Genomic DNA, 60,136 nt, shown 5'->3' on the forward strand with positions numbered 1-60,136 from the left:
TAGGATCACTGCTTCCAATAGGTGGCGCTATAGAGTACAAGTCCTCTTTTTCTCTGAAGAAGCAATTTGCATATTCAAAACTTAAAAAAATCCTAAATCTAAAATAGGTGATAGTTAACCAAAATGACACTTTCTCTAAAAGTCTCAATTTTTGGATAATCCCCTCATTTCATTAAATTGATTGCATTTTTTTGTTACAAAAGTAATTTTCCACCCACACCTAAAAAAAAAAAAAAAAAAAAAAAAAAAAGCCACGGCATTAGGAAATACCTGACAGCCTTCGACTTGCAGAATTATTCCGACATGTCAGATGCTATCACTCGCGGCTTACTACCGGCTGTGACATCTAATGATACGAGAATCTACGGTAGGACTTCGTTCTAGAACCGGACGGTCTAGTATGGCGACTCGTCACATGTAGCGAAGCCTTGGGGCGGCACAGGATGGGTTAACCCCAGTGTCATTTACTCCTTTGTCAGTGTCTTTCTCCCTTTTCGCCCCTTGTTCTACAAAGTTCTATTCTTTCCATGAAAGTGAGAACCTTCCCTCCCCCCCACCTCAGGTCATCTCTCATTCTGCAGGAAAGAGAAACAAGCTCCAACTGAACAGGAAGCTCTCTCTCCATTTCACACTACCGGTTTGTGAGTTTTCGAGCAGATTTGTCTCTGTCCAGCTCCCTCCTTTCCTCACTGATGTGATTTCGAGGAGGAAGGATGTGCGAGGCCATCCCACATCTCCCCACATCTACTACTTGCCTATGTGAGGTTTGCTGACCGGCAGATGCCAACCGTCCGGTCATGGGATGCTGCAGCGTGACAGCGCGGGGTACTAAGGAGAACAGCAGTGATGGGCACGAGGAAGCCGAATTGCTTCAAAGAGACGAAAGCCGGTAAGTCTCCGTTATCCTCTATCGGAACATACTTTGCTTTTTCGGGGGATGCCCATATGGCTGTAGCTGAGTTTGATATTTAACTCAACTCTTCGTACTTTAAGAAAAACCTTCTGCATTAAAAAAGTTTTCCATTTCCAGAAAACCACTGTCCCCCATCTGCAGTTCAATTTAAAAATCTAACTGGGCTTTACTCACCCTCCCTAGGTCCAGTTTTGAGTCTCCACCGCTGCTCCCGGTGTCTGCTATTGACCGCTGCAGTCAATAATTGAGAGCCAATCAGAGCTGCTGAGCTCACTGATTGACTGCAGCGCTGTAGATGTGATGTCAGAGCTGCATAACAGGCACCTGGAGCAGCAGTAAAGACTCAGAGATGGACCTGGGGAAGGTGAATAAAGCACAGTTTATTTTATTTTTTTTTAAAAAGCTGGGGACAAGGATATTCCAAATCCAGAAATCACTTTTAAATGGAGGGCTTGGCACATTTTTCGATTCCCACTCCATCGATACTCTTCCTCATTGTGGTTGTATGGAGAGAAGAATAAGGGGGCACAAGAGCCTGATCTAAGGCCATGGCCCCACTATCAGTATTTGGTCAGTATTTGGTCAGTATTCTTTCTCAGGAGTGGGAGCCAAAACCAGGTGAGGAACAATCAGAGAAAAGGTATAATAGAAACAAGTCACCAATTCTGCATTTATCACCCACTCCTGCTTTTGGCTCCCACTCCTGAGAAAAAAATGCTGACCGAATACTGATAGTGGGGCCGTGGAATTAGAGGTGGACCCCCAGCAATCAGACTCTCATCACCTATCCTGTTTATGTTAATAATGAAATAAAATGACATTTTTCCTACTTTTTTATAATAAACATATTAAAAATATTAGTAAATATCTTTTCTTACAATTCTATGCCTTGCTGTCCCTCTGTTATTCTTCCCAGAAATTTATGAAAAAAAAATAGACAACTGGGTATTACCGTTCTTCTTGATAAGAGGTGTGTCCTTACACCGTCTAGTACTGTAAGCACTGATTGGTCAATGTCAGATTGGGCAGGGTCAGACCCTCAATGGTAACACCCTGTTGTCAATGTATTCCTAAATTTTTAAGAGGAATATCAAAGGAAAGGTAGAATGTAGAGTTCTAAGAAAAATTGATCTAGAATTGTTATTTCATACGGAATACAAGTATTTAATAAAATAGGAATTTCAAGTGACAGATCCGCTTGTTTTTTATTCTTCAGGGGTGAATTTTCTTACTTGACTTCGTCAGCGAGGTCATGTTGAGCCTCAATGATTATCATTGTAGAGGTCATCACGCTGATGTGCAGACTCGAAGCTTGTGCTGCAGATGTAGCAGAGCTGAGTTGTTTTTTTGACATGTAACATGATACGATAAAGTGTCATCAGGTGACGTGGTCTTTTAAATGAGGGCATCTGTATGAAGGGCTATGCTGAATTGATGGCTCATACAAGATGGGGGGTTACTTTATTCATTAATATAAAACTTAAAAACAGGGAAGACACAATTTTACAAAAAGACGGTGATACATTACAGTGTTCCCTTGATGGAGCGTCAGGCGAAACATGCATTTGGGGCACATTTATAACGTAAAGTATTTTGCTTTATATTATTTTTGGGCATTTCACTGAATTTATGTAGTTACATTCTTATGTTTGTATTTATTCTTATGATTAGTTTATTTAATTCTATTTTATATTTTGCCATTTTGTATGAGTTTTTCTTATGTAATTACAACATTCATACCCTTCCTATAGCGTGTTGCCATCAGTTTGTAAAATTTTGTGTTCCCTATTTTTATGCTGATTTTTATGCTGCTTATAGAGCATTTGTACCTTTTTCGTGAATATGGGCAATAAGTGTAACTTAGTAACAGTCACATTCATGCCACAAAATAATCCAAAAAAAAATTGCAGTCGAAATCAAGCTTTTTATGATGAATATACCTTTAAAAAAATTTTCTTGGCTATTTTTTAAAAATTTGTAGGACTTTCACTATTTCCAAATAAAACTCTTAACAGTTTTCACTCTGACCACTTAAGCTAATATTAGGCAAATACTTCCTGTTTTGTACAGATCACTTCTCATTATCGTTACAATAAAAGATATTGATGGTCTTCTGGAAGGTTACTGAGTGCGTTGAGCAAAGATCAAAGATCACTGGGATATTTTCCCCCTAACCACATTCTTCCCCCACGGAGCATCACAACAGTACACACCTAAGGCACCTTCTGAAAGTGCTGCTTCTATGAAATTTAAGGAGGCTCTACTATGAGCCCAAAAGATTTACCAACTTTTCCAAGAGTCCAAAAATTATCCCCCTTTTTTGGGAAACTAGGAAAATTTTCAGTAGAGGTGAAAAGATATAGTTAACATGATATTCAATATTCACATAGGTTATAAAACAGCTAGCCTCTTTCTCCTCTCTGCACAATGACCTCTGCATAGATCACAGAGCATGCCCACAATGCTTCCTGTTTTGTACAGATCACTTCTCGTTATTGTTACAATAAAAGATATTGATGGTCTTCTGGAAGGTTGCTGAGTGCGTTGAACAAAGAGCAAAGATCACTGGGATATTTTCTCCCTAACCACACGCTTTCCCCATGGAGCATCACAACTGTACACACTAAGGCACCTTCTGAAAGTGCTGTTTCTTTGAAATTTCAGGAGGCTCTACTATGAGCCCAGAAGGTTTACCAAATTTTGCAAGAGTCCAAAAATTATCCCCCTTTTTTGGGAAACTAGGAAAAATTTCAGCAGAGGTGAGTAGATATAGTTAACATGATATTCAATATTCACATAGGTTATCAACAGCTCGCCTCTTCCTCCTCTCTGCACAATGACCTCTGCACATATCACAGACCATGCCAACAAAAACTCCCCCAGAAAAAGTCAATAAATATCTCCAGACTTTCCTGTGGTCCATGTGACTGCTGTTAAGGAGATTTCTATATCAGGATACTTCATATCATGGGGTGTCTGTTTATTTCAGCTGAATATGCCTAGGAGGAAACTTGGTGTTCTCCATGTGACTGTGCTGCATTTCCTTGCTCTATTATGCTGAAGGCGTGATAGAGTGTATTGAACATTTGACCCTAGTACATGCATTCTTCTGAATTCTCCTGGAATCATAGCTATCATGATTTAAGTGCTGGCATAGGAGTATTCATGGTTCGGGACAGGAGTTCTACTATCATATACAATAAACAGTTTGCAATCTGTAAGATATTTCTGCAACTTCAGAAGTTTTACCTAGTACCCAAAATGACACATTCTCGATTACACACTGACCGCAATTTAGACAGATAGGAAGCAGTGGCCGCCCCAAGCTCGTCTCGTGCTAAAGCTGGAAGATGCATATCACCCCACCCATCATGTCACAATCAGGCTACAGTACGGTTGGGGTGATTTCTGGTTCTGGCAGATGTGACATGTTTGGGCATTTCTATAAGTCATAGCTGTTGCTACATTTGTACTCTATATCATTAGTTAAGATCAGTGCAGGAAATAGGTCAACATATTTTGGTCTCTGCATTTTACTGCAACTTTTCATAAATCCCAACAGGTTTAACTGATGGAAAGAAAAAAAGGCTCCATCAGAGGGTTGTCTGATTTTTACTTTCAAAAATAGAAGCGTAATTTATTTTTACCAATTAACAAAATGTAAAGTGAATAAACAAAAGAGAAATCTAAATCCCTTCAATATTTGGTGACTGCCATTTGCCTTCATCAGTTCTTCTAGATGCACTTGCACACAGTTTTTAAAGAAACTTGACAAAAAGGTTGTTCCAAACATCTTGGAGAACTAACCACAGATTCTCATGTGAAAATCCTTCTGTCTCTTCATGTAATCACATACAGACTAGATGATGTTGAAATCGGGGATCTATGGGGGCCAGATCATCACTTCCACTACTCATTGTTCTCCTTTATGCTGTAGATAGATCTTAAAGGAGTTGTCTAGACCTGAGTTTAAAGTCTGCAGTCACCCTATGTGACTGCAGACTGTTGAGTCCTCACAATGCACGCACCGCATGCTGTGAGGATTCTTTGGTGCCGGCACTGGGAACAGATGTTGACGTTACCGCAAATATGCGATTTCCACATTTCTGGCCACATTCCGACTAGACGTGTCCAGCCTTGCTACATTCACTTGTATTGAGTGAAGCTGCTCACGTCTAGTTGGCATATGACTGCATGTATACAAATTGCATATTTTCGGTCACGTGACCACCCGCTTTCCGCACCAGTACCTGAGAATTGTCACATCATGTGGTGCACGTAAGTTGATGATTCAAAAGTCTACAGTCCCTTTTATTGACTTTGGCTCTATGTTTGGGGTCACTGTACTGCTGTAGAATAAATTTGGAGCCAATCAGATGCCTCCCTGATGGTATCATATGAAGGATTAGTATCATTATGATGGATAAATGGGTCACCGGTATAATATGGACATGTCTTTCAGAGTCAGAGATGCTCTTTGTGACCGTTCTCTATCCTGGCCAATAGGTGAGGATCCTGAACACCTTGAGCAGGTGCATGAAAAATGGGTACTTCTACAAATTTAAAGGGATAATCGTAAAAATAACATGTCAACTATCTATAGATTAGATGATAAATGGGGTTGAGATCCCCCACCAATCATGAGCTCAGGGGCTCCAAACTCTCCTGTGTGAATGAATCATTACTGAGCATGTGCAGTTACTGCCTTATTAACTGTCTATTACTCATCTACATAATTAGTGGAGAGTCAATGGAACTGTGTAATGCTTCATCTACAAAGGGGAATTTGGGATCCCATTGTCATGATCTGTTGATCTTGAGATATATATTATTTATGGGACAAACCTTTTAAGGTGAATTGTTGTGATTGAGAACAAAAGTGCATACATTTATCAAAGAGGGTAGGGATGTAAAAAGTAGACTGTCCCTTTAAATTTTTTAATTTTCAGGGGTTTTGTATGATCATCTCCAGTCTTTGCCTGGTGGGTGGATCTTCATCTGTCTCAGATCATTTACCTCTTGCTGTAACCGCACCGATGATTGATCTCAGTTGTCTTGTCATGTCTGCCACTCCTTTATTAGCGCTTTGTTTTATGGCGATATGACTCTGGCTTTATGGAACCATTTTTCATACACGGATAATGAAATGTATGAATGTTAATGAAGGTAATAAATGTAACACTAATTACCGCCGAGCTCATTTATCCCGCTGATCAGCAATGCCATTAAAAGTGACGGAAGTGAAAGACAACTTTCTCTTTTTGAGCTGAATTGTTATTTTTTAGCGATAATTTATTTTATTATCCCCTCTGGGTGTTTCGGCAGTCACGGGGAAGAGCCGGAATCTCAAGTTACAGGCAGCAGCGAGCGGTGAACCAGAAAGAAATGGAAGAATTTACACTTTAGGCTTCTTTTTTTTTTACTTGATACGTTTCAGGATATATATATATATATTTTTTTGCTGCTTATAATCTTAGAGGAGAGTTGGAATAAAACGTAAATTCTCCATCCTGCTGTGTAGAAATGAATATTCTTCAAGATGCTAAAGAAATATTCCCAGCAAATCACCGAAGCTCCTATATGCCTGCCAGGCTTAAAGGAATTTTCCAGGTTGAAAAGAAAAGTCTGCAGGAACTTTACACATGCAGTGGAAATTGTGCACATTGCACGCTGTCACCATTCGGCAGTCTGCACTTACATAGAGCTGTGTGACGCTCACAGCCCTACCCTGGGAAGATGGGGGATTACTCGGAGCCGGGTCAGATGTTTGGTGGGGTTGTAGCCGTGGCCTGGACCCGTTCCGTGCCCAGGGCCGTCACATTAAAAAAAGGTGGTAAGGGCTATCAGGGTTGAGTGGTTGCTATCGACTATCGATTGGTTCCCTAATCTCCCATTTTCCCGGCAGGGGAAGTACACTAATGTCTATTAGCCCCCCTTACAGGTGGGAGAAGTGTGGTGTTGGATGTAGAGTTGGGGTCCTGACAATTGCACCATCCTTACCTCGAAGGAGAGATACCACGCCCCACTAAAGAGGTGCACTATCCCTGTGGCGGTCGAACCCCCAGGGGCGCCATAGAGCGAATGCAGACTTTTCATTTTGACCCTCGTTCTTCTGCCCTACTTTATGAATATCAAATTACAGCTGTCTATTGAAGTCTATGGAGTGGGAACAAGTGAGGAACATAGCAAAGAAACATGCAATGATGGTGCTACTGCTTTCTAGTAAGTGTTTTATTTCACCCCCATGCTGGATTCACAGCTACACAGCTCAGTATTGCTGTATAATGTCCTCCATGCTGGTGCTGCCTCTGAACATGTGCTACATAGAAAAAGGAGAGCAGGGATCAGTCATGTCTGTGTGTGCTGTGCATGTCCATAGTTCTCCAAATAATTGCAAGGGCTATGGTATTGCCAAGCTATCAATGTAATCATATATTTCTAGGAGGAATGGCACAGTGCTGGGTTCTAAAAAATAATCCTCATTTTATTGAGAATTCAAGTATTTAACCCCTTTACGATATATGACATACAGTTACGGCATATATCTAGTCCCTGCCTTTGATGCAGTCTTGAAAGCTTATGTCACTCTAGGTATGGGGGAAACCCAGCGTATAACGACAGGAAAAGGGAAGGGTGCCTTACAAGTAGGAAAAGGGGGAGTGAAGACCCCTAAACAGCTCAAACAACAAAACTTGACTCCCCTGTGGACCCTATATAGGTTCTGCAGGAGCACTAGTCAGCCCCACTGCAACTAAAGTACACGCAAGGGAAACAAACAAAGGAATACACTTAGCTTCAAGATAACACCGGAGGAAACACAGGAACTCCAAGAAAATTCTAGCCGACTATTAGAATTCCAGGCCTGAATAGATCAGAACACTCTATCACCAGCAACTCTCTGGAGAAACTGCGTGAATTTAAGGATACAGCAAGGACGTGCTAATTCGCAGCAGAAGGTGAGGATCACCCCTGGGTCCTAAAGGTAGAATCCCTAAGCAAGGTGAGGCTCACCGCTGGGTCCTAAAGGGAGAGGGATCATGAAGATGTTTGCAAGGCCAAATGCAGCGACATTCTACAGCCGGACCCCATATGACTGTCTGTCAAACCTAACACACCCATGACAGCTGAGCTAGAATATTTCACGACAGATGATGACTGATTTATTCAGCCATCATCTGCCTCTAACAGCGGCGGGTAGAGCGAAGTTCTTCTTGAGGCTGCTAAACTGTTAAATCCTGCTGTCAATCTCTGACAGCAGCATTTAACATGCGCCGTCAGGGAGCTGCATCATTCCACGCGCCCATCATCATTCTTTAGTACAAGTCATCTCACAAAAAAACAAGCCCTCATATAGCTCTGTGGACAGAAAAGTAAAAAGCTATGGCTACGAAAAAAGTGAAAATAGTCCAGTCATGAAGAGGGTAACAGACAGAAGATTTTTTTGGATCTTACCTTATTTTTTTCTTTTACAGGAAACCATCAGCAGTCAGCCCACCATGCAGTCCGTCTTCTAATGGAGGTCCGTGCTGCATACCTCAAGAGCTGGCTGTGAGTAAACTCAACATTTATCTTTAAAAATGGACATTCTATTCTTTTAATATTAAAGGGGTTGTCTGGTCAAGATATATTGATGACATATCCATAATATAGATCATCAACATGAGAATGGTAGGAATATGGTACCCCACACCCCCCTTTGTTATTTCCTTCAGGACTGTTCTGCGGTAACAAGCAGTGGCCACTACACATTGAATGGAACTGTTTTCAGCCGCTACCTTCAAAGTATTTACATCCGGGGGCTGCTGACAGAGAAAATAACAGCTGATCGGTGGGGGGTGCCTGGTGTCGGACTCCCATCCATCCAACAGATGGGTCATCAACCCGGACCGGATAACCTACACAGCAACTGAGATCAAATGTGTTTCATCTTGATTTACCTCCTAAGAGAATAGAATTTAATTAGATTAATACAAGAGATTCTTCCTTATTTCAACAACAGACAATATATATTTATCCACAAAGAAATAGAAAACAGACTTAAAGGGGTTGTCAGATAAAAACAACCCCTTTAACGTGTTGATTGGTGGGATTCTGTCCACTAGGATTCTTTCTCCTCATCAGTATGTTTGGCTGAGATGCAGCTCATGGGTAGGGGATACTGGCTCTCATGTAAGAGAACTAACCCAGTCTTGGAGACTATAGATAAGTGAACAATATTTAAGTGGAATTGAATTCTACTCCAATCCTACAAAAATCAGCATTCGCCAAAATGTGGATTTTTTTGTAATTCGATTGGTCAGTTGTCATTGGTTGCCATTTTTCTGAACCATGCAGGTCCACCAAAATGTTTTAAAAAAATGCTTATATTCACCACTCACCTCTCTGGCCCCTCTGCTCTTCATCGTCACCAGTCCAGACCTCAACGTCTCTTTGGATCTCCACCGCTCATGCTGAAATCCACAGACATCTCATGCTAGGTTGGGACTACCAGCTGTGATGAGTCCTGGGACGGTTCTGCGCATGAACGCGTAAGGACATCGCGCACGTCTTGACATCATGATGTAGGGACCTTCCGCATCATTACACAGAACAGTTCTGGGTCTCATCAGTACCGGAAGTCCTAGGATTTCAGCTCGAGCAGTGGGGATCAGAAGTTGTGACAAAGGACTGGAGGGGTAACAGTAAAGAGCAGATGGTTTGGAGAAGGGAGTATTCTTTTATTTTTTACATCTTACATTTATTATGCTCCGGGGTCTTAGAAGTCCCCAAAGTATAATAAGTAACATTAAATTTGTGGCAAATAACTTGTCTACGAATTAAATTTCATTGGAATCCAAATTTTGCCTGATCAGCTCATCTCTATTGGAGATTTATTTTCAAGTTATTTTCAAGTTCTCCTTGGGAAAAATATTTGCAAAGCAGCTCATATCAGCCAAACCAGAGCCCCATCTGTAGAGAGCGCTGTTTGGGGGGTTTTGCCACTCATCAGTACCGAGCAGGTTACTGGTTGGCTGAAAGAAATTTTGTAGATGCAACTTGGAGGGATAAAAGCTATCGTGTAATAGGGCCAACTCAGCATGGAGACTTATAATGAATATCCTGCCTGATATCTATTCAGAGTCCCGCAAGATTAAGTTCTCTGATTTTTCAAAAATAATACTAAAAAAAAAAAAAAAACTGAGTAGAATAATCCACAATGGGCTTTTGATCCTCTTGAAATCCTCAGTCATCTCAGTCTTCCTCTTTTATTCCTGGTCAGGAAATATAGCTTGGATGGTATAAACTACGGCACAATGTAAAACTTCCTCATCCCCCAAAGTGACAGGCCCTGTGAGGATAACAATGCTGTGTCTGTCCTACATCCGAACACAGACTTCTACAAATATTTATCTAAGCCGCCTAAAGCCTAAACTTCATAAAGGCCTTTATGTAAAGTTGTCCCGGACATAGAAAACTTTTAGAGAAGAAAAGGGCGAGTGACAGCAGAAGTGATCGGTGTAACAGAAAGAAATAAAACGATCCATTCATTCTGATTCCAAAGCGTTATGCTAAAATGTGAGATTTCATCATTTCTTCTGTCTGTTCTGCATCAATTTATTTGGCCTTTAAAGGGAATGCGTCAGCTATGTAATCTGACAGCAGCATGATGTAGGGGCCGAGACCCTGATTCCATCGATATATCACTTAGTTTTCTGGGTGCAGCAGTTGCGATACAATCACAGTTTTCTCTGAGTCTGTGGGTCTATGGGTCGGTGAAAAACACGTACAGCACTTGGATGAGATCCGTGGCGCCATGTGTATTTAAAGGGAATGTGTCAACAACTTTTTGCTATGTAGTCTGAGAGTACCATAATGTAGTAGCAGAGACCCTGATTAGAGCGATGTGTCACTTACTAGACTGTGTTTTGCTGTTTCTGTACAATCAGTGTTTTATCAGCAGGAGATTATCACTACAGGACTAGGTATCTCATGCCTCCTAGTCCAACCACGCCCCCAGCACTGATTGGCCACTCTCTATCATTATACAATGTACATAGAAAACTGTGGTGTGGGTAGGGCTAAGCATTCCGAGCTCTACTAAATCTGCAACAGAAAAACTCTGATTCTATTACAACTGCTGGACCCAGTAAACTAAGCGATTGTTACGAGTCGTGATTCTGTGCTCCCACCTGGGAATGGTGCAGGTCCAGTGCTACACTACTCCAGTCACAAGCACCTCCATTGTTCTGACCCTGGAGGCGAAGTTACTACGTGTGCAGGGAAACTGTCCCATTCTTGTGGAACATCACGTTCTGATGTTGTGGGATGTGTGAGAATGCAGGACGCTGCTTTGTCTGATACTATGTAGTGGTAGGACGTTGTCCAGTCTGCTGTTGAAGCTAGCAGGGAGTGGCTTTCTGGGGATGATTGGGAGGTAATCAACACCTGAACATTAGGCGGGCTATTTAACTCTGCTCCCTGCTCAGTCCTTTGCTGTTTATTGCAGTTTGCAGTTCCCTATGTGCTTGGTGGTGAGTGGTGCTAGCATTAGTCTTCCTATATTTTTTGGGGTTTTCTCATGTTCTCTTCAGGTTACACTTCCTGGGGTTCATACAGAGGTACTCACTTGGTTCTTGACTAGGCACCGGCTGCGTCACCAGATGCCAGCTGTCTGGTGACAGTAGGCCTGGGAAAGGCTTTGCCAAAGTCCCCTTCCATTTACTGGGAACTGGGTGAAGAGTATTCTCGGCCCTCAAGGGCTCGCCTAGCTGGGCAGCTTGTGCCAAGTGCGTCTGTGGCTGTGCATTTGCTGGTTTGGTGCCAGTCTTGTTGGGTCCCTCTGCACAGCGCTGAACAATAAAATATTGCTGAAATCAGGGTCTCTGCCCCTACCTCATACTGCTGTCAGATTAAATAGCAAAAACCTGGTGACAGATTCCCTTTAACGCTGAAAAGGATAGGAGAAGCTTTGTAATTGATTTATTTATGTATCCATCCATTAAAAATAACACAGATGACACTGATGGTGAAAACGGATATAAGTTTTGCAATTTACTGTTTGTTAAAATATATAGCCATTCTAGAGATATTAACAATTTTCTTTTGTTTACATCTTGTTGTCTTGAAGACCGACCACCACTGCTAGACAGCAAAACATGCTCATTGCTTACAAACTCTTTTCTATTGAGCTTGTAACCAGTATTTTGAAGTGCGTTGAAGTGCGCCCTTATCGCCTAATCCAGGCCAGTTTCAGTACAGTACTTACAAGCTAGAAAGCAGCAGTGGTCGGTAACCTGGGCGATGTGCTGTAAACAAAAGAAAAATGTTTATATCTCAACAAGGGATAAAAATTTTAAAGCGCAGTCAATTGCAAAAGTGCACTATCCAAAAGTATCTATTATTTCTGAAAAGGAGAATAACGCTTTAAGCAATGTACTATGGGGGTTATTGCCACATTATTTCTTCGGAAAAATACAATATTCTGATTAAATCTTATATTCATGCTGACTCATTGGCAAAATATTAAGAAACTTCTGGGTGGAAATGTTCAAATTCTGATAGTACAGGTTGAAATAATTTTTTTCTAATTAAAGAGGTTTAGAAAATGTATTTACATCACACACTTCGGTTTAGGATCTTTATCTCTTGGCCAGTTATATAGTGTGTCACAAATGATGCATTTTCTAGTGGAAACCATTTCAGGAAGCTTACCATCTTTCGAGAGTATTTTGAGAAGTTTTTCATTTCCTGAAGCAGCTTTGAATAATTTTTCAAGCATCTTATAGGTGAAGCAGAAGACGCTTCAGGAAAACACAAGCCGTGATTTTCCTAAAACGTTTTCTTTGTCTTCTTTTTTTTGGGGACGACTTTGACACCGGCGTCTTTATTTTGGAACTTTACTTATAAAATAGTGGCAGCTTCAAAGTAGAAGCTGCCTGAAGGATGGACCGGTCACTTCTCTTCACCGCTTCATGGTTTTCAAAGCCAGAAACGGTTAAAAGAAGTTATAAAAGCATGCACAGCAAATCTTTTTGACATTTCTGTGCATACGTTAATTTTTTTTTCCTTTTGTTTTAGCGTTTTTTCAGGTGGGTTCCAAGTGGAATCCGCCTGAAAAAAATGTTGCGTGCACATAGCCTGTTCGTTTTTATGGAGTATTTGGAGAAAAAACTTTCTATGTGCACAAAATTCTTTTCGGTAGGAAACCAACTGAAAATCTTTAAAAAAAAAACGGCAAAACTACCAATGTAGCCGCTTCAGAAAAAGGCTACCGGCTTTTTCCCGAAGTGGCTTTGTGAAAGAAAACTCCAGTGACAGCGCCGGCGACTTGTGCACATAGCCAGTGAGCGTAAACTCTTCAAATCCTCCTCAAAACTTCAAAACTCCTCAAAAACTTTGAAGTTTTGCTCAGCTTCAGCTCAAAAAACTTTGCAAAAAGACTCTGTGTGCACACACCATTGCAGAGGTTTTTTTTCCTAAAGGATTTTTTTTCACAGCTCTTTGATTGGACAGTGCCTTTTATGAAAAGTTTTCCATTAGGAGACACTGTAGCGCCGGCGTCTCTGCCTCCTGCCGGGCAGAGACGCCGCTCCCCTCACCGCCGCGGTCATGGTCCGGTGTCCTCCAGCTCCCCTGCTGCTGTTGCGCGCACCACGCGCAGCTTCCCGGGCACTGTGCTTAGGGCGCGCGCGCTCTCTCCCTCTTAAAGGGGCCGTGCGTGCCATCCTAAAGAGTCCCCGGCCAATGGCCGGAGGACCACCCCTATTTAAAGCACTTCCTCCAAAATGGAGGTGCCTGTGCAAGGTTGTTATTTGTGTGCTAACACTCTCCTCAGCCCTCAGGTTCCAGTGCCCGCCAGTCTGTCTGTCAGCCGTGCCCGCCAGCCTGTCTATCAGCTGTGCCCGTCAGCCTGTCTATCAGCCGTACCCGCCAGCCTGTCTATCAGCCGTGCCCGGACTTCAGTGTTTGACTGTTTCTCTAGCCAGGTGCTTCAGTGCCTTTCTCTGTCAGTTCGCTTGGTCCTTCTGGGACCTCTAGTACCTTTTTGTCAGTTTGTCTTTTTGTGTTCTGCAATAACTTCTCTGTTTAGGAGGTGTCCCATTTTGTTCCAGTCCTTAGTTCTTTTAGGGACCCCTCCACTTATGCTATAGGTCTTCGTTCAGACTAGCCGAGGACTAAGGCGGCTCTGTTTGCTAGGAACAGGCAGCCCGCTACATCGTAGGGATTCAGCTTAATCTTACTGTAGGGACAGCTTTCCCCTATCTTTCCTTAGTACTTGTTGCAGATCATAACGCCCGTAACAGACGCTTCAAAGAACTGATGTCCACTCTGTCTTTTCCCACAGACTTTTTTCAAAACCTCTTCAGAAAAAACACTGAAAACACTGAACATATGACCAGCAAAGTGGTTTCAAAACATAAATGAATAAAATTGTCTTTCAAACATTTTTTGAGCAATTTTTTATCCGTTTGTCAAAAAAAACTCAGTGTGCACATACCTTTATTTAAACTTTGACTCCAACATATCAACATTAAAGGCTAAGTTCCCACGGTGTGAAAACACAGCGGATTCTCGGCCGCATACTCACTAGCAGAAATCCAACGCGTTTCACAGTGACAGCATTTACATAAGATTTTAAGAAATCTCATAAACATAGTGTGAAATAAATCCGCAGCATAAGTTGACAGCAGCTTCCGATTTCAGATCTGCAGGATGTCAACTTATACTGGTAGGCATGAATTTCTAAATTTGCACTGGGATCTAAGGGATAAGGTTTCTCATTGTGGAAATTGACATACCAGGTCTGGCATGCCATTATGAGGAGACTTAAACGCTTTGCATGCTCCTCTAGGAAATTAAATATGCAAATTGCCTCTTCAGAGGGGAAGAGGACTTGAACTCTAGTGCCACCTATTGGAAGTAGCAATCCTACAAGTCATTAGCAACCCTTTAACGAGCCTTGAAATATGACTTAGGATAAAAGCCAAATTAAAATCTCATCCCGTCTACAAATTGAGATTCTGATTTGGCTTTTATCCTAAGTCGTATTTCAAGGCTCGTTAAAGGGTCGATAGTGACCTGTAGGACTGCTACTTCCAATAGGTGGCAGTAGAGTTCAGGTAAATTTGTACTGCAAAGGGATACTGCTCCACTGTCGGAGGTCTACAGTGAAGATTTTACTTGAGAGCGTAGCCTAAAGATCTTGTACTGCTTATGGATGTGGAGGACAATCGTGGACAGCTCTCATCCAAACCTCTTTCTTTCTGAGATTTCTGTAATTGTCACACTGATGACTAATGACTGTAATGATGGATTAAGTCCCCGACCATGATGTTTATCTCTCCGCAGATCCTGTCCCCTGGCAAAACTGTTAACCACACAGTGCACACACAGTATGTGTCTAAGGTCTGTAATAATCATTTGTATAACTATCGATCATTGTAAGAAATTATAATTAAGAGTTTGTATGTTATTAAAACTTACAAAGATTGTTCCAAATCATTACGAAATTTATGGATTACGGAATTTACCACACTATGAAAACATCTTGGGCACGTTTAGGCATCGGCTGTAGTGTAAATCATTGAGTTGGAAGCGGCAATTGACAGCCCAAGATATGCCGGAGAGGAGGCAAAATAGTCCTGACAGCCAGGCTTAATGGGAAGCAATTGTCAGAAAATCACTTATTGTGAAAAATAGTTTTTTTTGTGTTTAAAAGTATTATTTAGAAAAATTATATCAAAATCTGTATTAAAAAAAACAACATAGACATCTTGCAATTCTCACACTGGCCACTGGGGCTTTTTAAAATGTTTGTTTTAGGAAACAACACGTGTACATTGGCTGCAATGAACAGACTTTATCCCTATCTTTTGCACTGAAGCATCTAATGAGAGTGTACAAAGTTCACTGTGGAGGGACAGGGGATCTGCTGTGACATTGCCTATTGTGAGTGGCGAATCCTGTGTTATCCGTTATTGTAATTCTGCCTCTGATGATAAGGAAACTGCTGTAAACTCTTCCTGAAAGAAAAGGAAGTAGGAGTCTAAAATAGCCCCAGTGCCGGGTGTGAAAATTGCAAGATTAATTATAATTTTTAAAAAATAAAGATTGTGGTATGAAAAAAAAAACATTGCCAAAATACTAAAAAAAATTGAAACATAAGAACCTTTTTTAGACAATAGGTCGTTTTATGATTATAGTTTCCCTTGAAAAATGTAATCAATTTCTCTTACAACATTCCATTGCTTGAACCAATGGGGTCTGTAAACAGAGTTGACAAGGGTCACTATTTTGTCGGTTTCATTTGGGCAAATTTTGTATTCTAGGACCGTTCTGGATGGTTCTAGCTAGTGACTAAGTTAGCGAGTGTCTGATCCAGATGCATCTATCCTTGTACCACATAGGGTAGCAGTATGGAGACAGTATTGCACTGGTATTGGTCTACTGTATGGATCATTGCACATAAGTTTAGCTTTTCAAAGTCCAGTTGTATACATGTTTTATGGCCCTGTTATTTATGTACTTCATAAATTTCAAGACAAATCTTCTGCTCTAACATTTCCCGTTTTACTCACCTAAAAGCCATAAGCTTAAAACAATGTTTACACCCTACTGGCCAAAGAATGAGATGCCGAATGGCCCTAAAATTACCAACAAGGGCTAAATCACAAACTTCATTCTTGCCTAGACTACAAAGCTCCCATAACTGTTGTTTTGGGTTGGATATGGGTCAACCCAGACCTAAGCATCTCAGAACTCCTTCCAATTTAAATATCCATTGAAGACTCTCCCCTTTGTCAGCTAACTGGAAAAGATCCTGAGAACTTTCCATAGATTTTATACCTTTCTCTCTTAGGGGGTCTAAAATGAGTAAATTCACAAATAATTCTGGTTTCAAATACAACCCAAGCAGACCTAATGCATTGCCTCCGAGCGCTAAATCTCACCCTTCATACTTGCCTAGACTACAGAACTTCTATAACTGTTCTTCTGGGTTGGACATGGGTTACCCTAGACCTAAACATCTCAGAACTCCTTCCATCCTAGAATATCCAGTGAGGACTCTCTCCTTTGTTAGATAAGTGGAAAAGACCCTGAGAACTTTGCATAGATTTTATACCTTTCATTCTAGGGGGTCATACAATTCCTGGTGATGTGGGGTGATCCAAATGAAAAATACCTTAAAGGCATATACATGAACCCACTAAGAAATTCCACTATCTTCTTTTGGTCAGAAATTACCTTATCATGTCATTGTTGTTGCTGGTTACTAATCCCAGATGTTCATTTTTGGAGCTCAGTTACTGTTGATGCATAGTAAAGAAGGTGGCTGGTTTAGCTACTGAAATGAGAAGTCAGCCAGTCTCCTTCGCACTGATACCCTCCTGACACAAGAGGTTCTCCAATATAATTAAGCCTAAGGTAGACTAAGTACACCACCTTTTGGCCAGATGGTATACCCCCTGGCAGTTGTGAGCCATTATTAGTAACAGCCCTTACCATGTGATGCCGTTGGGCAATCAGACTGGTAGGTGCCATGTTTAATAATTTTTTTGCACTGTATTTGTCTTTGGCTTATTGCAGCCTATTCTATTTTGGGGGAGAACACGAGAAGAACTAAATCAGATCATTTTAATAGAGCCGATCCAAGGTTGGGAAGGTCATGGAATCAGATCGTATGGCGACGTGGTCATGTCGTCACTGGCAGTCATGCAAATCAGTCACACCGAGGTATTTTGTATTAATTATTTTATGTTCTTTTTTTTAACTGAATGAATGTGTTTGGTTTTATACCCCGACAAGCGGGCATGTTGCTAGCATTGGGCTACCAGGGCAACAATTTAACTTAGCCTCTGGCCAGGCTATTAGTGGACAAATAGGTCAGCAAACCCAACCATTGCAAAGGTGATAGGAGACCTCCACTTTGTGTAAAAGCAGCGCAGGGCGGGAAGATGAAGCTGAACATGAAGATCGCATTGTGTTCAGCTGTGTGTCAGACTTTTAGGACACAAGGGACATCACTGGGGCTTGAAGAGGTGTGAAAACCACTGGACAAGTAATCTGTCATCTAACCTAGACCACCCAGGAAACAGGCATACCCCTCCATTGCCCTAGCACTGAGCAATAACACCTCAATTATTTTTGACTAACAAAGATAAGAAACATTAACCTCTCTTCTTCTGTAGACCACCAGGAAAGCTAGAATAAAGAACTACACTATTCTAGACCAACAAGGATCTACATATTAACTTCTCCATTACCTTAGACAAAAAGAAAAGCAGGCATTAATCCCCTAAATATACTATCCCAACAGAAAAACTAACATTAATACTCCTACTATCCTAAAACCCCAAATAGGCTAGTATTAACCTCCTTATATCCTTGACCACACAAGGAATGCAGGCATTAAAATGGTTGTTCGACCCCAAAATCCAATTTTTGATTTGCTAATTTGTGTGTATTGTAATATACAACACCCATATGAATTTTGTTTTTTGTTTCTGCCTTTTGTTCCTCCTGAATTTCACTTCATTCCCTGCACCCACTTTGTTTACCAGTGGCTCTACCAAACTTGACAGCTCCCTGTGGTTTATTAATTATCTAAACTCACAGTCAGAGCTGGCACGACCCGACCTCAGTGTCCACCACCGCCCTCTGCCCGCCCACAGAACACCCATTGGCTGTCAGTAATCTGCCCCTGCACTGGCTTCTGTAATTTATTCCAGTATTGTCCCCACATCACATCCACACTGGTGATAGAGCATAACATGTCCCCACATCACATCCACACTGGTGATAGAGTGTCATATGTCTCCACATCACATCCACAGTGGTGATAGAGCGTCACATGTCTCCACATCACAGCCACAGTGGTGATAGAGCGTCACATGTCTACACATCACATCCACAGTGGTGATAGAGCTTCACATGTCTCCACATCACATCCACAGTGGTGATAGAGCGTCACATGTCTCCACATCACATCCACAGTGGAGATAGAGCGTCACATGTCTCCACATCACATCCACAGTGGTGATAGAGCTTCACATGTCTCCACATCAGATCCACAGTGGTGATAGAGAGTCACATGTCTCCACATCACATCCACAGTGGTGATAGAGCGTCACATGTCTCCACATCACATCCACAATGGTGATAGAGCATCACGTGTCTCCACGTCACATCCACAGTGATGATAGAGTGTCACATGTCTCCACATCACATCCACAGTGGTGATAGAGCGTCACATGTCTCCACATCACATCCACAGTGGTGATAGAGCTTCACATGTCTCCACATCACATCCACAGTGGTGATAGAGAGTCATATGTCTCCACATCACATCCACAGTGGTGATAGAGCGTCACATGTCTCCACATCACATCCACAGTGGTGATAGAGCATCACGTGTCTCCACGTCACATCCACAGTGATGATAGAGCGTCACATGTCTCCACATCACATCCACAGTGGTGATAAACAGTCACATGTCTCCACATCACATACACAGTGGTGATAGAGCTTCACATGTCTCTACATCACATCCACAGTGGTGATAGAGCTTCACATGTCTCCACATCACATCCACAGTGGTGATAGAGCGTCACATGTCTCCACATCACATCCACAGTGGTGATAGAGCGTCACATGTCTCCACATCACATCCACAGTGGTGATAGAGCGTCACATGTCTCCACATCACATCCACAGTGGTGATAGAGCTTCACATGTCTCCACATCACATCCACAGTGGTGAAAGAGCATCACATGTCTCCACGTCAAATCCACAGTGATGATAGAGCATCACATGTCCCCACATCACCCCTGACATATGAGTACCTTGAAGCAATGTCTATAGTGATGTGTGTGTGCAAGAGTGTAAGTATGTGTGTATATCTACATATATACCTCATAAAACACCTCAGCTGCTGCAAAACCTTAATCTATAGTAATGTGTATATGGATGTGTGTGTGGATGGATGAGAGAGGGATGGATGGATGAGGGAGGGATGGATGTGAGATGGATGGATGGATGAGGGAGTGAGGGATGGATGGATGAGGGAGGGATGGATGAGGGATGGATGGATGGATGAGAGATGGATGGATGAGGGAGGGATGGATGGATGAGGGATGGATGGATGTATGGATGGATGAGGGGGGGAGGGATGGATGAGGGATAGATGGATGAGGGAGGGATGGATGGAAGAATGAGGGAGAGATAGATGGATGAGGGATGAATGGAAGGATGAAGGAGGGATGGATGAATGAGGGAGAGTGTAACATACCTGGCGGCGTCCTTGCATGGTGGTCCATCTCCCACTGTGCAAGAGCGCGCACTTGATCTCCAGTCCAGAATGTCTCTCTGGCTTCCCTCCATGCTGTCTGTTTGTGTCTGTTTTTGCTGCTTAAGGGCGGCGCCCGATCACTTCCTGCTTTTTGTACCTGCTGTGGGTCACACCCCTTGTGCGTCCTCAGCCTATTGCTGTCTGTCACCTGGTATATAGCTCAGCTGCTCCCATCTATTCCTGCCTGAGCATAGTGTTTCATTCAGTGTGTGCTTGCACTCTGAAGGTGCCAGGTCCCGTTCTGTGTTCTCTTGTCTGCCTATCCTGGAGGCTGTATTTCCAGGCCTGTCTGAACACGCTCCTAGCCTGTTCCTCCTGCCTTCTAGGGGCCGATTACCTAGACCCGTTCCTGTATCTTGTCTGACCTGTCTGAACACGCTCCTAGCCTGTTCCTCCCGCCTTCTAGGGGCTGATTACCTAGACCCGCTCCTGTATCTTGTCTGTCCTGTCTGAACACGCTCCTTGCCTGTTCGTCCTGCCTCTCTGGGGGCCGTATTCCCAGACCCGCTCCTGTATTCCGCTGCAGTGTCGGTCTCCTCCGTACACTCAGTTCCAGTCTGAACTCTCTCCTATCCTTTACCTGTTTTGCCTCTATGTCCGTTCCCTTCCTTTTTCTGCAGAGTCTGAACTCGTACCTAACTCCTGCTTGTTGTCTCTGTACTCCCGTTTGTGAGTTTGTGGTCCACTCGCTACTTTTCTGCTAGTACCCTGTGGGTGTCTGGCTCTGCCTTTCCCTTCCTGTCTGTTCCGTGTGAACAGAGCCCTGTTCCCCCTACTCAGCCTAGCCTGCTCTGACTCCTTTGCTCACCGCTCCGGCGGTTCTAGCCTGCTCTGACTCCTTTGCTCACCGCTCCGGCGGTTCTAGTCTGCTCTGACTCCTTTGCTTACCGCTCCGGCGGTTCTAGCCTGCTCTGACTCCTTGCTCACTGCTCCGCAGCCTTGCTCCGCTCTGACCCTTTTGCTCACTGCTCCGGCAGCCTTGCTCCGCTCTGACCCTTTTGCTCACTGCTCCGGCAGTCCTGTTCTGCCCTGCTTCTGCCCGCTGCTCCGGCAGTCCTGTCCTGCCCTGCTTCTGCCCGCTGCTCCGGCAGTCCTGTCCTGCCCTGCTTCTGCCCGCTGCTCCGGCAGTCCTGTCCTGCCCTGCTTCTGCCCGCTGCTCCGGCAGTCCTGTCCTGCCCTGCTTCTGCCCGCTGCTCCGGCAGTCCTGTCCTGCCCTGCTTGTGCTCGCTGCTCCTGCAGCCCCGTCCTGCTCTGTTCTTGCCCACCGCTTCGGGCGTTCCCTCTCTGCTGTGGTTGTCTACCGCATCTGCGGTTCTGTGACCCAGTCTGTACTGGGTCTTAACCTTTCTGTGCTCCAGCCCGTCCTTTCGGCCAGTACCTTCCTGCCTGCATACCAGTCGTGCCTGCCTATACCCTCCAGTCTGTGCGCCAGCCTAACCAGCCTGTTCCAGTAATCCCTGTGTGGGTCAACCCCCGTGTCCGGAGTTTGACCTGGAGTAGCACCTGGTCCCTCTGCCCAGTTTCTCCCTGGTGCACTGGCGTCGTATGCCGTCGTGCCATCTTGGTCGGATCGGCCAGATACTTAGTCACGCCCCTCCAGGCACTCTCCGGTTCATGGTCCAGTGGAACCACAACACCCGCACACGCCAGTCAGTCCGGGCGTGTGCATAACAGAGAGATGGATGTGACGCACCCCCTGGGCCATATTCTTTAGGGGAATACCCGGAGCCGGATCAGATGGGGGTTGTAGTCTCCGAGTGGCTGTGACCCGGTCCGTGCCCAGGGTGTCAAGCTCAGTGTATGTGGCAGTCCTTACTGATGTTACTAAAGTTCTTTATGTCGACTACGCCACCCGTTGGATTGCGGTCACTACGGCCGCCGCTGCAGCAGGGTCCGCTGAGGCTGATGGTGTTGGTGCAGCTTTAGATAGTATAACCCCCAACGGGAGGGGTATGGCCTCAGGGGGTCAGGTGCAGAGGATGGGGGTTGTGGTGGTGCAGCGTAGATGATAATTAAAGACAGAGTCGGGTTGTGCAGTTCAGGGTGTTTACTTACTGCAGATATTCCGGTCACTCCGGCCTTGAGTGACCACCCGAGCCGTGCTGCGTCCACCAGGTCCTGGATTCAGCCAACCCCCAAGCAAGTCCGGAGCGTGTCCCTGAGCCCTCCTTCTTGTCCTTTCTTCTGGCCGTCCCCACCAGAGATCCACCTAGGTCCAGCTCCCTCGGGCCTTCTGTTGGGAGACCCTTGGCCTTGGGTTCCCTGACCCTACACGTGGTTTGCCTTCAGGGTGGATGTGGTGGGTGGCCGTGGCAGATCCTGCCCACGGCCTCCGGTCTCTGGCTGAGGTATGCTTTAGCCCCCACCAGTTTGGGATCCGGTACCCTATTGCCAACTCTTCACCCTAGGGTTGTACTTGGGTTCTCAGAGTTCCTTCTGTCTCCCCCTCTCTGGGTCTTTCTTGTTCTCCTCTCTCACTCTCTCTGGGCCTGGGGCTGCTCTGCTCCGCCTCCGGTCTCTGGCTGACTGACTGACCCTGATCTAAGATGGTGCCCACCTTATATACTCCCTCTATGTGTGAGCTCAGGTGACCAGCACCCAATGAGCTCCTATCTTTACCCAGGCTGCTCCCCCTATCTGCCCCTACACTACTGGGATGTACCACCCCCCTCCCACTCCAGCCAGGAACAGACTCGGTCGTACCTGCACATTTCTAAGTGGGAGTACCGTTGGTCTGCTCCTCGGAAATGGGATGTGTGTAGTGCATGCAGCTTTCTGAGCTCAGTTCCACACTCCATCCTTACCCGGGAGTGGAATATCACACCTCTGGTTTGAGGTGCAATACCCCTGTAGCAGCCGAATCCTCAGGGTGCTACATTCCCCCCTGGTAAATCACAGCACGTCCTCGGGCTGTAAGATATAAAAACACCAAAACATACAATTTTTGCATAAACAACATAATAAAAACATATAAAACATATATATCAGCAATAAAACTTTTTTTTTTTTTTTTTCATAAATAACATTCTCGTAGACTTCTCTTGCTTCTAGCTCCTCCTCCGGACACTGTGCAACGTGTGCCCGGGAAAAGTACAACAGTTTCTCTAGAAAAATGGTTTTCCTATAAAACCGGTAGGGGGCGCTTTAGGAAGCGCAACTATATACAAGGGGATATGGCCGCTCTCAGTCCTCGGCCAGGTATTAGGAAAGGGATGACCGCTCTCAGTCCTCGGTCAGAGGGATTAAGGGAAATACGGGTAACAGTTCAATTCGCTGGTCCCAACGGGGACTATAATAGCAGCAACAGTTCACTGTGCCCCGACGGGCAACTATATACAGCTTCTTCTCTGCTGTACTCAACGACGACGTCCTCCTGCTCTTTCTTTGTGATTAACTCTAGCTTCAGACCCGTCCGGGTCCTCTTGCTCCTCTTCACACCGCAGCTCCTCCTCCATCAGGCGATGCACATGGAGGGCGTAGGGTCCTTTGGCACACTTGTGCCGGGTGAAGGTGACCTCGTCCCCTATATACAGGTCACGTCCTCTGTGTCCCTCCGGTAGGTGGGACTCAATGTCTCTTCTTGTCACGAAGACGTCGCCTGGGGTGCGGTGATCTCGGATGAAGCCCCACCCGTGCTGCATATTGAACTTGATCACAGTCCCGGTGGAAGGGGGACCATGAGCTGCACGGGGGCTCCTCCTGGCCCGGCTCTTCTGCTCCGCGCTCTTTATTTGGGCTTTTTGTTCCCGGACCCGCCTCTCTCTCCGCTCCCTCTCGAAGACCTCGAGCTGCTGCCGGCAGCACTCTGCACGCTCCGCTGCAGCTGCCCGGGTCTCCTGAGTGAACCCCATGAGATCTTCTCCGGTGGGGTCCCACTCAAACTGTGCCTCCTCTAGCGGGGCGAGGTCCTTTTTACGGGCTTTGGAACCGGAATCAGGGGTTCGTCTAGGGGTCTCTCTTTCCGGAGTCGGGGATGGTGAAACTCCGGTGGCCATATAAAGGGCTGCCCATCCGGGCACGTATGTTGGGCGAACAGATCTTCTCCCAGATGCGGCACTCTTGGTTTTATGGGCGCGGTGGTGGTGGCACCCGGGTTGCCCAGGCCTTGCGGCCAGGCCTGGGGCACCTGGAAAGTGAAGGGCACCGTAAGGACGGCGGCGCCCTGGGCTACTTGGCCCTGCGACCAGGCCGGTGGCTCCGCGGAGGTAGGGGGCGCTGTTGGTATTGCGGCGCCCGGGGGTACTAGGCCTTGCGACCAGGCTGGTGGTACTTCCTGCTTGGTCAAGCTCGGGGTCGAGGCGTGTGACGTCACAGGGGTCGCGGCTGCGGCTTCCGGTTGTGGCCTAGTCTGCGGCGGTGACGTTGCAGCGACGGGCACGGCAGGGGATACTTCGGGCTCTGCGACGGGGAGCTGGGGCAGGTACACGGTTTCCCGGTTTGGGGCAGAGACGTCCCCTTTACCTGCCTCCCTTCGTTCGGCTCCCTTCTCGGCGCCGTCTCCGGCCTTCAGTCCTCCTGCACCATCCTCAGAGGCGGTCTGTCTCCTCGTCTCGGGTGGCGTGCTCCGCTGACGAGTTCTTGTCTGCTGGACCATCTCACGGCTCCATTCTGCTAACGTCTCTCGCTGCACCCGGGCCATCCTCCGTGCGAGGCCCTCCAGCGCAGTCTGTGCACACTCCCGATCTCGGGGGAGCTGTGCCAAGACCTCCACTAAGCCTAGTGGGGTCGTTGCTTCTAGCAGGCTCCTGACCAACGGGTCGGTGCTGCTCTGCTCTCCTCCCGTTGTCTCCAGCAGGCCTTCTGGAGTGGCGACCGGCAACAGGCTCCTGACCACTGGGTCGGTGCTGCCTGGAGTGGCGGCCCGCATCAGGCTCCTGACCACTGGGTCGGTGCTGCCTGGCTCTCCCTCCATCTCCGGGTAGGCTCTTTCTGGACTCTGCTCCAGGCTTCTTGTCTCCGGGTGCGCTCTCTCCAGACTGCTCCAGGCGACACCCATCTTTGTTCTCTTCTTCTCAGTTCTCCCACTTCGAGGGCGGTCCCGGGGCCACTTGGTGATTGTCAGCTCCAGGGGCAGTTCTTTCACGCTGACAGACACCTCTAGCATCACAGTCTCTGTTGGTGGGGGCGGTTTCCACTTTTGGCGCCATTTTCGGTCCTGGCCCACGATGGGAGGTGGCCTCTTGCCACCCTCTGGCACGCCCATAATGGCGTCCGCTCTTCCAAGGCGGGAAACCTTTGGAAATGGCGGGAATCGTCTCCCAGTGGCGGGAAACTCTGCAGATGGCGGGAAAAAGCTGTTAATGGCGGACAACCGGCGGGAATCGATCTGTGATGGAGTCCGATGGCGGGGACCCTCCGGAACCGGCAGGAGACTTCTTTTTGAGGTAAACTTGTTCTTTTCTTCAGGCACGCAGTACCCGGGTGTTGCGGGCACGAGATCCTGCCGACTACGCCAAAGTTGACGCACCCCCTGGGCCATATTCTTTAGGGGAATACCCGGAGCCGGATCAGATGGGGGTTGTAGTCTCCGAGTGGCTGTGACCCGGTCCGTGCCCAGGGTGTCAAGCTCAGTGTATGTGGCAGTCCTTACTGATGTTACTAAAGTTCTTTATGTCGACTACGCCACCCGTTGGATTGCGGTCACTACGGCCGCCGCTGCAGCAGGGTCCGCTGAGGCTGATGGTGTTGGTGCAGCTTTAGATAGTATAACCCCCAGCGGGAGGGGTATGGCCTCAGGGGGTCAGGTGCAGAGGATGGGGGTTGTGGTGGTGCAGCGTAGATGATAATTAAAGACAGAGTCGGGTTGTGCAGTTCAGGGTGTTTACTTACTGCAGATATTCCGGTCACTCCGGCCTTGAGTGACCACCCGAGCCGTGCTGCGTCCACCAGGTCCTGGATTCAGCCAACCCCCAAGCAAGTCCGGAGCGTGTCCCTGAGCCCTCCTTCTTGTCCTTTCTTCTGGCCGTCCCCACCAGAGATCCACCTAGGTCCAGCTCCCTCGGGCCTTCTGTTGGGAGACCCTTGGCCTTGGGTTCCCTGACCCTACACGTGGTTTGCCTTCAGGGTGGATGTGGTGGGTGGCCGTGGCAGATCCTGCCCACGGCCTCCGGTCTCTGGCTGAGGTATGCTTTAGCCCCCACCAGTTTGGGATCCGGTACCCTATTGCCAACTCTTCACCCTAGGGTTGTACTTGGGTTCTCAGAGTTCCTTCTGTCTCCCCCTCTCTGGGTCTTTCTTGTTCTCCTCTCTCACTCTCTCTGGGCCTGGGGCTGCTCTGCTCCGCCTCCGGTCTCTGGCTGACTGACTGACCCTGATCTAAGATGGTGCCCACCTTATATACTCCCTCTATGTGTGAGCTCAGGTGACCAGCACCCAATGAGCTCCTATCTTTACCCAGGCTGCTCCCCCTATCTGCCCCTACACTACTGGGATGTACCACCCCCCTCCCACTCCAGCCAGGAACAGACTCGGTCGTACCTGCACATTTCTAAGTGGGAGTACCGTTGGTCTGCTCCTCGGAAATGGGATGTGTGTAGTGCATGCAGCTTTCTGAGCTCAGTTCCACACTCCATCCTTACCCGGGAGTGGAATATCACACCTCTGGTTTGAGGTGCAATACCCCTGTAGCAGCCGAATCCTCAGGGTGCTACAGATGAGGGAGGGATGGATGGATGAGAGAGGTATTAAGTTATACTCAACTATGTAGAAACCTTTTCCTTCCTGGTTAGTCCAATCAGCTGAGACATTCCACTGCTGTTTTGCACTGTGTACTGCATGGGGAGGCTGGTTCAGGAGGCAGGGGATGGAGGGCGTCTGGCAGAAACTGTTGTGACATCACCGACCAGAGACTACCAGACAGGAAAACTCTAGTCAGGGAGTGAGCAGCTCCTCCAGAATCAGGGAAAAGCTGCTCACATGACTTAGGGCTTACTCTCACTTGTGATTAAATTGGACAAATGCAATGTGATAAAAAATCGGATTGCATTCGGTCCAATGTTGATCTATGAGTGTGTGCTCATATGCATTTTTTTCCCAGTTCCGATTGGATAGCGATCAGACTGAAAAAACAATGCAGCATGCTGCGATTGCATGCTGAATTCTGATCGCATGCACCCATATAACTCTATGGGTACATGTGAAACATCCCACCGCACTATGATGTCACCTGAGTGCAGTGTAATTCCCGCTGACTCCAGCAACAGAGGAGATGGAGAAATTACTTTCTCAGTCTCCGCAGCTACGCTCCAATTCTCTGATGTGAGAGGATCGGAGCACAGGGCACCGACACTCGGCTCCTGCTCGCAACAGAGCAGGAGCTGAATGTCATCAGCATATCGCATCGGATGCTCTTGCATTGGATGCCATACGCTAGTGGGACCCCGGCCTTAGTGTGATACCTAGGACTCCATGCAGAATGCTGACGGAGTATATTACAAACTGTCAGCATTCTGCAGCCTAGGTGCACACACAAATTATACAGAAAGCCCGAACACCCCCTTTAACCGCTCTACAACACTCGGCCACCAGGTACTCTGGCATTCCTTTCTCCACTACCCTAGACTACTAAGGATGTAGACCTTTACCATCCAAAACATTAAACCTCAAGGCATTATCCCTCCACCAGCCTTAGTCATCAGAGATCACACTTAACCCCTTAGATGACTAGGAAAATAGAGTACACTTCTCTGCCACCTTAGAACACCAGGGAACTAATAATTAACCTCTAAATTATCCTAGACCAACAGGAAAACAGACTTTACAGTGTAAACATACTAAAAATTGGCAAATTGATTCTCAATTGATTTCTCAAAATTCTCAGATTATAGCCAGAGATAATTTATTGTTCAAAAACAACAAATCATCTTACCTTGCCCCTTACCTGTACCTGCTGAAATTTGGGGAAGTGTGCCATGTACTCAAATAGAATCTAGGGAAGTAGGCCATGTACTCAAATATAATCTGGGGGGTGTCCATTGCTCAAATAGAGTCTGGGGGAGTGTCCATGTACTTAAATAAAATCTAGGGGAGTGTCCATGTACTCATGTAGAATTTGGGGGAGTGTTCATGTACTCATGTAGAATTTGGGGGAGTGTTCATGTACTCATGTAGAATTTGGGGAAGTGTCCATGTGGTCAAATAGAATCTATGGGAGTGTCTATGTACTTAAGTAAAATCTATGGGTGTGTCCATGTACTCAGGTTGAATCTGGGGGAGTGTCCATTTACTCAAATAGAATCTGGGGGAGTGTCCATCTATTCATGCAGAATCTGGGGGAGTGTCCATTTACTCAAATAGAATCTGGGGGAGTGTCCATCTATTCATGCAGAATCTGGGGGAGTGTCCATCTATTCATGTAGAATCTGGGGGAGTGTCCATGTACCCAAGTAGAATCTGTGGGAGTGTCCATGTACTCAAATAGAATCTGGGGGAGTGTCTATGTAATTAAATAGAATCTGGGGGAGTGTCCATGTACTTAAAATCTAGAGGTGGGTCCATGTACCCATGTAGAATCTGGGGGAGTGTCCATGTGGTCAATTAGAATCTAGGGGAGTGTTCTTGTACTCAAGTAGAATCTGGGGGAGTGTCCATGTACTCAAATAGAATCTGGGGGAGTATCCATGTACTCAAATAGAATCTGGGGGCGTGTATATGTACTCAAGTAGAATCTGGGGGAGTGTCCATGTACTCAAATAGAATCTGGGGGAGTGTCCATGTACTTAAATAAAATCTAGGGGAGTGTCCATGTACTCATGTAGAATTTTGAGGAGAGTTCATGTACTCAAATATAATCTGGGGGAGTGTCTATGTAATTAAATAGAAAATTGAATCTGGGGGAGTGTCCATATAATCAGAATCTGGGGAAGTGTCCATGTATTCATATATAATCTGGGGGAGTGTCCATGTAATTAAATAGAATCTAGGGCAGTGTCTGTAATTAAATCGAATCTAGGGGAGTGTCCATGTACTCAAATATAATCTAGGGAAGTGAGCCATGTACTGAAATATAATTTGGGGAGGTTTCCATTGCTCAAATAGAATCTAGGGGATTGTCCATGTACTCAAATAGAATCTAGGGAAGTAGGCCATGTACTCAAATATAATCTGGGGGAGGTGTCCATTGCTCAAATAGAATCTGGGGGAGTGTCCATGTACTCATGTAGAATTTGGGGGAATGTTCATGTACTCATGTAGAATTTGGGGGAGTGTCCATGTGGTCAAATAGAATCTAGGGGAGTGTCCATGTACTTAAATAAAATCTAGGGGAGTGTCCATGTACTCTGTTGAATCTGGGGGAGTGTCCATGTACTCTGTTGAATCTGGGGTAGTGTCCATGTACTCTGTTGAATCTGGGGGAGTGTCCATCTACTCATGTAGAATCTGGGGGAGTGTCCATCTACTCATGTAGAATCTGGGGGAGTGTCCATGTTCTCAAGTAGAATCTGTGCGAGTGTCCATGTACTCAGATAGAATCTGGGGGAGTGTCCATGTACTCAAATTGAATCTGGGCGAGTGTCCATGTAATTAAATAGAATCTGGGGGAGTGTCCATGTATTCAAATATAATCTGGGGGAGTGTCCATGTAATTAAATAGAATCTGGGGCAGTGTCTATGTAATTAAATAGAATCTGGGGGAGTGTCCATATGCTCAAATAGAATCTGGGGGAATGTTCATGTACTAAAATAGAATAAACACACCCCTTATACACTTCTAGCCTAATTTGCATGTGGTTTCAGTGCTTGATTCCTCAGCACTAGCACATAACAGATATTAAATGTATTCTTGTACTAGGACGTATACAGCCATTCAATTAATTTAATCAGTAAACTGGTCCTGACGAATTACCTATTGATCTTACAGCATCTTACACCTTTCTGTATCTCTGCAGGAGATGTCGGAGTGCTTCATGGTTCTGTTTCCTCTGCACTTGCTAATTCTTTCCATGGATCATCAGGAGAGGAGATTTATATATCAGGTAAAGAATAATTAATGCTTGTAATAAAAAGTGTTTATGGTTTAATAAAACAAAAGTTAGCATATATTGTACATGAACATACAGGTGCACGGTGCGTTACATTTACAATATGTACCAATGTATGGATGAGATTTTAAAGGGTTATTCCTAAACTAGAAAGTTATTTGATTTCCATGTGGGGTGAAGCGGTCAGACCCCCAGCGTTTCAGAACTGAATCAAGTCATAGTGATATTGGTAAACTCAAGGAATGATCCCAATACAAAAAAGGGGTTAACGAGCATCTGTCCTTTCACACAACACCAGAAGAAAAGCCTGATCCTCCTGCCCTCATTCCCCACAACTAACTAAAACTGCATTTGGTGCACATATAATCCTAATATGTTCTGATTCTTATGCGCTATAACCTGCCATTCATTCTTTTTGAGTGGGTGGTTCCTCTTCATCAGCATTCTGCCAGCACTATAAGAGCTGGAACGTCTCTCATCTCCTAGCATGAATTGTGCAGTGATAATTTACATTCTGCTGTAAAAATTGAAACAGTCTCTTAAACATTAAAGACATTTCATGAACATTTCCTGACTGTCTGATTTAATTTGATTTTCAGGGACTACTTCCTCTATCGGGAATGCGTGTAATCTGTGAACCGTCCAAAATTGGCTATACCTTTGAAGTCAGTGGTAAGTAATTGAACCATTTTTGGCCTCAAAGACAGCAGAGCCATGTGCATGGAGGTATAGGAAGGGACACATACTTATGGAAAAGAATAAATAAGTTTGCCGGAAAATGTCCTTTAGGGCCAGATTCCCACATCAGCAATGATATGCCGATACTCGAACCACAAGTTACTGATGTGTGAATACGGCCTAACACTTCTATATGTTTAATTAAACTCTATTGAGGTCCAATGATTGAGCCGCGCCAAGTGTCCTGTCTGAGCTCAAGCGAGAAGAGTCTTTGGATTTCGGCTTTGCAAAAGCACATCCAAGAAGCAAATAGCCACTACTCTCCAGTTTCTCCAACTATCAACATTTTATCATATCTGGTGAGTTCACAGAGAGTAAAAATAAATGACCAATATAATTAGATCAATCATTTTTTTCTTAAGTTGCACTTCATTAACCAGTATGAGGAATGGAATGAAATCTTGTTCATGCAGTTCCGTGAGTCTCCACTAGATGGCAACATTGCTTGAGACTTACATAGACAAATTTCTGCAGACATCAATTGGAAATTAAAGGATCTGCATGAAAGTTTACAAACCCACATAAATATTACCTTTTTCTGTCCATAGCCCCTATGCAGTTAAGCTGACCACAGGGTGTCCCACTGTTTGTATCTACTAGAATCAGCAGTAATCTATGGATTTCATTTGTATGCAGCACTCCTACAGGCCAAATTTGGCATTACACATGCTCTATGCAGCTGCTAATAAATCATTAATAGTGGACAGCGATTTATTAATGTTAGGATTACAAGGTCATTTGAAAATATTATATCTAAATCAGACTAACTTTTTTTTGATCCTTCTATAAGATTCCTTGCGACCAGTCATGGAAGAAGAGAGAATTGATAAAGTATTTGACGTCATGCCCCATCCAGAAATGGGAAGGGAAAGCCATCCACCATATGGGACCGGTCATTTTTTTGTCTACAGTGCACGCAGCGCACACAATAGATGGAGTAGGTACAACTTTATACATTCGATTCATAATTTTCCCTGAAGAAGCCTTTTATAACTGCGAAACCTTTTGCAGAGGATCGATTGTTTTAAATAAATTGCGTAATTTGATTTACTGACACTCTCCGGATAGTGTATTCAGAGATATCGGTTTGGCTGCTGATAAAAATAAAATAGTAGAATATAATATCAGAAAAAGGAGCCAATGATAAAAGTGTAACATTATTTTGCCAGAAGTAATTACACATCATAAACAAATGATTTAATGTCTAATGTTGCAAATTCGTGAGAAGCAATGTTGTAGCTTAATTCTGGGCAGCAATTGTTAATATTATGTGACCCTGATTATTACAGTAAAATTAGTACACCCCAGCGAAATGGATCACATAAATATTGAGCTTCATGTATTTATAAATATTTGTATTTCCAATTATTTGTGCCCAAAATATTTCAGCAAATTAGAAAGTTTATTTGTATTTTTTTGTAAATAGTTTCTGTAGACCGTTACAGTTGCGTCTTTTGTGGGATTATTGAGTAAATGTAAAAATAAGTAAAACTATACAATAAGTAAAGAGTCTGAAGACACTAATTGGATAGTGTCAAAAGGAAGCAAGGGAAATCAATAAAAGGAAAATGACAACACTGATTGTTTGATATATTTATTAATTTCCAGTAGGAATAACAGAGAAACAACACAGCAAGAGTTCAAAGAAAAAATGTTCCTGAATTGTTATTTTCTGGAGATTACAATTAGTTACTAAAAATGATATGTTAGGAAAATAAAGGTCCACTTCAATATACCATGTAATAATTTATAACATATTTCACAGGACTTTGAGGATCGCATTATGGTGTTATTCCCTGAAGACTTAGTATTCCTCTCTGTTGATCTCCATAAAACATCAGTAACACATCAGGTAATCGCTTGTCTTCTGCTCTCCTGAGTCCTCCATTATTTACTATTTACCTTCACTGTTTTCATTGGCGTTGAATTCTGTCCAGCAATTAGAACATCCTCATCAAAACTTTTTTATGTTAAACATTTAAAAAAAATGTTTGGGATTGTTTCCTTTTTCTTCTTTTCCATATTACCTATATTATCTATATTAAAAATAACCCTGAAATCTTGCAGTTTTCAGCTTATAATCTGGGTGATATCACAGCTCACCTCCTCCCCCTCCTGTACAAGGACTGATAACACCTCTATATACAGTAGATAACACAGTATCCACCATTCGCAATAGGTGATGTCACAGCTCACCTCCTCCTCCTCCTGTACAATAATAAGAGCTCTATATACAGTAGATAACACAGGATCCACCATTGACAATAGGAGATGTCACAGCTCACCTCCTCCTATACAATGACTGATAACACCTCTATATACAGTAGATAACACAGGATCCACCATTCACAATAGGTGATGTCACAGCTCACCTCCATCTCCTGTACAATGTATGATAACAGCTCTGTATATAGTAGATAACACAGCATATACCATTCACAATAGGTGATGTCACAGGTCACCTCCTCCTCCTGTACAATGACTGATAACACCTCTATATACAGTAGATAACACAGGATCCACCATTCACAATAGGTGATATCACAGCTCACCTTCTCCTCCTCCTGTACATTGACTTATAACACCTCTATATACGTTAGATAAGACAGGATCCATCATTCGCAATAGGTGATGTCACAGCTCACTTTCTCATCCTTCTTACTCAATGACCTTTGGACAGGGCATGCCCATAACATTTTCCCATAAAATTCAATGTTCATTTCCAGACTATTGTTGTTTCATTTCCATTTTGGCTACTGTAAAGCAATTCTCGAAATGCTACAACCATCAGCTCTGGCACGATGACTGACCTCATAGTCACCATTTCTAAAATAACAGAAATGTCAGACATGTTCTATATACAGTATATATATATATATATATATATATATATATAATAGATTGAAAAGGCTCTTACAGTAGATTAATTAACATGGTTTTTACTAAGAAAAAGTTCTGAAATCTAGGAAGGAAACATAACTATAACTCAGCGGTAAAGTTATATTTATCGGGATCCAGTTGAGATATTATATAGGAGTTAATATTCTTAAAGGAAATCTGTCACCTGTTTTTTGCTATCCTCTCTGAGAGCAGCATAATGTATGGGCAGAAATCCTGATTCCAGTGATATACCACTTACTGGGATGCTTGCTGTCGTTCTGCTAAAATCCCTGCTTTCTCTGCTGCAGATCTACCAGTTCTTGAGTGCTGAGCTCGGTATAACCCCGCCCACATCACTGATTGGCAGCTTTCTGTCCATGTAGAGTGTACACAGAAAGCTGCCAATCAGTGCTGGGGGCGGAGTTATACACATCCTCTAGTGATAATCTCCTGATGATTAAACAGTGATTTTCTCAAAACTACACTAAGCAGCCCAGTAATTGACACATCGCTGGAATCAGGTTTTTTTTCTCTACATTATGCTGCTCTGAGATTAGGTGGTTAAAATTGGTGACCAATTCCCTTTAATGGGCATTCGAACCCTCAAAATAGACTTTGGGGCCCATCCGTGACTACTTGGTGGTGTGACCCATTACAGAACTCCCCTCTCCAGACAAACTCTAAAGTTAGAAGACATGGGGAAGAAGTTGGGGATGGGAAGACTGAAGTCGTGTAGGTGGGAAACAATCACCGGACCCTTCTGACATCGCTATAATGGAGAGACTTTACTTTGGGGTCCATCATCTTCTACATTTTTCCCTGTCTATCCCTAACCCTGCACAATACGGGCCGCCATTGTCTGGATCCTGAATGTCTTTTCATTGGTAAATGGTGAGATGACATCTCATTCTGTCACAGGGTACTCTGCCACTGAACGCTATTCACATTGAGGAAAGCCTAGTTTGGAACGGGCGCCTGGAGTTCCTGATCGCTGGTAAGCCGACGTGGACTTTTATGAGAAATATTTATGAGGATACCATGAAAAAGAGTAAATTCCTAGGATTATAGTAAAGTATCACTTTATGGGGGGTAGGATGCCTTGGGTCTACACCCATCAGTCGTCTTCCATGTCAACTTTACAAAAAAAAACCTGTTCCAGATACTTATGAGTGATCCCAATACAATGGATGACGAGACATGCATGACATTTATATATCTATTTATTTAGGTTATTGTCTGTAAGTTATTGAATCCATTGGGGGTAGATGTGAACGAACAAGCCAATTTCCTAATATAGACTCATACAATATTTTTCGCAAATGCAATTTTTTTTATTTTTGTTGGACTTTTTAGTAGTTGGACATGTTGAGTTTTTTAATAGCACCACTTTGGGCTACATGTAACAAACTGTATATTTAATTGGGGTGGGGATGGAAAAAAACAGAAATGTCATCATTGTTTTTTGGGGGTTTAGTTGTTGTGGCAATTACTGTGCCTTATAAATCATATGGCAACTATATTCATTACGATTATACGATTATGTTTTTGATACCAAATTTTTTCCAATTTTTTGTCATTTTTTTTTCTAATTTTTTTTTGTCCCTGAATATTCTTTGATGCTTCAAGTAATACATTTGGAAACTTCTGTGTTATATAGATTTGCATTGTGCAGTTTCTCAGAAGAGGTGCCTAATAGCCATACTCTGATCCCAGCCATTGTAATGGGGTGTTACAGATGACACCCACTGCAGATGGTGAGAACACAACTCCTGAGCCCGCACTATACCCCTACTGTAATGGTATGGCATGATGCACGAACTACCTGCTCACCAGGAAATACTATCATGGTTCAAGGCGATAAAGTGGTTAAAGCAGTTCCCTATTACAGGATTTTATACATTATAAGAGGGAAATAAATATAGCTCCATCATAAGAAAATTATCCATTGGTCACAGGTAAAATGTGGGCACCATCTTTCTTCCTCCGGTTCTGGGATCTAAGGGGTAATATTTCTCCTTGTGGAGAGTGACAAGCCAAGCCTGGCATGTCAAAGTGAGGAGACTTTTACACCATGCATGCTCCTATGGGAAATTAAATATGCAAATTGACTCATCAGAGCTTTCCCAGAGGAGCATTGCATGGCGGATAAGTCTCCTCACTCTGACATGCCAGGCTTGGCTTGTCAATCTCCACAAGGAGAAATGTTACTCCTTAGATTCTTCTTACGTCTATCGCCCAGCCAAATCAGATCTCACCCTTTGCACTGATGAGGGGCCATACCCCAAAACAACGTGTCTGCAAATTGAGATTCTGGTTTGGCTTTTATCCTAAGTCATGTGACAAGGCTCGTTAAAGGGTCGATATTGACTTTTAGGATCGCTGATTCCAATAACTGGCTCTAAAGTTCTAGTCTTCTTCCTCTTGCATATTCCTCCAGTTCTAAAAACGGATTGTTGAATATCAGGACACTTCATTTTGTGGTCTGGAAAGAGGTTAAACAATAAGGGCCGCCATTTCTTAAAAATATTTATAGTATTAATAAAAAAAGTCTAAACATTTTAAATACATTCTTTTTTTAGGTGATCTTATGGAACCCATATTAATTTCTTGTATGACTCCTGAAGATTATACCCAATGGATTTTCCATTTACAGAAGGTACTTGTTAAACTTTTTTCAATAAATTTGAGTATTTTTTAAAGTTAGTGATTCTCAATATGACAACCCACTAGGTTTTAATGAAAAATAACAGAACTTTGGGCCCCAAGTACAGTATCAGGTCCCCGGGAATTCTTATGGTCCACACTCACTTTACCATTGATAAAATTTACATAGTTTCTGAATAGTAATAACAGTTTTTAATTTTAATGTTTAATATTTTGTGGTGACTCTTAATAAACACTGTTGTTTTGCAGCCTCGTCATATCCATTGTGGTGTCACCCTACACCCACTTCCTTCTGTGCCACCTAAATATAGAAGATAAGAAAAGGTTAAGGGTCGAGAACATCCAGTCATCGCGAACCAACATCTGTCCTAAATGCCAGTGCGTTGGTAAGACTATAGGATGAGGAACCCATAACTTTCCCCATCGTGCACATGAGTCATCTGGACACTGAACGATTTGGTGGAGCTTTGTCTATTTATAATTGATCAAGAACTCTGACTAAACCAAAAGCAAATACGGACGAGTCAAAAAAGGCAAGACACAATGAGACCTGAAATCATATTTGTAGCAAAAATACCCAAAGAAATATTTGGAATATATGAACCGAAACTGCATCAATGTTCTTCACCAACCATGACTCAAGTTTCCGAAGAACAAGAAATAGAGGACGATAAATGTGCTATTATGAGACATTTTGACTCACTAGATGAAGGTCATATTGGAAAAATCTTCATTCTTAAGGTCCCATATATGCACATTAGACAGAAGTCATCCAAACTTGAAAATTTTGGCTGGACCGGATGACTATCTGATATGTATCGGGACCTCCTGACTCTACTCCAGGTGGTGATTTCTGAGGAAAGAAGAATCGAACATGTTGAAATTCAACATTGGATCTTTTTGTTTCCCTAGAGAAAAGCTACTGCCACCGATGTCTGGCAGTGACTTCTTCACCTCTTACTTGTAGGGAACACATGCACACTCAGCCAAACTAAGAATGCGCATGTATTGAATAGTCTGCAGGAATAGCTGTTGGTTAGATGAGTGTTCAGAAGTGTATAGAAACCTTTACTTGTCTTGATTTCATAGGTCCTAGGTCACCTCAAGGGCTTGAAATTATATATTATTTCTAGGTCATTACTAAGGCTTCAAGATGTATGTTTTATGTTCGGAGTCATTACAAAGGTTAGAGGTGTATGCTATAGCTTCATGGTCATTATGAAGGCTTGAAGGTGTATGCTATCTATTGCTCCACAGTCATTATGAAGGCTTGAAGGTGTATGCTATAGGTACAGAGTCATTATGAAGGCTTGAAGGCGTATGCTACAGCTCCATAGTCATTATTAAGGCTTGAAGGTGTATGCTATAGGCCCAGAGTCATTACGAAGGCTTGAAGGCATATGCTATAGGTCCAGAATCATTATAAAGGCTTGAAGGTGCATGCTATAGGTCCAGAATCATTACAAAGGCTTGAAGGCGTATGCTATAGGACCAAAGTCATCATCAAGGCTTGAAGGTGCATGCTATAGGTCCAGAGTCATTACCAAGGCTTGAAGGTGCATGCTATAGGTCCAGAGTCATTACCAAGGCTTGAAGGTGCATGCTATAGGTCCAGAGTCATTACAAAGGCTTGAAGGTGTATGCTATAGGTCTAGAGTCATTACCCAGGCTTGAAGGTGCATGCTATAGGTCCAGAGTCATTACAAAGTCTTGAAGGTGCATGCTATAGGCCCAAAGTCATCATCAAGGCTTGAAGGTGCATGCTATAGGTCCAGAGTCATTACCAAGGCTTGAAGGTGCATGCTATAGGTCCAGAGTCATTACAAAGGCTTGAAGTTGCATGCTATAGGCCCAAAGTCATCATCAAGGCTTGAAGGTGCATGCTATAGGTCCAGAGTCATTACCCAGGCTTGAAGGTGCATGCTATAGGTCCAGAGTCATTACAAAGGCTTGAAGGTGCATGCTATAGGCCCAAAGTCATCATCAAGGCTTGAAGGTGCATGCTATAGGTCCAGAGTCATTACCAAGGCTTGAAGGTGCCTGCTATAGGTCCAGAGTCATTACCAAGGCTTGAAGGTGCATGATATATGTCCAGAGTCATTACAAAGGCTTGAAGGTACATGATATAGGCCCAAGTCATCATCAAGGCTTGAAGGTGCATGCTATAGGTCCAGAGTCATTACCAAGGCTTGAAGGTGCATGCTATAGGTCCAGAGTTATTACCAAGGCTTGAAGGTACATGATATAGGCCCAAAGTCATCATCAAGGCTTGAAGGTGCATGCTATAGGTCCAGAGTCATTACAAAGGCTTGAAGGTGCATGCTATATGTCTAGAGTCATTATGAAGGCTTGAAGGCGTCTGCTATAGCTCTGTAGTCATTATAAAGGCTTGAAGGTGCATGCTATAGGACCAAAGTCATCATCAAGGCTTGAAGGTGCATGCTATAGGTCCAGAATCATTACAAAGGCTTGAAGGTGCATGCAATAGGTCTAGAGTCATTACGAAGGATTGAGTGTATTTGCCATAGAAAAAACGAATTTTCTCAGAATGTATTCAGTGCAATTTACTGTATTTTCCACATGCCCAACCAAGAAGATGATATAGTCTTGAAAGTCATCGCCATCTTCTCAGTTGGAACGTAGAACACATTGAGACTTATCTAGCATATGACTTTTTATGCATAGCATGGGAGGTACATATCGATTTGATCAAAACAAAAAATTCAGTGGTGTATGGGTTGTTGAGCTATTCCCAACCTAAAAGTTTTACATTACTAGGGTCACATCTGGAGGGGAGGTGCATGATCAAACAAGGAATTTGCAGATATACATGCTGAGGACCAAGCCATCACAGTGGCCCGATTACCATCTCAGGTCATCCAGTGACGACTTACGGACCGGACTGGATTTTTTTTCCAAATTAAATGATTAAGCTAAAGCACGAAAGAAAAAGACTCAGGGAAAACAATATTAACTTTCTGTAGGATCAGTAGAGTCATAGATTTACTTACCACAATATCGGTTCTCAGTCATAGTAATAGTGAGCAATAATATTTTGTCAGCTTTTATTTTACTGCATTGGTAAAATCCAAGTCTAGTAGCTACTGGATCGTATTACCGCCGCTGTTCATGCTCTTCAAGGTCAAGAATGTAAAGGCTTCAGGTATTAGGTTACATATCAATGGTGAAGACCAATTGTAGAATAATGAGAATGTTTTTCGTAGTTTCTTATTCTTTTTATAAAAATATTTAATTACTGATTTTTTTTTGTTTTTTTCAACTCTGTAAAAAAAAACTTATTTTCACTGTTTTCTGTAGTCATTATTTTTTTCTTAGTGTTTGATAAAATTTATATTTTTCCCATGTTTGCTACTCATTGGAAACTATGAAGTGCTAGAATGAACTCTGTAAAGTTTGATATTTTAATCCTGTAAGTCCAATGAATGGACAATGATAGAGTTTGATGAGCTCCTTTAAGGAGTTGCCAGTAGCAATGACCTAATCGATATGCAGGACCCCCATCCAGTGGTCATGTGGGTAGTCTGCATCTGCTGGCTACCCTGGCTCCCCTTCTGACTAGTAAAGAAACAAGGAGACAGAGATCACCATGCCTGATCCACACTATAGCAGGGAAATCTTGAATTGGTGGGTGGCAGAACCTGCTGGTGAGGCACAGCAACAATTTGGAACAAGTGAAGGAATTCGGCACTTCCACGTGGTAATGTAAAAACTCGATAGTCCTTTATTTGTAATCCATTTAAAAATGAGGAAAGGTGGGAAGGTTATAGCACTGATGCTGGAGCATTAAACGCCCTTATTCATGGCGTGGAAAATTGAGTTTTTACATTACCGAGTGCAAATGTCACGCTAGGTATGGGGAGAACCCAGCGTATAAAGACAGGAAAAGGGAAGGGTGCCCTACAAGTAGGGAAAAGGGAAGTAGATACCCCTAAACAGCTCAAACGACAAATCCTGACTCACCTATGGATCCTATATGGGTTCTTCACCTATCGCCGAGCAGGAAACCTGGCCCTAGTTGACACTAAAGCTAGGCCCTAGGTAGTGAGGGGGAGAGGTGAGAACTAGTCAGCCCCACTGCAAACTAAAGTACACACAAGGGAAACAAACAAGGGAATACACTTAGCTTCAAGATGACACCGGAGAGAACGCGGCAACAATCCACAAAGGAACTCCAAGAAAATTCTAGCCGTCTACTAGAATTCCAGGCCTGAATAGATAAGAATCACTCTTTTACCAGGAACTCTCTGGAGAAGCTGAGTGTATTAAAGCAGAGGTCCCCAACCTTTTTTGCACCAGGGACCGGCTATAAGGAAGACCAGTTTTCCACGGCCCGGTGGGGGTGGGGGCGGGGCTTTGGTCATATGGGGGTGGGGTTATGGAGGGGTGGAGCTGTATGGGGAGGATGCTGGCGGGACCTCGGTGTACAGCGCTGCTAAGTAGCAGCATTGTACATTGAGCGTCAGTGTATACAGCGCTGCTGCTTAGCAGCGCTACACACTGAACACCGGTACCGGGAGCCGCGTCACTGAAGCCAGTCTGCTGCCCCAGCACGCCCCACATAACATGTTCTGCCGGGGGCGTGTCAGTGAGGAGAGCCTGCCGCCCCACCCCGTCAGGAACACACCATGCTGTGCTGTGGAGGGCCGCGTCACTAAGACCCGCCCGACGCCCCACCCCGTCCTGCATAATGTTCTCTGCCAGGAGCTGCGAGCTGTCACGGCTATGGCAGAAAACATTATAAATCCACACAGAGCGAGCTCTGACCAGGCGCAGGGCCGCGGAGCTAGCTGTCAGCGGCGCCGCGGACCGGCTGAAAAACCCCAACGGCCCGGTCCTGGTCCGTGGACCGGCGGTTGGGGACCTCTGTATTAAAGGATACAGCAAGGGTGTGGTAATTAGCAGCAGAAGGTGAGGATCCCCACTGGGTCCTAAAGGTAAAATCCCCAAGCAAGGTGAGAATCACCACTGGGTCCTAAAGTGAGAGGGATCATGAAAGGATCAGGAAGATGTTTGCGAGTCCAAACGCAGCGAAATTCTACAGCCGGACCCAGTATGACTGTCTGTCAAGTGCCGAATTCCTTCACTTGCCCCTCCAGATTACTTGACCCAGCGCAACTTCATGAATATGACGCGCCTCCTGGGCCGTGGGAGTACTCGGCAGCCGGGCCTCTGCGTATGCCGGTGGGGGGTATCACGGTGGCTGGCCCGGTCCGTGACCCAGGGCGGTCAGTAAAAAGGGGAATTGTTATAGGGGATTTGGAAAGTTCGTGACGCCACCTGTGGAATGCGGCAGAAGGGGTGCCGCTGCTGCGGAGCAGTCCTCTGGAGCGGGTGTTACGGCAGCAGGGATGGTGTGGCTCTCCCCAGGTAGAGCTAGCTCCAGGGCAGCGTGGGGTGTAATGGATGGTGGTGCAGGGGAGAGACGGCAGGATGGTCCCGGAGGAAAGACGGACACTCACACGGGGGTAAGCTTCAGTACCTTTACTGGTGATGCTGCAGGCACGGTCCAGGGTACTCCAGGCGAAGGGCGCACTTTTGGACTCTCCCCAGTAAGCGGGTATAGGGCCTCCTGATCCGTGGCTTTACTTGCTAAGCTTCTGACCTGCCTGGAGCTAGGCCTAGCTTGGTTACTGTCTCTCTTTGCACCTGCTGACCTGGTGGTAGGGCCTTCTCTTTGGAGATCTCTCTCCCTGGACGCTGGGGCCTCCGTGACTCCTAGCCCTGGTACTGTAGTCAGCGTTTGGTGAACCTGGGACCTGTAGTCCTCCAGGGGTTCCGGTGGTTCCTACTGGGTGTAAAGAGTCCCTGTAGGCGCGGACCCGGTGTCCGGTATATACTGTATATCGGGGTGAGCCTGGTATGCTCCTCTGCCCCCTCGCTACTTCTTCCTTCTCCTCTCACCTTCGGCCCACTCAGGCCCTCACTAGGCTTCCACACGTGCTGTAGGCCTTGGCTCGCCTAAGCACAGCAGCCAGCTTGCTGCTCTCTTCACTGCTCTCTGAGTGTCAGCACGCTCTCTGCTCAACTCTGAGCTGTGTTCCTCTCTGTCTCTGAACACTGACTAAACTGCCTGGCTCCACCCTCCCTATATATATATCCCTAACGGGCTCCCTCTGCTGGTCTGAGGTGGTAGGGTGGAGGTGTGTGAATGTGTGAGGGCCTCTTGTGGAGAAGTCCATCCATGCACCCTTCTGGGTTCTGTGGCACCAATGCGCAGCAGGGCGCCACAAATATGCCGCACCGGGTCTAAAAATCACGCTGGGAATTACGACAGGTAGGAGGCAGTTCGAAGGGCTCTCATCCAGCAGCTATGGACTATCCATATTGCCACTGGATCAGGGTCCTGCAAATCGATTCATTCATCTCTAGTTGTAACCAAAACAAAAAGTATTTTGGATGTGTTTCAAATTAAAAGCTTCTTATCTATGTGATGTGTATGAAAGGTGCTGGATACCTCTCTCAGTTTTAGTCAAGCTAAACGTCTTCTCTGTCTCTGCATCAGCTGTGATGGAGTCGTAGACTGGCTTAGATAATATACTGATCCAGATTGACAGCCCTTTTCATACTAGTCGCCAAAACACAGAGAAGAAGTGATTGGATCTGACTCGCCCCCTGGGCCGTGGGGCACTCGGATCCGGGCAATTAGGGAAACGGTGGGAGTAGTAGTGGCAGCCCGGTTCCGTGGCTCAGGGTGGTCAGGCCAGTGGTAGTCCGTTATGTGCTATTGATAATGTCCGACTACGCCACCCGTGGATTTGCGGTCATTAGGTACCGCCGCTGCAAGGCAGACCACTGGGGCTGATGAGGTGTGCAGCTGAGATGGTGTGACTCCCCACGGGAAGAGTGCAGCCCCAGGGCAGTGTAGTGGATGGTGGGAGTGATGGTGGTGAGAGTCCCAGTACCGGTAGTGCTGGAGGCGCGAAGGAGCACACAGACAATAGGTTGCAGTCCAGGGTCTTTACTGAAACAGGTAAACTGACCCATAAACAGTCCCAGCTAGGAGGGGACCTGGATGTCTGAGAGCAACGGGGAAATTGGCCCTGGTCAGGGTGAGGGTGTAGGCCTACCGTGCTTTCTGCGCTCCTTCTGGCTATCTCCTCGTTATAGGGTAACAGCCCACGTTTCCAAGCTTTCCGTGTATTCTCGCCTGTATGGCCTGCGACGTGGGTTCCTTTCTGCTCCCAGCCTTGTACGGCTTTACTGGTCCCTTCGGTCGTGGCAGGGCCTCCAAGCTTCTTAGGCCAAGGAATATACAGTCCCTTGCGGACTGGTTCTCTGCTGGAGGATGTAGAATCCTCCCAGCCTCAGACACCAAAGTCTGGTAAAGTCAGTCTCTTATCTGCCAAGACAGGCTTGCTTCGCCTCTTGTCTCTGGCTTGTGGCTCTCCTCCTGCCACACTTCCTCTTAGGTGAGTCCAACTGTCTGTCCCTGCTCTGCTCTGGGACAAGTCTCAGTGCTGAGACAGGCCATCAGGTTCTCTCTAACCCTGCCCCCAGTACCAGCTTTTATAGGGGCAGCCAGCTCCCCCTACTGGCCTGAGACAGGAGGTATTGCATGCTAATGTTCCCCTGACTAGAGAACCTCCCCCTTGCTCTCAGACACAGCTTTAATTACACTTGTGGCATCCAGGCCAGGGTGACACATTCCCCCCTAGTAAAATTTAGTACTCCGGGACTAAAGAGTAAACAAAGACAATATGCATAACTATAAAACATTATCAGGAAAGTGACGCACAGATTGAGTTCTTAAGGTCACAGTGTGGTCTGTGACCGGGTGTCCATATCACCAATACAACGGGGAGCCTTAACCAGGTGGGGGTCTGTCCTACCCCAAGTCCTTTACAGTCTTAGTTCATTCCTTGGTCAGGCTCCGAACGCAGTCCATACAAGGTCCCGGTTATAAAAAGTCCATAACCTTTGAGTCCTTACGGTAGCTGCAAGAAACTGAAACACAGAATTACCAAACATGCATGTAACTTGGCAAACAATTCAACATTTGGCAACAGGGTTATTTACAATTTTAGTGCGCTCTATATTCTCCAGCGAGCGGGTATCTGCCCCTTTGTGCTACTGGTTGACCTACGTAGCCCACTGTCTGGTGGTGGACCAACCTGGCTTTCCCCACTAGCGTTAGGGGTACAGCTACCAGCTGGGTGTACAGGTAGGGCAGGCAGCTGTCTGCGGGTCCTTTGGCTTACCGCAGGCATGGCAGGCTCACTGTCAGCAGAGGGTTGACTCTCCTGGGCTGCTGGTACAGGCTCTTCTGCCTCTGGAACCGCTTGCTCCTCTTCACCTTCCGGCTCTGGTGTTGGTTGTTGCTGTGCCGGTTGCAGGAAATGCAGGACGGGTACCACTATGGCATCATTTATGCGAGTCCAGGACTGAGGGAACTCTCCGAGAACGGTGCTGATCATTTCTTCCTTGTCCTCTGCGGGTTCAAGGTCACTCTGATCTTCTTCTGCACTACGGAGTTGCTCGGGGCATCTTTTGAGGTGGTCTCTGGAGACGACACTAGTGGTTTCTCCTCCGTCCTTGGTGATCACGCACACCTTCGGGTTGTCGTGATCAGACTGCAGTACAGTGTAGGGTTCCCTTTCCCACTGGTCGTCCAACTTATGTAGCCTTCTTTTTCGCTTTAGGACTTGCTCACCAGGTTCTAGGGGACCAGCAGGGGCGTGTTGATTGAAGAGTTTTTCTTGCCTCTCTCTCACCTGGGCCAGGCTCTTCTCCACACTCTCCTGTACCTTCTTGTACTGCAGTTGCCTTTCCGTATCCCAGTCCGCATCTGGGGAGGTGTCCTCAGGTATTAGGACTCCCATCTCCAGGTCTATGGGCAGCTTACCTGGTCTAGCTCGCATCAGGTAAGCCGGGGTGCAGTTTGTAGCATTCACCGGGATATTGTTGTATAGGTCTATCAGGTCCGGCAGTTTTTCTGGCCACAGGCTGCGTTCCTCCAGGGGCAACGTCTTCAGGAGATCGATAACTATATTGTTCATCTTCTCACACATCCCGTTGGTTTGGGGGTGGTAAGGCATTGTACGAATCTTCTTACAGCCATAGAGGTTGCAGAACTCCTGGAAGATTTCAGCCTCGAACGCTGGACCCTGGTCTGTCAGGACCTGTTCCGGATACCCGTGTGGACGGCAGAAGTATTGCTGGAAGGCTCTGGCCGCTGTTTGGGCTGTCAAATCCTTTACCGGGACCACCACTAGAAAACGGGAATAGTGGTCCACGATTGTCAGGGCATAGATGTATCCTGACCGGCTGGGAGCCAATTTGACATGGTCCAGAGCTACCAGCTCAAGAGGCTGCGTGGTGACGATGGGCCTCAAGTGTGTCTTCTGGCTGGTGCGGTCCTTCCTCCTCAGGTGACAAGGGCCACAGTCTCTGCACCATTTTTCTACAGCTCCTCTCATGCCGACCCAAAAGAACCTTCCTCTTAGCAGGAACTCCAGTTTCTTCCAACCGAAGAGTCCCGCTCTGTCATGGTAAGCCCCCAGGACCATAGCTGCATCCCGCCTTGGGACCACGACTTGCCAGGTCAGCTCGTGCGTCCGGTGGTTAACAATCCTTCTGCACAACTTGCCTTCGTAGAGGAACAGCTTGCTCTTCTCCTTCCACAGCTGCTTGGTTTCCTCTGGAGCATCCGGATCCATGCGGGCGTCTTCCTGGGTCAGCAGATCTTTCACCAGGCGGATGGCAGAGTCACTATCTTGGGTCTCGGCCCAGCTGTGGTGAGGTAGGGGATTGATAATCACGGTTGTTAGATCCTCCTCCTTCACGTGGTGGGAGTATTGAGCGGCTCCATACCGGTGAAACGCGGGGAGTTCTACCTCCTCCAGCTCTTCTGGGTCTTCGTCACCTTCAGGTAAGTGAGGCATTCTCGATAGGGCGTCCGCGTTGGCATTGGTTTTGCCTGCCCGGTACTTGATCACAAAGTCATAGTTGGAGAGACGGGCCATCCACCGCTGTTCCAGGGCACCCAGTCTTGCATTGTCCAGGTGTGTCAATGGGTTGTTGTCCGTGTACACGGTGAACTTTGCGGAGGCCAGGTAATGCTTGAAGCGTTCCGTCACGGCCCACACCACCGCCAAGAATTCTAGCTTGAAGGAGCTGTAATTCTCCGGGTTCCTCTCGGTGGGCCTCAGCTTCCGGCTGGCGTATGCAATCACCCGTTCTCTGCCCTGTTGGTTTTGGGACAGTACGGCTCCCAGTCCTACATTACTGGCATCTGTGTGGAGAATGAAAGGCTGGCCATAATCAGGGTAGGCCAGGATCTCGTCCCCTGTGAGGGCCATCTTTAGCTGGCGGAAGGACTCCTCTTCCGGATTATCCCACTTGAAGGGCGGCTTTTGGCTCCTGGACTTAGACTGTCCGATCAGGAGGTCCTGCATAGGAGCTGCCATCTTAGTGAACCTGGGGATGAACCTTCGGTAGTAGCCTACCAACCCGAGAAACTGTCTCACCTCTTTGATGTTCGAGGGGCTTAGCCAGCTCTTGATTGCCGTGACCTTGTCAGGGTCGGGGGCCACTCCTTCCGCGCTTACCACGTGCCCTAGGTACTGGACCTTTGGTTTCAGCAGGTGACACTTCGATGGTTTCACCTTCAGGCCGTAGCCTGCCAGGGCTTCGAACACCTCGGCCAGGTGCTTTAGATGGTCCTCGTAGGTTTTCGAATAGACGATCACGTCGTCCAGGTAAAGGAGGACCGTCTCGAAGTTTCGGTGCCCTAGACAGCATTCCATCAGCTGCTGGAAGGTCCCTGGTGCGTTGCAGAGCCCGAAAGGCATACAGTTGAACTCACTCAGTCCCATCGGGGTGGTGAAGGCGGTCTTCTCCTTGTCAGCCTCTGCCACAGGAACCTCCCAGTACCCGCTAGTAAGGTCCAAAGTAGAAAAGAAGTTAGCTGATTTTAGTGCGGCTAAAGACTCCTCTATTCTAGGCAGCGGATATGCGTCTTTGTGAGTGATACGGTTGATTTGTCTATAGTCGACGCACATTCTCATGGTGCCGTCTTTCTTTTTGACCAGAACCAAGGGGGCTGCCCAGGGGCTACAGCTGTCTCTAATAACCCCAGCTTCTTTCATCTCTCTTAGCATGCCCTTTACGTTCTGATAATGTGCAGGGGGTACAGGTCTGTGCCTCTCTTTTATTGGTGGGTGGCTCCCAGTGGGGATGTGGTGTTCTATCCCCTTTACTCTGCCGAAGTCTAGCGGGTGCTTACTAAAGACTCTCTCGTACTCCTGTACCACCCGGTAGACTCCTTGTTTTTGGTGCAGGGGAGTGGAGTCAGCACCCACATGGAGTTTCTGGCACCAGTCCTCCTTTTGTTTCTGGGAGCCATTACCCTCCACCTGTGGAGATGGAGGCAAGGGTTCCACGGCCCTGATAGCTTGGTGTTCGACCACAAACAGCTTGGCGAGTGTAGCGTACCTGGGTAAGTGTACCTCCCTCTCCCCAGTGTTGAGGATGCGGACGGGCACCCTCCCATGACGGACATCAACCACCCCCCGGGCTGTCAAAATGGTGGGCCTGCTGTCTGAGTACACGGGTTCTACCATGGCTTGGTAGTCTCTACCTCTCAACCCGATTGCAGTCCGACACCAGATCATCATTTCACTTTTGGGAGGCATGGAAATGGGGAATGGGTCACTCAGTCTTACGCTACCGATCTCACCACCAGACAGTTCTACCTGCTGCCGTCTCATCAGGGCTTTTATCTCCTTGTTGAGGACTCTCTGTTGGCTGGAACTAGCATTCACCGCCACCTGTTGTAGAATTACAATTACCTCTGAAAGACAATTTTCAATTACATTAGTGCCCACAGTTATTTTAGGGTGACTTTCACGACGGTCAATGTCCACAATAATCACTCCCTGTGCCGGCAGTTCAACTTTACCAATTTTAATGGTCATCTCCTTGAACCCCATCTGCGGCACGGGTAAGCCATTACTGGCGATGATGCTCAAGTTACTGTCTGGATACCGTGTGATATCAGCATCAGTCCAATACTGCTTAAAAAGTACATAAGGGATAGTGGTTACTTGCGACCCAGTATCCAGCAAGGCGCTCATGGGGATACCGTCCAGCACCACGGGTAAAACCGGGCGCCCCCAACGTACTTATCACGCCAATTATAAGGGCCTGGTGATCTTATGCTTGGGGGTTGGCCCTCTGCCCCAGGTTGGACCCGTTTAAATTACAGTACCTGGAAATGTGTCCGGGCTGGTTGCATCGACGGCAAATGGGCTGTCCATCCTCTGCGTAGCGGTCTGTGGGCCTCCCTCGGAACGACGGGATCCTCCTCTGTCGACGCCACGGGACATCCTCCGGACTTGAAGCCAGCTCGATGGGTCTTGACGGGTCCACTTGCAACGCCTGGACGGTCCTGGTCAATGCCGCAACGCTCCTGGTCAGCTCCTGGACTTGGTGGTGCAGGTCTTTCGACGGGGCTTGGTTCAGGGCCTGTGCATCAGCCCCCACGGGATCCATAGAGGAGAGCGCCGCCTCCTGGTGGTTGGTGAGAGCAGGGCGCCGGGGGTTTATAGCGCCACTGGTTGCAGATTCACGGAGCACCCTTATGGCCCTGTCCTTAAATTGGGCAAAGGTCAGGTCGGGGTTCTGAAAGAACATGAGGCGCAGCTGGGCCCTGTGGGCGCTGGACAGCAGACCTTCTATGAATTGTTCTGTTAGCAGTTTGTCCGTTTCCTGCACACTGCCAGGGTCAGTTTGTTGAATAGCCCTCAAGGCTTCCTGCAGATTTAGGGCATAGTCTCTGATGCTGTCCTGTGGCCGCTGCTTACACCCATAGAACCTCATTTTAATTTCAGCGGAGGTACGTGTGTCAAAGGTACCCCGCAGCCGGGCCAGAATACCCTTCACAGTTCTTTTCTCCTCAGTGGGCCATGATTTTACCTCCCTCTGGGCTGCGCCAGTTAACTGCCCTGTTAATATGCTGACCTTCTGTTCCTCTGTCAGGGGGTAAACGTGGAACAAACTGTATAGCCTTTCCTTGAAGTCAGTTAGGGCATGGGGCTCCCCTGAGTATTTGGGCAACCAGGCCGCTCCAGGGATGTAGGACAGGGAAAAGGGCATCACCGCTGCTGCAGCTGCGTTGGTGGTAGTGGGCGCCTCTGTGTCCGACATCTTCCTCCCCCCTAGTTAAGCGTGGCCTACCTTCCGACGATCCTCTTCTGTAGGCCGCGGCTCCGCTGCTGCTGCTATGGACGAGGACCTGGCGTCGCGTCCTGATGACGTCAGCGTCGCTCTCTCTCCCTTCCAGGACCTTGCGCAGCGTCGGTGCGTGGGGCGGAGCTTCGGATCTCGCGCGGTTTTGACGTCCACGCCCCTCTTCTTCCCGCGCGGCGTCCTGAAGATGGCGTCCGATGGCGGGAAGCAGCTGTGGATGGCGGGAAGACGGCAGAAGACGGCGGGAAACGGTCCAAGATAGCGTCTGATGGCGGGAATCGGCTCCGGATGGCGGGAAACGACTCCGGACGGCGGGAAACTTCGCCACAGGTAAGTTACAAAAGTCTTTTTCAGGCACGGAGTACCAGGTGGTTGCGGGCATGAAATCCTGCCGACTACGCCAAAGCTGACTCGCCCCCTGGGCCGTGGGGCACTCGGATCCGGGCAATTAGGGAAACGGTGGGAGTAGTAGTGGCAACCCGGTTCCGTGGCTCAGGGTGGTCAGGCCAGTGGTAGTCCGTTATGTGCTATTGATAATGTCCGACTACGCCACCCGTGGATTTGCGGTCATTAGGTACCGCCGCTGCAAGGCAGACCGCTGGGGCTGATGAGGTGTGCAGCTGAGATGGTGTGACTCCCCACGGGAAGAGTGCAGCCCCAGGGCAGTGTAGTGGATGGTGGGAGTGATGGTGGTGAGAGTCCCAGTACCGGTAGTGCTGGAGGCGCGAAGGAGCACACAGACAATAGGTTGCAGTCCAAGGTCTTTACTAAAACAGGTAAACTGACCCATAAACAGTCCCAGCTAGGAGGGGACCTGGATGTCTGAGAGCAACGGGGAAATTGGCCCTGGTCAGGGTGAGGGTGTAGGCCTACCGTGCTTTCTGCACTCCTTCTGGCTATCTCCTCGTTCTAGGGTAACAGCCCACGTTTCCAAGCTTTCCGTGTATTCTCGCCTGTATGGCCTGCGACGTGGGTTCCTTTCTGCTCCCAGCCTTGTACGGCTTTACTGGTCCCTTCGGTTGTGGCAGGGCCTCCAGGCTTCTTAGGCCAAGGAATATACAGTCCCTTGCGGACTGGTTCTCTGCTGGAGGATGTAGAATCCTCCCAGCCTCAGACACCAAAGTCTGGTAAAGTCAGTCTCTTATCTGCCAAGACAGGCTTGCTTCGCCTCTTGTCTCTGGCTTGTGGCTCTCCTCCTGCCACACTTCCTCTTAGGTGCAGTCCAACTGTCTGTCCCTGCTCTGCTCTGGGACAAGTCTCAGTGCTGAGACAGGCCATCAAGTTCTCTCTAACCCTGCCCCCAGTACCAGCTTTTATAGGGGCAGCCAGCTCCCCCTACTGGCCTGAGACAGGAGGCATTGCATGCTAATGTTCCCCTGACTAGAGAACCTCCCCCTTGCTCTCAGACACAGCTTTAATTACACTTGTGGCATCCAGGCCAGGGTGACACAGATCCAACTACGGTAAATAAGTGGAGTGGCATTGAAATCGATGGAGTTGGATAAATAACGTATATAATAAGCTCAATTAACTTCCAGTTGAAGAACATCCAAACCACTTTTTTGGCTAGACAACTTCAAGATATAAAAAAGGGAAATTATTTACATCCTGTGTGTCATTGATAGGGCAGGTGCACACAACCGTGTTTTTCTCCATCCGAGAAAAACAGTCCAGTTACTCTGATCAGAGTTTGATCAGAGTGGGATCAGCTTTTTTTGGAGATGGAGACAAAAAAAGTTTCTCCACCTGCTCCATTCACTCAGTCAATGAAAATTGGACTACATTCCGATATCATCCATGTGTGGTTCGATGTCTTCCACAGACACATAAACTTGCATTGCCGATTTTGATTCGACGGTCGGATTAAAATTGGACATGTCACCTATTTTTTCCTCGGACCGCTCGGTCAGAGGAAAAAATTAGACGTGAAAACCACAGATAGCACTCGTCCAATATAAATAGTCGTGTGCACCTGCCCCATGGAAAACATATCACTGACCATAAGTGTTGGGCAAACATCCCATTGAGCTGCCATCAAAACATTGGGCATTATAGCTTTTCTTTACATAACAAGTTGGATTTAAAGCCAAAAGACAGGCTATGTGCACACCACCATCTTTTCAGACGCTTTCAGTGTTCAAAAACATGAACATATGCGGCTAAAAGAAGTATCATGCTCATTTTTGGGCAGCTTCCGCTCATAAGAGGCTCACTTTCCTGATAGACATACAAGTAAAGAGATGTAGACGTCACAAAATCGGCAGCTGTACCGGCGTCTTAAAGATGTTGTAACGGGTCTGGGAGGCGGAACCTCTGAGCTACTATACAAGGGGGCGGTCCTTGTAAGGGAGCGGGTGGCGACCAGGGAAGACGGGCAGGCAGTCACAGCAGGTGACCGGGACAGTCTCTGAGTGAACGGGCTGGAGGTCACGGCAAGTGACCGGGGCAGTCTCTGGATGAACGGGCAGGAGGTCACGGCAAGTGACCGGGGCAGTCTCTGGATGAACGGGCAGGAGGTCACGGCAAGTGACCGGGGCAGTCTCTGGGTAAAGGGTAGGTACGACCTGTGATGGCAGAGCCTCCAGGTAGGCTAGCAGGCAGATGGTAGATGTGTGCTCCCAGGTGAGCAAGCGAGAGTCTCTGGAATGGCAGGTGGTCACAGCACGTGACGGCGGAGCCTCCAGGTAGGCTAGCAGGCAGGTAGCAGGTGTGCGCTCCCAGGTGAGCGGGCAGGAGTCTCTGGAATGGCAGGTGGTCACAGCACGTGACGGCGGAGCCTCCAGGTAGGCTAGCAGGCAGGTAGCAGGTGTGCGCTCCCAGGTGAGCGGGCAAGCTGGTCCATAGACAGACTGACAGGAGTTGGAGGGCAGACCGTCGGACCTCAGGCTAGCAGGCAGGTAGCAGAAGAGCGCTCCCAGGTGAGCGGGCAAGCTGGTCCTTAGACAGATTGACAGGAGTCGGTAGGCAGACCGTCGGACCTCAGGCTAGCAGGCAGGTAAGCGGAATATCAGGCAGGAATCAGACAGCAAACTGGCAGGAATCTGGCAGGTAACTGGCAACGGGACCTGAGGGCTGAAGCAGAGTAGTGAACAGTGCAACAACATTGCTCGGACACCTCCATTTTGGAGGAGGTGCCTTATATATGGTGAAGTCCTCCGGCCATTGGCCGGGGACTCCTTAGGACGGCGCGCGCGGCCCCTTTAAGAGGGAGGGAGCGCGCGCGCACCCTAAGCACAGTGGCCGGGAAGGAGCGCGCGCTGCCAGCAGAGCGGGAGGAGGACGCCGGGCTCGGAGCAGAGGGGTGAGGGGAACAGCGTCCCTGCCTAGCAGAGGGCAGGGACGCCGGCGCTACTGTACCCCCCCTTTAGGCCCCCCCTTTTTTAGGCCAGAGAGAAATTTAGCTAGGATGAGAGGGGCATGGATGTTCTCCCGGGGCTCCCACGTTCTCTCTTCAGGACCAAACCCCTTCCAATCTACTAGAAAAAAGGTCCTCCCTCTTACCCTTTTGGTGGCCAGAATGTTCTCTACCTCAAATTCGTTTTCAGCGGAAACCGGAGCAGGAGGCGTACCTGTAGACTTGGAAAAAGAGTTAAGTACCACAGGTTTGAGGAGAGATACATGGAAGGAGTTAGGGATCCGCAAGTTGGCCGGGAGTTTCAATTTATAGGCCACCGGGTTGATCTGACTGATGACCTTCAGAGGACCGATGAACCGAGGCCCTAACTTATAGGAAGGAATCTTGAGCCGGACATACTTGGACGAGAGCCAGACCTTATCCCCTGGACGGAATTGAGGAGGATCCAGACGTTTTTTGTCAGCATGTCTTTTCATACGCTCGGATGACAGAAGGAGTGCGGATCGGGTACTCTCCCATATGGAGGAAAATTTGTTAACAAGAGATTCCACAGCCGGATTGTCCACCGAGGTGGAGACGGGAAATGGGATCCGAGGATGCTGACCGAAGACTACAAAAAACGGGGATTTGGAGGAAGATTCGCTCTCGTGATTGTTGTAAGAAAATTCGGCCCATGGCAGGAGATCCACCCAGTCTGAATGGTGGGCATTAACGAAGTGCCGGAGGTAACTGGTCAGGTTCTGATTGATCCGCTCCACTTGACCATTAGACTGTGGGTGGTAAGCGGAGGAGAAGTCCAGGGTGACGTCTAGCAGTTTACAAGTGGCTCTCCAGAAGCGTGAGGTGAACTGTACCCCACGATCCGACACGATGTGGAGGGGCAGGCCATGAAGACGGAAGATGTGGCGGATAAAGTCTTTAGCCAGCTCGGGTGCAGACGGGAGGCCTGGCAGGGGAACGAAATGAGCCATCTTGGAAAAGCGGTCAGCGACCACCCAAATGACCGTACAACCGGCAGAGACGGGGAGATCAGTTATAAAGTCCATTGCTATATGCTGCCAGGGGGCAGCAGGTACTGGGAGCGGAAGGAGGCGACCGGCTGGCAGATGTCTCGGAACCTTGTTGCGGGCGCAGGATACACAGGCAGAAACAAAGTCTATTACGTCCTTGTGCAGGGTAGGCCACCAGTAGTGCCGGGTAATAAGCTGGAGGGTCTTTTTCTGACCGGCGTGGCCAGCTAGTTTAGACGAGTGACCCCAGTGTAGGATCTTCTCCCGATCAGGTACTGATACGAACGTCTTACTGGGAGGGAGACGATTTAGACTCACGGGAGCCACCTGCATTACTCTGGCGGGATCGATGATGTGTTTCGGTTCTTCCTCGAGATCAGACACCAGAAAGGATCGGGATAAGGCGTCCGCCTTGATGTTTTTGTCAGCCGGGCGAAAATGAAGAATAAAATCAAAGCGAGCAAAAAACAAGGACCACCGAGCTTGGCGCAGGTTAAGTCTCTGGGCATGCTGGAGGTAAGCCAAGTTCTTGTGGTCAGTGTAAATTATTACCGGGTGAAGAGCCCCATTCGAGCAGGTAACGCCACTCCTCCAATGCCAGCTTGATGGCCAACAATTCTCGATCTCCAATGGAATAGTTGCGCTCAGAAGAGGAGAAGAGTTTGGAGAAGAAGCCACAAGTTACCATTCTCCCGGAAGATGATTTTTGGGTAAGTACCGCTCCGGCTCCAGAGGAGGAGGCGTCAACCTCCAGGAAGAACTGCTTGTTGCCATCTGGGCGATGCAGCACCGGGGCGGAAGAGAAGGCCTGTTTTAAGGAAAGAAAGGCCTCCTCTGCTTCGGGCGGCCACTCTCTGGGATTAGTGCCCTTACGGGTGAGCGCGGAAATTGGGGCAGTCCGGGAAGAGAAGTGCGGTATGAAGAGGCGGTAGTAGTTGGCGAAGCCCAGGAACCGCTGAATGGCCTTCAACCCCTCCGGTCGGGGCCATTTCTCGATGGCAGACAGTTTCTCTGGATCCATTCGTAGGCCGGTCTGAGAAATAATGTAGCCCAAAAACGGAAGCGAGGTCTGCTCAAAGAGGCACTTCTCATATTTAGCGAAGAGGTGATTCTGCCTGAGCCTGAGCAGGACCTGACGAACGTCTCTCCGGTGAGTCTGGAGATCCGGAGAGAAGACCAAGATGTCGTCCAGGTACACCACTACGCAGGAGTAGAGAAGGTCCCGGAAGATGTCATTGACCAACTCTTGAAAGACGGCAGGAGCGTTACAGAGACCAAAGGGCATTACCAGATATTCATAGTGGCCGTCCTGGGTGTTGAATGCAGTCTTCCATTCATCCCCTTGACGGATACGGACCAGGTTGTACGCCCCACGGAGGTCCAGTTTGGTGAAGATTCTAGCCCCCCTCAGACGATCAAATAATTCTGGAATGAGCGGAAGGGGGTACTTATTCTTCACCGTGATCTGGTTAAGGCCTCTATAGTCTATACAGGGACGGAGAGAGCCGTCATTCCTTTTTACGAAAAAGAAGCCTGCTCCCGCCGGGGAGGTAGATTTCCGGATGAATCCCCTGGCCAAATTCTCCTCAATATATTCGGACATCGACCGGGTCTCAGCAGCGGACAATGGGTAAATACGCCCACGGGGAGGCGTAGCACCGGGTAACAGGTCGATAGGACAGTCGTATGGTCTATGAGGGGGTAATGTCTCTGCCTCCTTTTTATTAAAGACATCAGCAAATGACCAATAGGGAATCGGAAGTCCAGGTAGATTAGTTGGGGTAGGAGAAGGACGGGCGGGATGAACAGGAACCAAACAAGTCTTATGACAGTCCTGTCCCCAGCGAAGGACTTCTCCGGTCTGCCAGTCAAGCACGGGTGCATGTCTCTGGAGCCAAGGTAGACCTAGTAAGAGGGCGTGAGAGAGTCCAGGCAGAACATGAAAAGAGATGCTCTCAGAATGCAGCATTCCCACCTGCAGAGTTACGGATTCAGTGATGAGTTGGATGGGACGTGGTAAGAGGCCCCCATCCACAGCAGCGACAGATAATGGTATAGCCAGAGGTTTGGTGGGAATGCGGTATTTTTCTACCAGGGCCTGTGAAATAAGATTCCCGGCCGCTCCAGAGTCAAGTTGGGCTAGTTCGAAAAAACGATTCTCCCCGCAGATAATTGAGACTGACAGCAGCAGAGATGGAGAGGATTTATTCTTGTCTAGGTCAACCTCTCTGAGCGAACCTAGACACAGGTGTTTCCCGACCTCTCCGGGCAGGTACAGATCCGGTGCTCCTTACTGCCACAGTAGAAGCAGCTCCCCTCGGCACGGCGTAAGTCCTGACGGGTTTTGACCATCTTGGTCTGGTCGACCTGCATAGGCTCAGGAGAGTGTACCTGGGGAGAAACGGAGGGAGTGACGGATTTCTGAAAAGTAGGAGCTAGACGTGGGAACCTCCTCTCACGGGTGACTTCTTTGGCACGCTCCTGGAACCGTAGGTCAATCCGGGTGGCAAGAGTTATTAGGTCATCGAGAGTGGTAGGAATGTCTCGACCGGCAAGTTCATCTTTAATACGGCCGGACAGACCCTCCCAGAAGACAGATACCAGAGCGTCGTTATCCCAGGCCAGCTCCGAGGCAAGGGTACGGAACCGTATGGCATATTGGCCCACGGTGAGACTTCCCTGACGGAGGCGTAGCAGAGATGATGCGGATGAGGTCTTCCGTCCAGGTTCGTCGAAGACTTTCCGGAAAGCCGTGAGAAAGGCAGGCAAGTCGGACACCAGGGGGTCTCCTCTCTCCCATAGAGGATTTAGCCAGGCCAGGGCCTCCCCGGTGAGATGGGACATGATGAAGGCAATTTTGGCCCGGTCGGAGTTAAACTGGTGGGACAGGAGTTCAAAGTGCAGGGTGCACTGATTTATAAAGCCCAGAGCCAGAGCGGAGTCGCCTCCGAAGCGAGGAGGTGCAGAAAGCAGGGGTCCGGGGTAGGATACCATAGTATTGGTGGGCAGCGGAGCTGCCGGATTACGAGTCATGGCACTGGCGGTGGTTGCTGGTGGAGCAGTCAGAGTGTCCAGGCGAGAATTGACATTTCGCAGGTGACCCAGGATGGACTCCTGTTGGGACCTCTGACGGGACAGTTCATGACACAGGTCCGAGAGTGAGGGAGCTTGGGTGCCACTGGGTTCCATGGCCCGAGCAAACTGTAACGGGTCTGGGAGGTGGAACCTCTGAGCTACTATACAAGGGGGCGGTCCTTGTAAGGGAGCGGGTGGCGACCAGGGAAGACGGGCAGGCAGTCACAGCAGGTGACCGGGACAGTCTCTGAGTGAACGGGCTGGAGGTCACGGCAAGTGACCGGGGCAGTCTCTGGATGAACGGGCAGGAGGTCACGGCAAGTGACCGGGGCAGTCTCTGGATGAACGGGCAGGAGGTCAATGCAAGTGACTGGGGCAGTCTCTGGGTAAAGGGTAGGTACGACCTGTGATGGCAGAGCCTCCAGGTAGGCTAGCAGGCAGATGGTAGATGTGTGCTCCCAGGTGAGCAAGCGAGAGTCTCTGGAATGGCAGGTGGTCACAGCACGTGACGGCGGAGCCTCCAGGTAGGTTAGCAGGCAGGTAGCAGGTGTGCGCTCCCAGGTGAGCGGGCAGGAGTCTCTGGAATGGCAGGTGGTCACAGCACGTGACGGCGGAGCCTCCAGGTAGGCTAGCAGGCAGGTAGCAGGTGTGCGCTCCCAGGTGAGCGGGCAAGCTGGTCCATAGACAGACTGACAGGAGTTGGAGGGCAGACCGTCGGACCTCAGGCTAGCAGGCAGGTAGCAGAAGAGCGCTCCCAGGTGAGCGGGCAAGCTGGTCCTTAGACAGACTGACAGGAGTCGGTAGGCAGACCGTCGGACCTCAGGCTAGCAGGCAGGTAAGCGGAATATCAGGCAGGAATCAGACAGCAAACTGGCAGGAATCTGGCAGGTAACTGGCAACGGGACCTGAGGGCTGAAGCAGAGTAGTGAACAGTGCAACAACATTGCTCGGGCACCTCCATTTTGGAGGAGGTGCCTTATATATGGTGAAGTCCTCCGGCCATTGGCCGGGGACTCCTTAGGACGGCGCGCGCGGCCCCTTTTAGAGGGAGGGAGTGCGCGCTCCCTAAGCACAGTGGCCGGGAAGGAGCGCGTGCTGCCAGCAGAGCGGGAGGAGGACGCCGGGCTCGGAGCAGAGGGGTGAGGGGAACAGCGTCCCTGCCTAGCAGAGGGCAGGGACGCCGGCGCTACAGATGTCTTGTGCACATAGTGGTAAAGTGGATGGAAAAACTGCACTTTGTGTCTTAATCTAAGATGTGAACGCAGAGTTTTTTTTTGAGGTGGTCAAAAACTACGAGTTTTCTAGCGGAAGCGAATTCAGTAAATGCTGCTTCTTTGGGGAGTTTTTTGAAGAGTTTTTTAGTTTCCTGAAGAGGTTTTGAAGACATTTTTTTCCTGGAAGCGGTTTCTTTAAGCTTTTTGATTTGATGTTAACCTGGTTTGGAGCATCTTCCATCATGAGTCTCCTCAAAAAAGTGACCTGCACCCTCATTTTTTTCCCATCTGGTGTTTTTCAAAGCATAAAGCGGAAAAAAACTTCTAAAGACAGAATGTATAAAGCCTAAACTGGCTTTCCGATAAAAATGAATTGGGAGAACCTTTCAAGCATTTTTTGCACATTTTTTTTCAAGTGTTCTTTAAATTGGACCCACTCTAAAAATTCCACAACCCCCCCCCCATGTGCACATACCCTAAAAGCCCAGCTGATCTATTGACTGAATGTTCTGAAGTCTACAGGAACCTTTACTTGTCTTCTTAAAGTCATTACGAAGGCTGCTGCCGAGATCTTCCTATAGCTGAAGAAGAAGTGGTCCTGTTGCTCATCTCCATATACGAAGAGCACTGCAGCTTTGAACCTGTATTTTTTTTTTTTTATACCATAGTGAATTTGATCTATCTTAGAATTTATGTGCCTTACTGTACCCCCCCTTTTTTTGTTTCCCCACATATACACTCAGTGTCAGACTCGGGTGCCTAGGGCCCACCAGTAACCTCAACTCCAGGGCCCCACTTTTCAGCTACATACAAATATGACTTTATCCTCATTCACAAATTTATATAACAATTAACTGGGCAGATTGTTACATGAATAAGATTTTGCCTTTGTACATAGTGAATCAAGTTTATAGTGCCAAGTACTGCTCATATAAGAAGGTGGTGGCCCACCGGAGGATTCCCCTGATCTCCTGTGGGCCAGTTCGAGCCTGTGTACTCTCCCCTGATGATACCTTTTTACTAAGATAGAAACGCATTGGGATTTTTTTCTTTTGGGAGTTCATTATATTAGTATAACACTTGGGTACTGTCCTTGTTAGGGCGTGAGCTGCAGTACGGAGAATGACAGGGTTTGACAGCCCCTCCACCCGCTAAAAGCTCCCATGAGGCTCCATGAAGGACTAATTCTTCACGTCTGGTCTGAGTGAGATCTAGAATAATTACCATTCACTTGCCATATTTATCTATATAATACATCTGATAAGTGATAGACACCCACATCGGTATTCTTATTGTCTATGTATAATGTGTTTTGTTTTGTGAATTTCACCTGTTTTAAATGATATATTAAATGTTATATTTTCTTAGAATCTCTCCATGCTGATAAGATATCTATATTCTGAGAGTATTGATTCTGACAGCACTTTTCACATTTGCTTTGGATTGGTAAAGATAAAGAACCATTTTCCTCTTTATTGTGTTTACTGTAGGGGTTAATTAATTCTATATTTTTAATATTTAACAGTGGAAATGGTGGATCATTTGAATTATTTTTTTAAAATATTTTTTAGAAACTTTTTTATTTTTACGTTATTTTTTAGTCCCCTTAGGGGACTGGAACCTGTGATTATTTAATCGTTTATATTATTAATCACAGTATTGCAGCATATGATGAAAATCGCTGTCACCTATGAAGCCCAGCCTAAGGCTGAGCTTCACAGCAGTGCAAATATGGCAGCTACAGGGTTCTTCAGCAGGGCCCGGGGTGCT

The 60,136-nt window shown here is 46.9% G+C and overlaps 1 protein-coding gene across 2 annotated transcripts; it reads left to right on the top strand.

Annotated features, from left to right (window-relative positions):
- Window positions 1-240: 240 nt before the first annotated feature.
- Window positions 241-39,761, top strand: LOC141172592 (probable pleckstrin homology domain-containing family N member 1). Of its 2 annotated transcripts, none has more exons than XM_073656979.1 (13): window positions 241-367; window positions 582-889; window positions 8,386-8,461; window positions 15,242-15,298; window positions 17,480-17,626; window positions 30,129-30,215; window positions 30,821-30,893; window positions 31,116-31,258; window positions 31,750-31,896; window positions 32,725-32,811; window positions 34,758-34,833; window positions 36,419-36,495; window positions 36,753-39,761. In XM_073656979.1, exons 2-13 carry the CDS (start codon window positions 798-800, stop codon window positions 36,819-36,821), a joined length of 1,131 nt encoding a protein of 376 aa, XP_073513080.1. In that variant the 5' UTR covers window positions 241-367; window positions 582-797; the 3' UTR covers window positions 36,822-39,761. The 2 variants fall into 2 exon arrangements, with proteins under 2 accessions (XP_073513080.1, XP_073513081.1); XM_073656980.1 differs by having other exon boundaries at window positions 352-367; window positions 563-889.
- The last annotated feature ends 20,375 nt before the right edge of the window (window positions 39,762-60,136 follow it).

The sequence above is a fragment of the Phyllobates terribilis genome, unplaced genomic scaffold, assembly GCF_046119375.1.
Source record: "Phyllobates terribilis strain yellow unplaced genomic scaffold, ASM4611937v1 Scaffold_12__6_contigs__length_324123572, whole genome shotgun sequence".
NCBI lineage: Eukaryota > Metazoa > Chordata > Amphibia > Anura > Dendrobatidae > Phyllobates > Phyllobates terribilis.

What these genes read in the sequence shown, in the direction of transcription:
- LOC141172592 (XM_073656979.1), top strand. Translation starts at nt 798, where the DNA reads ATGGGATGCTGCAGCGTGACAGCGCGGGGTACTAAGGAGAACAGCAGT. An exon ending in CTTCAAAGAGACGAAAGCCG is followed by an intron (nt 890 to 8,385) that starts GTAAGTCTCCGT and finishes TTTCTTTTACAG; the next exon opens with GAAACCATCAGCAGTCAGCC. An exon ending in CCTGGAGTTCCTGATCGCTG is followed by an intron (nt 34,834 to 36,418) that starts GTAAGCCGACGT and finishes TTCTTTTTTTAG; the next exon opens with GTGATCTTATGGAACCCATA.